The sequence below is a fragment of the Lepus europaeus genome, chromosome 9 (genome assembly GCF_033115175.1).
Source record: "Lepus europaeus isolate LE1 chromosome 9, mLepTim1.pri, whole genome shotgun sequence".
Classification (NCBI taxonomy): Eukaryota; Metazoa; Chordata; class Mammalia; order Lagomorpha; family Leporidae; genus Lepus; species Lepus europaeus.
The window spans coordinates 121519075-121588659 of record NC_084835.1 but is presented as its reverse complement, the minus strand read 5'-3'; the positions used below and the strand labels follow the sequence as shown (position 1 = coordinate 121588659).

The 69585-nt window shown below is 55.9% G+C and overlaps 2 protein-coding genes across 3 annotated transcripts in view; both read right to left on the bottom strand.

Annotated features, from left to right (window-relative positions):
* The window catches only part of CNDP1 (carnosine dipeptidase 1), a 26808-nt gene extending 5845 nt beyond the window's left edge, over nucleotides 1-20963 (bottom strand). Inside the window, exons 1-8 of the mRNA XM_062200316.1 lie at nucleotides 20865-20963; nucleotides 19033-19182; nucleotides 17544-17706; nucleotides 16529-16617; nucleotides 12173-12373; nucleotides 9825-9909; nucleotides 1575-1735; nucleotides 458-622 (exon numbers count right to left, since the gene is read on the bottom strand). Coding sequence (XP_062056300.1) covers nucleotides 458-622; nucleotides 1575-1735; nucleotides 9825-9909; nucleotides 12173-12373; nucleotides 16529-16617; nucleotides 17544-17706; nucleotides 19033-19182; nucleotides 20865-20948 — 1098 coding nt within the window. The 5' untranslated portion in view covers nucleotides 20949-20963. The remainder of the gene's footprint in view (nucleotides 1-457; nucleotides 623-1574; nucleotides 1736-9824; nucleotides 9910-12172; nucleotides 12374-16528; nucleotides 16618-17543; nucleotides 17707-19032; nucleotides 19183-20864) is intronic.
* Nucleotides 20964-39820: 18857 nt separating this feature from the next.
* Nucleotides 39821-57943, bottom strand: CNDP2 (carnosine dipeptidase 2). 2 transcript variants are annotated; one of them, XM_062201804.1, is made up of 12 exons: nucleotides 57879-57943; nucleotides 54948-55038; nucleotides 53743-53886; nucleotides 51014-51176; nucleotides 48218-48306; nucleotides 46572-46772; nucleotides 45348-45432; nucleotides 44491-44651; nucleotides 42880-43044; nucleotides 41548-41689; nucleotides 41216-41363; nucleotides 39821-40461 (listed from the first exon to the last, which is right to left on the bottom strand). In XM_062201804.1, exons 2-12 carry the CDS (start codon nucleotides 55005-55007, stop codon nucleotides 40392-40394), a joined length of 1428 nt encoding a protein of 475 aa, XP_062057788.1. In that variant the 5' UTR covers nucleotides 55008-55038; nucleotides 57879-57943; the 3' UTR covers nucleotides 39821-40391. The 2 variants fall into 2 exon arrangements, with proteins under 2 accessions (XP_062057788.1, XP_062057789.1); XM_062201805.1 differs by lacking the exon at nucleotides 57879-57943 and adding an exon at nucleotides 57832-57855.
* Nucleotides 57944-69585: the final 11642 nt, after the last annotated feature.

The following is a 69585-nucleotide window of genomic DNA, read 5'->3' as shown; positions in this document are numbered from 1 at the left end:
GACGAGACATTTCTGTACCTCAGTCACTCAGCAGTTTCCTTCCTATTAAACTAATTCAAGGTAGAGATGCCAGGGTGGTAATTTGGACACATGACATTTTCCGGAGAACATTTTCATTCAAAGCATTGACTGCAGACATCATGAAAACGGTCAGGCCCTGAGACCCCCTGCCTCCACACACGTGCGGGCACTCGCCCCCTCCCTCTGGCTTTCAGAGCCACCATCTAATTTTTAAAAATTTTCCATCATCCAACACCAAATGGTTATGGATCCAACTACGTAATCGCACATAACTGAGGGAAGACATCATTACTGCACAAAAATGATGCTGGTTTCCCAACATCTGTCCCGGTTCTTTTCTTACTGGAAAAGTGAGAGCTAATGACCAAATTGCTCATGAAACAGACAGAGACTCGGAATGGTGCCGCCAGGCAGAACACCCACAGACGTTTGTTACCTGTTTTTCCACCACGGACACGTTCATGTGAGGAACCAAGCGGATTGAAAATTTTCCTACAACTCGGCCAGGAATGACTGTTTTAGCTCCAGGCTCGTCAAATGCACCTTCGATCCCGTGAATAGAAAGACTTGGGTACCTCCACAGGTGCATCAGGATTTCCTCCTGGTTGGAAATTACCCAAAGAATGTTTAATTAAAACTCATTTAGATGGCGTTGGTCCTATCACCAGCTCCTGCACTTCAGGACAAATAGCGTGAAAAGCTAATGATCACCTTCCTTAGACATGGCTGCACTGGTGACACCAGACAAGATACGCCTGCACTGGTGACCCAGGGACGTCTGTTCCGATGACAGAGTGGGCTGTTCCCACAGGCTCCCTGGCTGCTCGCCCCCCTGCCTTTGTGTGCCAGAACCTCCCCGCTGGCCGGTTCCCCACTTTGCGGGAGTGCTGTGCCGTGTGGTTAAGGGTGGCAGAGGGGCCCTTTCAGAAATGCTCCCCAGTCATCAAGGCAGAAGATGTCAGAGAGCTCGGCAGACAGCTGTCCAGCTTGCGTTCTTATCGTGGCCGTCAGTGAGCCAGGCTGAGGGCAGGGACAGATGTCATCACACTCCACTCTGTCGCCTCCCCTCAGGGTGGCAGCTCCTCCAGAATCCACCACTGCCAAACACCAGACCAGGGAAGCGTTTACAAAGGAGGAGGTGAGAAAGAGAAAAGAGGAAGACTCTGAACTCGCCAGTAGCAAATCCTGTTGGCTCTTGGTTTCCTTAGACACCGAGCCCCACCGATTCTTGTATTTGCCTGGGAAAATGAACAGTTAGCGGTCATGGAGCCGGGACTAACCTCCAGTGCTTCTCAGACTGTAAACTCTGCACCTGACGGCAGGCATGGGTGTTCAGTTAAGGGACTATGGCGGGAAGGCTGGCCAGGGAGTGAGTGAGCGCTCTCGGTTTGGGCTGAAGCCAGTGCCCAGTGAACCGCACAGGAGAGTGGCCGTGAACATCAGAACCCGCCTAGGAACGTCTGCTTCAGGCTCCAGACAGTACACTGGACAGTGGGCAAATGCGGTTCTTTACCATCACTCTTTTCAGATTTTCCATCCGTTTGTGGCCATACCTTGGTCTCAAACAGGAACTTCTCCACCTGGCTGCTGTTGCGGTATTCTTCGAGATCCAGATCGACGGCCTTGTACATGTCCTTCTCATCGTCTGTAAGCGGAGCCACGGAGTCGTAGATTCCAGGGATGAGGATGTGACCGGAGGAGTCTGCCAGGCTCCCTGCGACACACACAAACAGGCCATGTGGACACGTCAGTGGCTGAAGCAGGACCCGGAGCTGGACCGAGGCTCCCCTGGGGTGTGGCAGGCCTCCTGACCATCCCTGTTCCCCACGGCAGCCATAGGGAGCACCTCAGTGTGACAGTCAGAGGAGGGTGCTGGTCACCAGGCAGGCTGAGCCACAAGCAGACCCACTGTGTGGCTCACCAGGCCAACGGTAGGACAGAAAACACGGGAGTCTGCAGCCCGCAGGAATTCCTCGTGGGACTCACCTACGCTCAACTTATCAGCTTTGTTCACTTTTTTTGTTTAATTTTATCCTGAGCTCCCAGGTAATACGTGTTCATTATTAAAACATTTAAAAATGTATGTACATACACATTATATATGAAGGCCTACACATATTACTGTAGTAGTCAGCTTACAACTACCACAACAGAAGACCTGGGGCAAGCCACTTACAAAGGAAGGTTTATCTTGGCTCAGCGTTCTGAAGGATCAAGTCCAGGTGCAGGTGGCCCCCCATCAGCTTGGCCTTTGTGAGGGTGACAGATGCCGCGGCTGACAGCAGGGACCGTGGCTGGGCCGGCAGAGGCTACTGCAATCAGCCTGCCTAGAAGCTCCCTCCGGAGGGCCCCCTCCAGCAAAGGGAAACCTCCCAGCAGGCCCACTCCTCAATGCTGGCATTGGCTTAAGTTTCCACCGACTTGGTACTGCTGACTTATGACTTTGGAGTGTAAGGTCCTGCTCGGGTCCGGGGGTCAAGTCATATTGAAACCATGGCACATACATACCCGAGACACTGGACATTTCCAGCATGCCTTCTTGATCTCTCTCGGGACACACACGTACACAAACCATAATCGTTAACGTACAGGCAAATACTCATTTTGCATCAGAGGCTCACGCCCTTGAGGCCTAGGCTGTGAGGGATATATCATGACCGCTAAATAGTTCATAAGCACACACACTGCCCTGCCTTATGAGAGACCACAGCGGCCAACGGGGATGGACAAGGTCATCGGTGGGCATCTGGAAAGGAGGCAGGTGTCCAGATTCAGTGAGCACTGCTCACGCCCTGGAGAAAATACTTCTCAAAAATGTATATATACATATGTATATATGTATATATATGTCTGTATGTATACAGCTGAGTAGTAATGGATACAAATGACACAAAAATGCCTGCAGGAAAGAGAACTTAATCCTCAACACAGCTGGGACTTTTTACTCAAGTAAAGATACTTCATAACTAGATGATCTATACTCTCAGTATGATTATACTTTGACAACATCAGTGGCAGAAAATTATTGTGTCACACTACACTTTCACCCCATGTCAACAAGTGCAAAGCATGGGTGAAGACTCCAAACCATTGATGCAGTCAACACGAGGTTACTGGACCCCACCACGTTCTAGACAGCAGGTCAGTGCTGGTGTGTGAAGACAGCCAAGACAAAAGGCAACAAGTGCACTGCCACGTGAGCAGATCAGCAGGTGGCCTGGCTCTGTGCTACGCAGTTACAGCCGGGAAACACCCTACCCAAATCCACGGGATGGAGCAGTGTGCTGTGTGACAGCTCCCCACGCGTGGAGAGTGAGCTCAGGAGGCACAGCATGAGGCTGGAGGGAGAAAAGGTGGCAGACCTGGGGGAGGCCATCACCCCCCCCAACCATCTGTTCCACTGCTACGGTCCTGGTCCCCACATACCCCACCAGACTTCCACCCCTTGTGTTGCTGCATTGCAGGCACCGGGTTGCAGGTCATTTTGCACAAATCCCAAGGGACAGCCCTCCCCTCATTTAGCCCAGTGAACTACATCGTGCTTCAAATAAATGGTACAAACCCATTAGATTCAAGTTGAAAAATGGGAGCAAGCATTAAGCCTGGGAGGTAAGAAGCCCACAAGAACCCCTGGGTTTGATGCTGGCCTCCAGTTCCTGACTCAGACTTCCAGCTGATGCACACCCTGGGAGGCAGTGGAGGAGGTTCAAGTACCAGGGCCCCTGCTACTTGCATGGCAAACCTGAACCGAGTTCCTGACTCCTGGCTCTGGCCTCACCCAGCCCCAGCCACGGCAGGCATCTGGGGAGTGAACCAGTGAGTAGAGGCTCTCTCTCTGCCTGTCTGTTGATCTGTCTCTACCACTGTTTTTCTCTTTGTTGTGTCTCAAGTAAACAACAAATAAAACCAACATCAAAACAGCTGGTGCTGAAGTACTAGGACTGGCTGTCGTTGAATTTGTCTGCCTCCCTCATCCTCACCAAAATCGAAAGCATAAAACACCATCAATAATACAAACACCAAGTCCACCCTGGAGCATAGAGCCGTAAACTTCTTCCAGCAACCTTCTGTGTAAGGACAGAGCTGCAACAATGCCCATGGAACAGACCCTGCTCACAGTCCAGCTGCAGACTCGGCATGAAGGTACGGGGCAGGTCAACAGGAGAAAAGCAGAGTTACAGAGAGAGAGGGAGAGGGAGAGGGAGACAAAGAGCGGGAGGGGGAGGGGGAGGGAGGAGGGGGAGGAAGGAGAGAGGGGGAAGGGGAAGGAGGAGGGGGAGAGGGGGAGAGAGGGAGAGGGGGGAGGGGAGAGAGAAGGGGGAGGGAGAAAGGGAGAGAGGGAGAGGGGGGAGGGGGGAGGGCAGAGAGAAGGGGAGAGAGGGAGAGAGGGGGGAGGGGGAGGGAGAAGGGGGAGAGGGGGAGAGAGGGAGAGGGGGAGGGGAGAGAGAAGGGGAGGGGAGAGAGAAGGGGGAGGGGGAGGGAGAAGGGGGAGAGGGGGAGAGGGGGAGGGGGAGAGGGGGAGAGAGAGAGAGAATCTTCCATCTGCTGGTTCACTTCCAAAATGGCCTCAATGGCAGGGGCAGGGCCAAGCCAAAGCCAGGGACTTGGAGCTTCTTCCAAGTCTCCCATGTGGGTTCAGGAACCCAAACACTTGGGTCATCTTCTGCTGCCTTTCCAGGCTCGTTAGCTGTGAGCTGGATTGGACACGAAGCAGCTGGGACTTAAGCCCAGCACTCAGACATGGGATGAGGGCCTCCAAGCTGCAGCTTCCTACTGTGCCCCATTCTGGCCCCCAGTGGCCAGTCTCGACGGTCAGAAACTTCAGAGAGCTTGGAAAGGCATTTGGTGTTTTGGACAAGGAGGTAGGAATACTACGGGCAGCACAGTCAGAGTGCCCCAGCGGCCACGAAGCTCACGTCTGTATCATAAGCCTGCACAGGTGGCACTTTTTCCCTGTCATTTTAGCCACCGCAGCCAGACCGGTGGGGGTCATCCACACATCCTGAGCAAATTCTCCCAGACCCGAGCAGAACTGGTCTTCCCAGGTCTCACTGCCGCACCAGTAACCCCTGGGGCTCAGTGCTCAGCAGCCATCATTTCCCATTTCTCGGGGTGCAGGCAGTCCTCCCAGCGCTGGTCTGGGGAAGTGCCAGCAGACCCGTGCCCTGCCAAAGAGAAAGAATCTCCTCATTTTCCTTTCCATTTGCATGCAGAGGCAGCCGATGGAGAGAGCTGTGCGGCGCTGTCAGTCACAGCCCTGCCCGAAACGCCGTGTCTGGGGGGGAACAGGGAGCAGATGCCTCAATGTCAGTGCAGAGCAGGGAGAATTCTGCTGTGTACAAGGAACCGGGATGCTTGAGGGTTCCCCCCCGCACACTGCGCCCCACTGCTACTCTCCAGGCCCAGTCACGATCCTCCGAACGCGCTATCATATCTGCAGCCTCCTCTGCTGGCCCAGGAGGCGGCAGAGGGTGCCGCCTTGGAAAACCGGCCACAGGGGACCGAATCCTCCCTCCCCAGCCCAGGGGTCGCTGTGGGATGTCAGCACTTTTCAATAACGTCGGACACTTGGTGCCTCTAAAACGTTTCATGAGATGCAGCGAGCAGGAGTGCATCGGCTAAAGGGGAAGCCACAGAACATCTTCGTGTAAACACGAGTACCTCCACTGCCCCCGTCCCCACCACGACACACATGCTCCCGCCTCCCGCCTTCCTGGCCCGCTATGTGTTAAGCCTCTCTGTGGACGGGAAACCTACTCGAGTTCCCGTTGTACTCGCCTCGTGGAGACTAGGGTAGGTCCTACACAGCTGACAGCCAATGAGCCTTTGCTGCTGTGACTGTCACCGGGGACTCATAGCTGTGAGGACCTTGAAAGATGGGGGTTAGGAGACCTGTGTAGGGCGGGATGTCTTCTGGATTTCTGGCTTCCTGACTCCTCCAGCTAGCAGGGGAGGACATGCGCAGCCCACTACCCCTGGACTCTGATCTGCAGTGCCGCTGAGGGAGGGCCTGGGAGTCAACGAGCTACCGCGGGGTCCCCCACCACAGCCTGGCATGACACCAAGCAAACCCCTGGCCATCAGCCCGTCAAAGCTAGCACTCTGGACAGGCACTGTGGCGTAGTGGGTAAAGCCACCACCTGCAGTGCTGGCATCCCATATGGGTGCTAGTTTGAGTCCTGGCTGCTCCACTTTGGATCCAGCTTTCTGCTATGGCCTGGGAAAGCAGTAGAAGATGACCCAAGTCCTTGAGCCCCTGCACCCACATGGGAGACCCGGAGGAAGCTCCTGGCTTTGGATTGGCCCAGCTCCAGCCATTGCAGCCATTTCAGGAGTGAACCAGAGGATGGAAGACCTCTCTCTCTCTCTGCCTTTGCCTTTCTGTAACTCTGTCTTGCAAATAAATAAATAAATAAACCCTTAAAAGAAAAAAAAAAAAAGCTAGCACTCAACCCTATGTCCTCAGTTTTTGTACAAGGTGTAAGAAAACAGCATAGAGGGCACAATCCAGAATTCACTCTGCCATGGACTGAATGTTTGACTTGAACCAAAAACTAACAAAAGTAAAGGTATGAGGTAGTCATGCCTTCACGATCCTGATCCGACTCTCCCTTAAGCAGGATGGTGCGCACCTGGGTGCGAAATCCGGGCGTGGTAAGCTGTGCCCTCTACGAGGATGCCAAGTGGCCACCACGTGGGGGCGTAAGAACGGATTATGAAGGTTGACAATGCGGCTCTCAAGAGAGAGAAGAAAATCAGTGCGGAAAACACAGAAAATTAACCTTTCCTCATCCCAAACTAATAGGCTGCCCACGCCAGGTTCCTGTGAAAACCGTTCCAACCTGTGAAAGGGAAAGAGCTCGTCCTCTGACAGTGTTAAGCATGGAAGTATTGTCCATGAATTATATTTTAGGGCAACGAGAAGGTGGAAGATGAACAAGTAGATCCTGGATGCACAGGTAGACAGACCCATGGATCGATGGTGGGGTTACAGTAGATTCCATTACTGAACTTGGGGCTGGGAAGAAAGGATGAAGCTCTACAGCTGAAGATGTTGATAACGACTTTGAAGAGACCAGCAGCTGGGTCCCACAGGCTGACAGGACCAGCCAGGACTTCCAAGGCCAGAGGGGTGCATCTTATAATTCACCCAGGAGGGCACACGAAGATTTGCATAAAGAAGCTCTATGTGTCAGAAGGGGCGGATCAAAGGATTGTGAGGTCTGGAGCCTACATACTATCTGAACGCCTTTTGTTAAAAGAGCATCAGTTGAGGCCAGCACTATGGCACAGTAGGTTAAGCCTGTGTCTGCACTGACATCCCATATGGGCGCCAGTTCAAGTCCCAGCTGCTCCACTTTCTTTCTTTCTTTTTTTTTTTTTTTTTTTTTTGACAGGCAGAGTGGACAGTGAGAGAGAGAGACAGAGAGAAAGGTCTTCCTTTTGCCGTTGGTTCACCCTCCAATGGCCGCTGTGGTTGGTGCGCTGCGGCCGGCGCACCGCGCTGATCGGATGGCAGGAGCCAGGTGCTTCTCCTGGTCTCCCATGGGGTGCAGGGCCCAAGCACTTGGGCCATCCTCCACTGCACTCCCTGACCACAACAGAGAGTTGGCCTGGAAGAGGGGCATCCGGGACAGGACCGGCACCCCGACCGGGACTAGAACCCGGTGTGCCGGCGCCGCTAGGTGGAGGATTAGCCTATTGAGCCACAGCGCCGGCCCCAGCTGCTCCACTTTCAATCCAGCTCCCAAGTGCTTGGTCCCCTGCACCTCTGTGGGAGACCTGGAAGAAGCTTCTGCCTTCAGATCAGTCCAGCTCCGACCGTTGTGGCCATTTGGGGAGTGAACCAGTGGATGGAAGACCTCTCTGTTTCTCAAATAAATAAATACGTCTTTTTTTAAAAAAAGAGTATCAATTATGAATATAAAAGCATGTGCACCTGCGAGAACCCTGGACACAGCTCCTGCCAGGAGACCCCTGAAGATCATGTTTTTGTTTTCTTCCCAGGGAATCCACCCTGGGCAGCCCTGAATAGGAGAAGAGCTACCAGGAAGAGCAAGCCTGGGCATCTTGGCTTTCCAGGAAAAATGTGGACCTTCCCATCGCACACTCCCAGCAGCCCACAGGAGGTGAGGGCAGTGCTTTGGTGCTGGGCAAACCTGGAGAACTCTTGGGTATCTCCGTGCCACACAGAACCACAGCGATCTCGACAAATGTAGCCAAGTGGCACTGACGTATCTGACAGCCGCGCTGGAGTCCTTGGCAAGGCAACAGCTCCTCTCTCAGGCTGTGAAGACCCTTTTCCACTGGCCATCAGTGAACACCCTGTGGTCCACTGGCCATGGATGAACACCCTGAGTGCACTGACCACTGATGGACATTCTGTGCTCCCCTGACCACTATAGACACCCTATGGTCCACTGACCATGGATGGACACCCTGTGCTCCACTAGACACAGATAGACACCCTGAGTCCACTGACCACTAGTGGACACCCTATACTCCCCTGACCACAATGGGCAACCTGTGCTCCCCCGACCACTATGGATACCCTATGGTCCACTGACCATGGATGGATACCCTGTGCTCTACTAGCCACAGATGGACACCCTATGGCCCATTGGCCATGGGTAGACACCCTGAGTCCACTGACCACAGATGGACACCCTGTGCTCCACTGACCACAGATGGACACCCTGAGTCCACTGACCACTGATGGACACCCTGTGCTCCACTGACCACAGATGGACACCCTGAGTCCACTGACCACTGATGGACGCCCTGTGCTGCAGCCACCATGGTGAGTCACCCACATGTTCTTCTCACTGGATCCAAAACCACACTCACCAAGTAGACATGCAGTTGTCCTCTGTTTACCAAGGAGGAAACCCCGGACCAGAGAGCATAATTAACTCAATGAGCACCGTGCAGGTGGCCTATGGCAGAGCCAAGACAGACCTACTGCCTCTCTCCCAGAGCCACAGACCCTGGCAGCTTCAGGCCCAGCTGCCATGGGGCTCCATCTACAAAGAGCTATGAGAGGCTCTTGGCCTGGACGTCACTTATGCCTTTCCCATTGGTCATCATTGTTAATTTATCTTCATTCAGAACTGTCATGCCGGGTCTCTGCATCTGAGCTTGTGGTTCAGTGGCTTGGAGTACCATGCCTGCCCGCCCACCCCATTCTAGAAGGTGCAGTGAGAGAGTCAGGGACGGCCTCTCAGACCTCGGCACACTTTGGCCTCTTTTCCTTGAGGAGGGCCGGGTGTGCCACAAGATGCAATACAGGGAAGGGAGCATGGTTCTAAGCAGAGTCTCTGTCCACAGAGAGAATTAACGTGGACTTAACTCTGAGCCTAGGGGACGGGACATTTAACCCGTTTTTCCTGTGCTTCCCTCTGCTTCTGAGCCATTTCAGATACCAAAGGAAGAGAGAGACACGGGAGTGAGATGGAACCGTACTATGGGGGTGGGCACCTGCTGGTGGTTAACATGCCCTTGTCCCGGCTCAGAGTGCCTGGGTTCAATCCCTGGCCCCGGCCCCTGACTCCAGCCTCCTGCTAATGCAGACCCTAGGAGGCCGTGGTGACGGCTCAAGGAATGAGGTTCCTGCCACCCCAGTGGGAGACCTGGACCGAGCTCTGGGCTGCGGGCTCAGAGCAGTGGGCATTTGGGGAGAGAACTGGTGGGTGGGAGTTCTCGCTCAGTCACTTTCTACCTCTCAGAAAAGAAAAACAAATAAAAGAACTGTGTTTCACTAGATGCCTTGATGCTTCAAAAAGTGAAATGAACTAAAGTATTACCAAGAAGAGCAACCAGGTCAGCCAAGGGCTCGTGGAGGATACCGCCAAAGGTTCCCGAGTGAAAATCCTGGGTTCTGCACTTCACCTGGAAAACGGGTGAAGAGAGGAGAGGAGAGGACTTACTGGGTTCCTCCAGCAACAGCTTCTCGTGCAGCGGGCGCCCTCAGGACCCAGGCGGTGACTGCAGACCTGGCCTTGGCTCCTGCTCCTTGTCACCCCACCTCTGCACGTCCCACTGTCTCCTGGATCTCCCTTTGCCCCTCCACAAACACAGTTCTAGCCCAGACTGCCAGCCCACCTTGGTCAAACTGTTGGTGCTGTACTGTTCCACCCCACACTGCGAAGAGCCCTCCTCCCTGGTCCTTCCTCTGTGTCTTCCTGCCATCCACACAGTCCCCTGATGTTGCTCCTCCGGTGACTCCTTTCCTTCTCTCCCCTCCACAGCTCAAGTCCCTCTCTACTCAGATCTTCAGGAACTCAAGTGGCATCGTTTCCTAGCTCCGTGCCCTTAAATGTTCATCTCTGTGGGGCTGACCTGTTACCTAAACACCGGCCCTAAGCTTTCTGGTGGCTTACGGGCCATTCTGGGGGTGGGGGGGGGTGGGGGGTGCTTCCGGTCTCTGGAATTCAGAAGCTCCTGCTACAATGACTGCCCACCCGCTTGACTTCAGTTCACACCATACCCGGTTAGCAATTCCACACGGGCTGTGTGTGTGGTTTTGATTTCTGTCTTCAGTGCTCGTCCGTCTGACATTTCTGCCCAGCCCGCCTTGGCTTGCTCCCATCTGACTTTATACCGCCAGCTGACAAGTCCATGTAATCACGTTAGCCCAGGCCGTTATCCTATTAGGCAATAATACTAGCTCAAGCACTCTGAGGGTTTACACGTCTCACCTCTGAAGTCTTAACTGAAATCCCCCTTCTGATTGTCTCTCTTCTCTCGTGCCCCTTCCGTACCACCTGTTCCTGGTCCTCATCAAAGCATCTAGTTTCTCAACCCTTCCACCATTCTCCAACCTACTGTCCTCCCCGACACGACCAAAAAGCCGCCACTCATCACTTTGCTCTCTCACGGCCGGCTCGTCCTTCCTTTCTCCATCACACCCTCCACAGTTAACCTCAACCCCGGGTCGGCCCCACTCACGTGGGCCACTTCTGTCCCTGACTGCTGAGCACAGCTGCAGAAAGTGACCCATCTGCTCGGCGGGGCCTCACCGCCGCTTGACGCCTCTTCTGGCACCAGCCGGTGCCCTGCGCGTTGCCACAGCGGCCACTTCAAGCCATTGCTTCCCTGCCGGGGAACCTCCTCCCTGCACAACAGTAACACACAGAGGCCAGGACAGCAAAACAGCAGCGCTGCACCTGACCCCATAGAAGAGGCCGACGCCTTCCCTTGGCTCAGGGTCACGTCCGCTCCCAGCCCCTAGGCGCCTTCGCTCTCCAGCATACCCTTGACTCTCAGGTCTGCCCCACCTCAGTCCACTGCAGCGCTGCAGACTCTCTCCAGCCGCTATTCTACCACGTGCCTGCTTCTCACGGCCAGGTGCCTTGACAGAGGGTTCTACAGGATGCCCTGTTTCCTCTCTCCCCTCTTACTTGCTCATCTTCTCCCTATGGCTCTCTGGCTCATAGCCATACAACTCCTGGAGCTCAGAGCCTGTCTAACTGGATCCAGTAGCCCCAGGCATAACAATGTGTGGTTTCTTCCTGGCCATAGCATTCTCACAATTCCCTGGGGATTGGATGGGGCCTGTAGACACTGTGATGTGAGAAAATAAACCAAAGTGGGTAAATAATTAGCTATTTACCCACAGGGAACTTTCTGATCTTAAACTCTGAGTACTATGCCAAGTCACCTGTGTGTGTGGGGGAGGGGGACAGAAAGCAAAGGAAAGTGACTGTGCACCCGTCACAGCCGCCTGCAGGGGGCTTCAGGGTGCCCACTCAAAGGCCAGCTCAGGGTCTGCACCAGGCTGTCCCTCGCAGGAGCCTGGGCGACGACAGTGGCCTTCTCTTTGCCCTTGATGTTGGCAGTTGTGTCTCCTGTCCTGAGAGCAGCAGGACAGGAACTTCCCAGCACCTGCAGCCCCTGGCCAGGTGGTGGCCCCACCTCCCATGGGCTGCTCCTGCGGCCTCCAAGTTCCACAGCCCTGGTTCCAAGTCAAAGCGCCTCTGGCGCGCTCCTGAGAGGGGTGCACACAGGCACACAGCCCCAAGTGCTGGAGGCCTCATGAACCTGGGCTGCCCCGAGAACTGAGACCCCCCGGGCTGCAGTCCCAGGTACAGGCTGGGGCTCAGAAGAGCTTCCTCTCATCCTGTTCCCAGCCCCCAGAGCCGTCTCCGGATACCTCCACCAGGAAGTAGCTGTTTCCTCGTGTGCCGTAGGTGAGTGCAGGCTTCCTCCGGCTGAGCCACAGGTTATCAGAAATCACGGTATAGTCCACGCCCGCGAAGAAGCGCTCCTTCTCTCTGCGAACGAGCTCCTCCAGGCCCACGGAGCCCGCCTCCTCCATGCCTTCAAGGACGAATTTGACATTCACGGGCAGGTCCTGCAGCAAGAGGAGACATGCGGCACCCCTGCCCACTGGGCTCTGGGGAGTCAGGGCCGTGTGTCCGGCCAAGCACCGAAATCCCCAGGTACATTCAGCACTTGCATTTTCTACCTTGCCAGCAGCTCTACTCTAAGATTATAAAGGGGGAATGCCCACTGTGTATTCGCCATCACAGCCCAGCAACTCAACGCCACGAGGAAGAATTCGAGGAAGGAATTCCTCAGGAAAAACCGACATCTGCACCAAGGTGCTGTCTTTGCTGCTGCAGAAGGAGCATTTTCTTCCTTCTCTCCAAAAGGCATTTTTTTAAGAAAGGTTACTCGGTTACAAATCCCCTTTCTGTTCTCGTAATCCTGAGCATGATAAATGAGGACTTTTTCCTTTGAAAGACTGCTAAGCCTCCGGATCATTTTTATTTCAAGTATCTGTTATTTTTCAGCGATGATTTCAATCTGCCTTTTAACTTATTCAAAGGCTTTGATCTTGCCGTAAAATGGAGCTCGAGTTTTTCTCTAGTTAATATTAGGGCATGGCACAGCTCCTTTAAAATTTTTACAATGTGTTTTGTCTGCCATTTGGTTTTGATCTTTTTGTGCCTTTATAATTCCTAACTTCATATCTTTGAGAGCCACATTCAGAAGAGAGGTCAGAGTGTTTTCCTGAGCATAGGAGTAGGAGAAATCACCGTGGAAGTAATTATATGCAGATAAACGACACAGTACAAACATGCTAATCAGCTCTAAGAGTGGGATTGACTCAGTGCGGATTAATAAATGCAAGCTGGGTAGAGGATTATGTGCTGGAAAACGAGTGACCTTCCATGCTGCAGCTGGAGGAGGGCATTCTGGGGAAATGATTTGTTCAAACAGACTGCTGGCGTTTCTGTGCATCTTAGAAAGCTGAGCTAAATTTCTGAGATCTTGATCATTGCAAGTTCTTCGTTAACATGTAACTTCCAACAACTGCTGAGAAGCCGTTGGGATTTTTTTTTTTTTTTTGCATTGCATTTCTAAGCGTTTTCTGCCAAATCATATTTAATAAAGCACAAAGTTGGGGTGGGCTTTTGGCCTAGTAGAGGGAATGCCTACATTACTAGCTGAAGTGCCCAAGCTCCAGTCCTCACTCCACTGCGGATCTTTCTTTCCACAGCCTCCCTCTAATGCAGACATTGGGAGACAGCAGGTGCTGGCTCAAGCTGCTGGGTCCCTGCCACCCACATGGGACACCTGGATTGAGTTCTTGTCTTTGACCTGGCCTAGCCCTACCTGTTGAGGCCCTTTAGAGAGTGAACCAGCAGATGGAAGCTCTCTCAACCTATCTTATTCTGTGTCCCCTGGCCTCTCAAATAAAAATGAGTAAATCAATAAAATTCACAAATCGAGCCACTGGCTGCCCCACATTGAAGGAGGACTGGGCCAGCACCCTGGCCTGTGTAGAGTCCACGCTGCTCCTCCACACCCAGGGTGTGCCCTTGTCACCATCGGCAGCTACCCCTCTGTGACATGCGGGCATTAACACTCATCCTGCCTCCTGGGAGAACAACACAGTGAAGTGACATGGTTCCAGTTCTCTGTGGACAAGGCCAGGAGAGAGGGAGCGAGCGAGCAGGAGTGAGGAAGACCCTGACCCTCAGGAGGGGCCTGGTGCCACCGAGGGCCTCGCGGATCTTTCTTCACTTGAACTACTCAACAAGTCTATGAGGCAGAAATGGTCACTGTCAGCTCAGGTCAGAAAATGAGACGCGGCGGGACTGAAATTTGAAAAGCAAGGCAGATTTTAGAATTTATTTAGGCTCTTTTTTATAAGTATTACTTACCCCAAAGGAATGGGGGGGAGAGAGAGGGAGAGAGGAGAGAGGAAGAGAGAGAGGAGAGAGAGAGGAGAAGCGTGGAAGGTGTGTGTGTGTGTGTGTGTTGGGGGGGAATCCCAGGCCATAGCAAATGCTCAGAGCTTGTTTAGCTAAGTGAGCATTGTGGATAAGAAGACAGCTCTGCAGTGGTCAGCAGGACCCAACCAGAGACGCACTCTGACTTATCCAGCTTGTCTTTCTCCGCGAGATAAGGGAGTTGACTCAGGAGTAGTTAACTCCCTCCTCATCTGCTTGTGTCTCGGTGGAAAATAAACCCCCGAGAGGCCGCCCCCTGGCATCGGATGAAACTGTCTCCAGGGAAGGACACTGCCAACGTCCAGGGCCGTACCCATGGAGGGACCTGGGAGGGGCACCCCCGAAGACGGACCCTGGAAGCCTTGGGCAGGCCTGGGGCTGCCCCACGGGGTGTTGTGTCTACCCATGGAGGTGGCACCCAGAGACTGACTCCTACTCTCGTCTCTCCCCAGCTGAAACTCGGTCCCAAAGCTGTTTTGTCTCAGAAAGGCTTTTCTGTTCCCCAAGCCTCTGCCCAGGTCAGCAGGAGGCAGGATGGGCAGGGGGCTTGCTGGGTGATGCGGCCCCACTTTCCTTTTCGCCCATGAGCCCAACAAATGGGACCTGTTTACTTCTAAAATACCCAGTGTTCAAAAGCACTTGACTGAATTAAAGTCTTGCTAATGAGAAGAGGTAGAAATGCTGGACAGGACTTTTTCTTTAAGGCCATATATCTTTAAGGTTAGTTTCACAAACTCCTCGGTGCACCCTAGGTGCTAGTACTTTGTAGGGTCAAATCAGGAAACAGCTCTAATTCCTGTGTGTTGCCACCACTCAGAGCTGATGCCATAGGGCCACACTGAACAGTGTTCATATCAGCTGCTTGTGCATATTTCAGCAAAATCTCAATCCTGGGATTTAAAAATTGCTGCCGGTAGACTTCCTGTTCTAAAAGGAGGAACCTCCCCCAGTGTGCACTCAGAGGAAGGGGAAGGTGCTAAGAAGCCCAGAGTGAGTGAGGGGGCAGGGTGAGCGTCGCTGAGGCCAGGGCTGCTGGTGCCTGCCCGTCAGTCCCGGGGCCTCTCGCGGGGTCTGGCACACCGTAAGTGCTCTGTGTTTCCTCCTCTGTCCAGGCCGCAGCTAGAGGGGAGCTTCCTGGGGAGCCCCTGGGAGTGGGGTGGTGGCGACTGCCCTCCCTCCCTCATGCCCTTCCCAGCCACTCACAGGTGTCCCTGACCTTGGAGCCAGTCCTCCTCAGCAGCAGGTTCCAGTGCCCAGAGAGGGGAATGAGAAGGGCTGGGCTCCAAGGCCAACTCCTCCCTCGAGCTCCCGTGGGAGCAAGAAGGGCCATGTCTGGGCAACACGGGTTGCCAGCCTCCCACATGGCACCCACATCCAGGCAGCCATTTTCACAGTGCAGAGTCTGAGCCCCGTGGCCACACAGCCAGATATGGCCATCAGGGGTTGAAGCACACTGGCTGGTAGAAGACTGGTTAGAGAACCTAGCCTCAGGCAGTTAAAGATGCAGACCTGGGCCCAGGAAGGTCCTCTGTTGCATAACAGAGGAGGCAACCCGCCCAGCACACCGGGTGAAAGCCCCCAGGCACCCAAGGGAAGAGCCCCCAGGGATTAGCATGTCCTGTAGGGGCCGGCTTTATGGCGAAGGGGGTTAAGCCTCTGACTGCGATGACAATATCCCATCTTGGAGCCCCTCCCACCCACTTGGGTGGGGCTCCTGCCCCTGAGTTTTGACCTGGCCCAGTTCTGGCCATCGCAGCCATCTGGGTAGTGAATCAGTGCATAGAAGATTTCTATCTCACCCCGCCCCCCAACTTCTCTAACTCTGCTTCTCAAATAAATACATTTTTTTAAAAATAAAAAAAAAGGGATGTGTTGCAGCAATGATCTGTACCTCAGTACCTTGCCAAGTAGCCAACTCAGGTTTAGGAGTTTGTGTGTCTCTGCTAGTGATAAGAAAAAAGGGAAGATAACAAGGACAAAGATTTTTTTTTTTTTTAAATGACAAGTCAGAGCAAACAGTAGCTCAGCCACAAGGTGGTCAAGTTTGGGTTGGGTTTTGTGTTTTAACATGGTTAGCAGCGCAGGCTGGAACCCATCCTCAGAGCATGATTGCTGTCACTAGCAGGCTGCCCTGGGCAAGCTCTCGTCTGCAGGTGGATGTCACAGGCGCACACTCCTCCAAGGACCACAGAAAGCTATCACAAGCCTGCTGTCATCCTCTCGTCACCATCACGTCACCCCGCCCTCCATCCCAAACAGCCACCTACTTGCTCCACTGCGTGGAAGGTGCTCACAGCATTGATCCAAGCTAAGACAGGGCCTTTGTTGTCTGTGGCTCCCCGGCCATAGAGTTTTCCTGTAAATGCAGAGGAAGAATTTTCAGGAAGTGTGGCTGCCTCTGCCGTGCTGAGTGAGCCAGGAACAAGCACTGTTTTATGGGTCGTGGTGTAACAGTGTGTTCTGATGTTCCAGACACAATGTGGCTCTGAAATCGCCAGGTGGGATTTCTTCGCACGACTGGGATGGTCACGAGTAGGTCAGATAAAATAAGCTAACTTGAAACGCACAGATCCCCCTTGGCCTCATGGTCAACAGCTATTTTATCCAAGTTCACCGAAGAGACCCGAGGATGTGCTGTGGAATATCAGCGGCTGTGAGAGTCTACAATCAGCAGACAAATGGGAAAAGATATGTGGGTACATCTATTAACCTTCCTTACTTCTCTTTATAAAATACGAATTCTATCTAAGACAAGAATACAGGGCAGGTGTCTGGCCTAGTGGTTAAGATACCAGTTGGGAGAGCCACAATCCACACCAGAGGGCCTGGATTCAAGCGCTACAGGTGATGGCTCAAGTATTAGGGGGTCCCTGCCTCCCACTTAGGAGGCCTGGATGGAGTTCCCAGCTCCCGGCTCCAGCCTGGTCCAGCCCTGACCATTGCAGATGGCTGAGGAGCGAGCCATCGGATGGAGGATCTGTGTCTGTCTCTCTGCCTTTCAAATAAATAACTATTTTAAAATATGCTTGTTCTCCAGTTTTTAAAAAAGAAGACAAACGTGTGACATAGAAGACCAATTTCCTGAGAACCTGAGACCCGCCCCCCCCCCCCCCCATCCAGGGGCACAAAGTTCATCATTTGCCCCGGAAATGAAAGAGCTGCATGGCAGCCCCGGGGAACAGCCTTTCTGCGGCTTGCTAACGACAGGGTGGAACAGGCTGAGGTCAGGGTCCCGGCCGAGTCTTCATCCAGCAGCAAGCCCTGGGCTCGAGGGTCACTGACCGTCCACCTCCGTCAGCGTGTACGGGTCTGCCAGCCACCCGTCGCCCTGCTTCGCAGGCTGCACGTCCAGGTGGCCGTAGAAGCACACAGTGGGTTTCCTCGGGTCGTTGCCCAGCTCAGCCAGTAGGATGGGCGGTAGAGGAAGGCTCTGTCCGCCAGGCAGCTGCAGAGGGAAACGGTCGTGCTGTTTGAACGTGTCTATCCCGCGTGCAGAAAACTCAGGCCTGGCACGGGGAGGCTGGTCCCTATCTCTGCAGAGCTCATCCCGTGTTTCTTCATCTCTAAAACACTGATTAAAACATAAAACAAGGGCCGGCACTGTGGCTCACTGGGTTAATCCTCCACCTGTGGCGCCAGCATCCCATATGGGCGCCATATGATCCTGGTTCTAGTCCCGGTTGTTCCTCTTCCCGTCCAGCTCTCTGCTGTGGCCTGGGAAGGCAGTGGAGGATGGCCCAAGTGCTTGGCCCTGTACCCGCATGGGAGACCAGGAGGAAGCACCTGGCTCCTGGCTTCAGATCAGCGCAGTGCGCTGGCCGTAGTGGCCATTTGGGGGGTGAACCAACGGAAGGAAGACCTTTCTGTCTTTCTCTCTCACTGTCTAACTCTGCCTGTCAAATAAATAAGTAAATAAATAAAAACATAAAACATAACTGGCAGTGCAGCCCTTCCGTGAGCTCGCCCTGACAAAGGGTACTTGGACATGCTGTTCGATAAGAACTCAGACCTCAGCTGGATTAAACTGGGGGACAGACACTTCTGGGGCTGGCCGATGCCACAGCAGGCAGCAGGTGGTGAGATGGCAGGGTTCTGACGAGAGCATGCAGTGCGCGGGCTGACACTGTAGCACAGCAGGTTAAGCCACTGCCTTCAATGCACCATCCCATAGGAGCACCAGTTTGAATCCTGGCTGCTGCACTTCCAATCCAGCTCCCTGCTAATGGCCTGGAAAAGCAGGCCCTGATGGCCCAAGGACCCATGTGGGAGACCCAGATGGAGTTCCAGGCTCCTGGGCCACCACCTGGTTGATGCAGCCATGGAGGAATGAACCCCATGGTACATGGACAATCTCTCTCTCTCTCTCTCTCTCTCTGCATTGCAAATAAAATAAATCGATTTTTTAAAATAAAATAATGCAGAGCTGTACATGGAGCCTTTGAGAAAGAAGCAGAGACATTCATGGGAAAGGAGAATTTGGGAGAAATCTGAGCATTGCCTGCAAAAAAGCAAATAGTACAAGGGGGTTGGGGGAGTGGGGAGGGGTGCTTTCCAAAATCGGCTGTTCTTCCTGGCCTCCTCCACTGGCTCCCAACCTTGGGAGTCCTGACAGGCCCACAAGGGTGCAGGTTCCATCGCTACTGGGAATCAGGACTGGGAGGGGGGTATTGGTTGCCGGTCAGGGAAAGCCCCCTCTTGTCACCACCCCGGGAAGATGTGGCTGATGCCCACAAAAGTGGCCGTTTTGGGGCAGGAGGGAGACCGACAACACCTGCTGAGAACCCAGGTCCATGGAGTCCACGCTGGCTCCCAGGCGTTGGAGCTTATCCGCAGCCATGGCCATCATCCGCAGCAGCTCTTGCCTGAGACGAGGCACGGGTTGGACAGAATCGCTCTCCACGGCCACCCACTCCCTGAGTGTCTGTGAAGAGAGGCAATGCAGGATTAGCCCGAGGGGGCCCAGGACCCTCGGCGGAGCTATGTGAGCGCAGATGGGGTCCTGCGGGAGTAACTGGCTGTGCACTGGGGTCTGGTCGCGAACCAGAGGCCAGGGCCATGGGATGGAGCAGGTGAGGGGAAATACCTGGACAGTGACCCAGGGGGTCCAGCAGGCTTGCAAACCCGGCAAGTTCCTCTCTGCAGTTTCTAGTTCCTAGGAGCCAAGAGCTGGTCAGCTCCCCACCCCATCAGGGCAGCGGCCTTCCCCGGGGACACCTGACTTCCCTCCAGTGCCCCTGGATGCCTCTGGGCCACCCTGGGTCACAGCAGTTATCCCCGCAGCGGCCTCTGCTGGCTCCTCCTGGCCGTGCTCTGCATTTACAATTCGCGGCCGCCCCCTCGCTGCACCTGTTGGTCTGCGAGGCGTCCCTTCTGTGCAGAGGACTGAGCTGCCCACCTGCAGGGGCATGGCGACTACCCGTGCACAGTCACAGCCCGGGGCTGGAACCGGCACAGTTGTCACTTTCCTGAAGAGACGCCCACATTTTGGACGGCTCCTCTCGAACTCCACTTCCTAGCTTCTTTTCTGGGGCTCTCTCTATCCTGGATACCGTACTTTCATTTGTATTATACTTTAGAGAATTTTGCATGTCACAATTCTTAAACTAGAATTTGTAGAGCCCATATGACTGGGTTCTCCCTGAATTGAACGGATTTGGGTACAGAGGAAGAGGCAGGAAGAGGCCCAAACCAGCACCCAACCCCACCCCCAGCCTTTCCTGGAAATCCCACCCCAGGGGGCCCCCGTGTCACGTGTCATGTCAGCTTTCCAGCAGGAGGGGGCACTGCACACAGCTTAAACTTTGGAGTCTGGCCTGGACGCTCATCTTTGCGCCTATCTAATTGTTTGCACAAGGATAGCCCTGCAAGTGGCGCGTTGATTCCATAAACATATACCTAGTGCTGACCACGCGCCAGATGGTGTTGGGGCCCAGGGCCCAAAGTCCGGTGAGGCCCCAGGGAGCTCAAAGGCTGCTGAGCAAAATCAACAGCGTGGAGTGGGGAGGGGTGTGGCCCTAGAAGGGTCGAAGGCAGAGCAGGGAGCTGCCCAGCGGGATTGGGGCTGCAGCCAGCCCTCGCTCTCCCCTCTCTCCTGCCGGCCTCCAGCTCCCCTTCCTCCCACACTCTGGGAGCAGAGGACCGTGAGGGTGGCGATAAAGGTCGTGTTCCACCCAGGCTGCCGTGCACACAACGCCGGCTTCTCAGAGTCTCCGGCCCCTCAGCTCTGCCTGGACCTCACTTGAGCAACTCCAGCCGGGCCGTGCACCATGGGCGTGGGGACCACTGGGAAGGAGTCAGAAGCAGAAGGAGCGGGGAGCGTCCAAAAGAACAGCCGGGGGCCAGGACTGGGGCGTTAAGCACAGCTTGATCAGAGCTGCCGTCCCAGGTGGACGCTGCGGGATCCCATGAGCTGGGGACGCTCTGTGAGGGCCCCGTGTAGAGGCAGGGCTGGGGCAGCGATCTCACACAGGCCTAATGAGTACTGATCTTTAATTCCCTACGGAATCAAATTTGTAAGGGGATTAAATTGTCAGGCAAAGAAGTCCACCTCCCCCAGCAAGCAGGCATCTCACCTAGCTTCCGGGGCAGCGCAGCAGCTCCTACCTGGACAAACTCATCCTGGTGGAGGTCGATGTACCGGCCGATCTTCTCCAGGGGGCCAGGGGGCGGCGCGGGCGAGGAGAGCATGCCCCCGGCCAGCAGCAGCAGCAGCGCCAGCAGGGCCGAGGCCTGGGAATGGTGAGACGGCTTCAGCCGGATTCCAGACTTTGAACCTGTGCTCTTCCAGACACCTCCAGAAAGGCCGTCCTCTGGCGCAGCCGCCCGGCATCGGCCGAAGCCAAGCACAGAGGGCTGTGGAGCTGCGAGCGTGGTCCCTGCTCCGAGGGCCCCAAAGCTGGTTGTTTTCATAAGACAGGGACCACGTGTGCCTTTCAATGCAGGCCACCTGCCCGGCATTGCAGATCGGAGAGGGAGCCCGGAGAGGTGAGAACAAACATGAGGACCCCCAGGTGGGATGACCCACTGCAGGAGGGAGCGTAATTTGTAAGGAGTGCCGGAAATGCACTGTGGGGTCCTCCCTGCAGCTCTTCCCATCAGAGCACCTCAGAGAGCCACAGAGGAGGGGCCCTGGAAACCGAGACCACGGAGAGCCCCGCGTCCTGCAGACAGGCAGGCAGAGAGCAGCACGGAGAAGGGGCCCCAGATGAAGAAGTGACGGTCACTGCAGAACCAGAGGGGGACACAGACCTACAGCGACAAGCCGGGAGGGCCACCGCCAAGTCCAGCCCCATCCGATCCCAGGGAAACCCTCTGAGAAGCCACTTCCCCGTCCTCATCCAGCACCAGGGCCTGGCCTCGCGTTTGCCAAGGACCCAACCGATCCGCAACAGACACAGGTGTGGCTCTCAGCAGCACAGGCTCACCACGGCCAACGGAGCAGCACCGGAGCCATGGGGCGCGCCTGTGCAGCCTCCTGGAGTGAGACAGGCACCGTCTGCAGGGAAACTGTGCTGGACGCTGATGGCGAAGGGGCAGCGCCGTGTGGGCAGGGGCTGGTACTCAGGCAGAAGTTTCGGGCTTTGGAAGTTTCCTTCTCTCTTCTCTCTCTCTCTGAATTCTGCGATCCAGAGCATCTATCCACTTTAGGAATGGCCATGGAGAGTCAGGACAATGTGGTACTGGCTAAGGATGCACCTAGGTGTCAGTCAGATGGAACTACAAGTCTAGCAATAAAGCCGCAAGTTTACAACCAGTTGGTTTTTCAACAAGGGTTCCGAGATAATCCAAACGGGGGAGTCTTGTCAACGGAAGGTGCAGGCACACCTGGATATCCACGTGCCAAGGATGCACTCCAGCCATTCCTCACACCCCACACGAAAGTGAACTCAAAACGCATCCAAGAGTTAACACATAAAACTCTTGGAAGAAAACATGAGTGTGAATCCACCCAGTGGGGCGCAATCAACGGTTTCTTAGATGAGACGAGACCACAGGTAACTAAAAGCAAATCGTACTTCTTCAAAAACTAAAATTGTGCTTCAAGGGGCATCATGGGGAAAGTAAAAAAAAAAAAAAAAAAACTCACAGAATGGGGGGAAATGCAAGTCACACATCTCTCTGATCAAGGAGCTGTGTCCCAGATACGAACTATGGCAATGCAGTGACAAAGGGACAGCTAGCCCAGCGCTTAAGTGGACAAAGGACTTGTGCGTTCTCCAGAGAAGATGCACGGATGGCAGGTGAGCACACAGAAAGATGCTCACAGCGTTACCACCAGGGAAATGCAATTGCAAGCTCCGTGAGACCCCTCTTGACACCTGCTAGGATGGCCAGAATCAGAAAGCCGGAAGACAAGCGTTGAGGAGGATTTGGGGCCTTCCTCCTCGGCTGGGGTCGTGACAGGTGCGGCCCCTCTGGGAGGCTGCACGGCAGCTCCTCACCCGATTCAAGAGTTGCCGGCTTGTCCAGCAGTTCTGCTGCCGGCCGGGTCCTCCAGAAAATAAAAACAGGGTACACACACACACACACACGTTTGCGCGCACTGAGTGTGGTGCTCAGGACAGCGTTATTCATGGTGCCCAAAAGGCCGAAACATCCATCAGCCGTTGAACAGGGTCCAAGCTGGTAATGAAATATTACTCGGCCATAAAAGGAAGGACGCCCTGACACAGGCCGCAGTGTGTGAGAACCTTGGACACAGGTGCTCGGGGAAGCCAGCCAGACGCAGGGGGTCTTGCTGCGTGCGACTCCCTTCGTGTCAAAGTCCAGAGTGGGGAATGCAAGAGGCAGGCAGCCGCACAGTGCTGGTCTCCAGGGGAACCAGAGAGTGGCTGCTCGGGAGTGCAGGGCTTCTTCTTGGGCGGGGACAATGTTCTAAAACGGTTGTGCAGCGCTGTGAACATACTGGGGAGCACTGAGCTGCACACGGAGGTGAGCGAGCTGCCAGGCGTGCGCACACGTCAACAAACGCTGTACACTTGTAATCCCAAGGACAACCACTCATCTGGCAATGGGCCTGCACGACCCAGGGCGAGGAATGTGTAGGAAGGAAGCTAAGCAGTAGGAGGCGAAGAACGTAGCCAGTAGATGGCGCTCAGGAGCAGCCTTTGCGGCCGTCCTGAGAAGGAGGTAGAAGGTGGTAGAATGGGCGAGCTCTGTGGCTCAGAGCCCAGAGGTAGGAGGCAAAGAAGGGAGGTGGGGAGGGGGCCTGTGGCCTTCCGGGGTCAGCAAGAAGAGCTCCAGGGTGAGCAGGAGGGGCAGTGCAGGCCCTTGGAGACCCTGCAGGCTGGTCCTCCCCTCCCCGAACTGACCCATCGAAATGGACATTTGGATTTCTTTTTCATTCAATTTGTTCAAAAAGTTATTTGGTGCTTCTTCCCCGACAAAAACTAGACAGGCAAACTTGAAGAAGGGGAACAGGAAGACACAGGGAGAGCCACAGAAACCACACAGGGCCACAGAAACCACACAGCGGAGCGCTGGCTTGGCCTGATGCACCCAGAAGGGCCGCAGCCCAGCAGCCAGGCCTTTGCAAAGCCACAGGCGCCCGCTGGCCTGCACCTCTGCTTCCTGCACACCCCAGCATCCCGCAAGATGGAAAAGGTTACAACCCAAGATCCTCAAAGAGTTCCCAGCAACACCGGAGCCTGAGATCCCGGAGGGTCCCTGTGGACGTCCATGCTGCGCCTCCCCAGCCCCCGCCATGCAGGGCCTGACTCCTGTCCTTAAGTGCCCTCCCGGCACCCGAGTGGGGCCCCAGGCACAGGAAAGATGACTCATTAGGGAGGTGCTGTGGGTAAGGCACTGCCCGGGACGCCCCATCCTCGGCCGGGGTGCCTGGGTTCCAGTGCCGGCTCCACCTCTGACTCCAGCTTCCCATGGATGCACAGCCTGGCAGGCAGCAGGTGACGGCTCAGTGTTTGGGTCCCTGCCACGCACATGGGAGTTCCTAGCTCCCAGCTTTGACCCAGCCCAGCCTCAGCTGTTGCTGGCATTTGGGGAGTGAACCAGTGGGAGGGAGATCTCTCTCTCTCTCTCTCTCCCTCTCTCTCTGCCTTTTAAATAAAAATAAATTAAGTAAATAAATAAAGGGTTTAAAAACAATAAATCCAACCTTCATGGCAGCGTTTCAGTGGGTCCTGTGGCAGGAGAGGACGGCGGGGCCTGGGTTCTGCCCAGAGGGCTGGGCGTCCCTGGGAGAGCCGGGAGGCACACACAGGTGGAGGGAGCTGGTTGTGCAATCATGAAGGGGAGGGAAGGGAGGTGTGGAGGCTGACCATCAGCCCGCAGCAACAGCCTGGGCAGAGGGGCGGGGGTCCTGCAGGCTAAAGCCGTGTGCCCACAGGAACGAGGCTGGCCCTGGACTGCCAGCCCTGGCGGTGAGCAGCTGCCCTTTTGGGGGAGTCACTGGCCATTTCTGTTAACATAAAAGGGTCCCCTGAGCCCCACCTCTCAGTGGTCCCACCCCTCCAATGGCCATGCTGGGGGCTGTGCTCCCGACATGGGTGGTCTTGGAGAACATGCTAAAGCCACGCCCCAACCGTGCCCAAACCACGGCAGCCCCGGACGGCGGGGAAAGGGACCAGTGCCCTTCTGGTGTGTTCAGCCCAGCAGGGGTCTCGGTCACACTGACGGGAGGCAGAGGGGGAGGCTGCTCCCTGGGATCCATGGAGGGGAGCTGGAGAGGCCGCACCCTCTGTGGAAGCAGGCCCTAGAGCAGCGGCCTCACCCCAAGCCGCTGGTGGTGAGGGAGCCCGGGACTAGGCGCAGGCCAGACTGGCTGCATCTCGCAGCCCCTTGCCCGCATGGACACACTAAACCAAGCAGGATGGAAGCCCATCTTAACAAATATTTGCCAACAGACAGCAAGGTTTGGGTTCAGCAGAGACAAGTCGGAAAAGGCTGCCCTCACGGCAGCTAATATGTAACCACTGCATTTGCCCTGTGGAGGTACCGCGCTAATGACAAGCAAATGCCCCCAGGCTGCGAGACCTGGTGGCTTGGTCTCTCTTTCTACCATCCCCTCTGATCATCTTGTTCAGAGCTTTTCTTCTTACTTAAACAAAACTTCACTTCTTTTACTCTCACAGTTGTGTCCGATCTTATAAGTCAACATCGGCACCAGAACACAAACTCCGACTGTCTCACCGGGTTTCCCGCAACAGCGTGGTCTCCGAGCATTGTGTCAGGTGCAGCCGAGAACTACCTTGAACCCTGGGCTCCCTGCCGGTGGCCACCCACAGCACTGTTCCCACACCTGTGTGTTCCAGCCTGGGTCCCACATGGAGCTCTGCCCAGTGCAGCTCATGGTGCCACAGCCCGCTCCCCCGTGCCTGTCCTCATATGGTGTGTCTGTCCTGTGCATGTTGTGGCCTCCCAGGACGCGCCCTGGCGCACAGACCTCGGGCTGGTCTCTTCTGCTGTGGCGTTTAGACCCTGCCAGCCAGCGGAGGCTCCGCCCCGTCTTGCAGGTGTACCACTGCCCGTCCCTGGCCCTGGCGTTCACGGAACGCATGGTAGCCCAGAGGCTCCGTGTGTGTGTGCACTGCCCTGGCGAGCGTGCTGGACTTGCGGTGTTTTGACTTTTCCTTCTCCTCCCCAGCACTGCTGCCCACCCCACCCAGCTCTGGCCTGCAGCTGGAGAGGGAGCTGCACACGCGTTCCTGTGCTGGCCTTGAGCTCCCAGGGCACTGCCACGTCCTGCCCGGAGATCAGCGGGCGTCCTCCAAGGAGGCTGGGGCCAACCCCCTCCCCTGCCTCCCACTGCACCGTTGCCTTTGACATCAGGTAGGATAAAGACCAGAAAATGAAAGCACCCCTGTCCCTCGCCCCCCAGTCTGCCAGGAGTGGGAACTGGGTACCCAGAAGCAGCTTCCGAGCTGGGGTCAGCGCGGATGCCAAGAATTCCACTCACCAAGTCATGCAGAGTCCTCCGTGCTGGTCACAGAGGCCGCTCTGTGCCCGTCCATCTTACCACGGCAGGATTAAGAAACAACAGGCTTTTCTGGTTTCTGCTGATCCTCTGCGGGTGGGAGCAGGGCCAAAGCCTCCTGTAGACAGGAGCTGGGCCCTGCCCCTGGCGGCAGACGGGGCGGGGCTTCCTCCAGCCAGCAGCCTGGCAGGACCCTAGCAAAGCTCCCCAGAAAGTCCTGAGAGTGATGGGTTTCTCCAGCACCTTCCAGTGGTGTCTGGCCAGCAAGTTTGACCCCACAGAGCTTCAGCAGAGGCCAGGGTTGGCTTAGACCCCTTCCCAGGGCCGAAGGTGAAGCAAGTGTGCCACGTGCAAGTGCCGGAGATGCCAGCCAGGGACCCGCGGTGTGCTAGGCCCTACAGCTGGTACTGGACGCCGGGCAGAGCTAAGGGAGTCAGCGGAGAGGAGGAAAGTGGCACTGCGGGCTCTTGGAGACTGCGGAGGCCGCTTTTTTGCAACTGACCCATCAAATTGACATTTGGACTTTTTATTTTGCATTCAATTTGTTTATGAAACTATGGGATTGGAATGGGACAGTGACTACCACTCACAGGTGCTGTCAGCGTTACCAGTGAGCTGACAAGAACCCAGGCTCTAGCCCTCACCAGCTGGCTCTGCACAGGGGACATCAGTGTGGCACCCGGCACTTGCTTCGGCTGCAACTCTATGCATGGAATTCCATCCTGGGCAGAAGACAGCCAGTCCAATAGCCTGGTGGCCCCTGCTGCTCCCATTGAGGAAGGGGCCTTGCTGCTGGCCGGGGCGGAGAAGCTTGGCATTGTTGGCATGTGATGCCGGGCTCCTGCAAGAACAATGTCACCATCAGATCCTTGTGCCCTCTGGTCTGGCCAGGGACCAAGGTCTCGCCAAACATCAGCCAGAGAGACAGCCCGGCTTTACACCACTTCCGGAACCTTCCACCGTCTGGAAACAAAACAGCAGCTTGTAGCACAAAGACAGATATCCACCCTGAGCCTCCATAAAAGAGAGCGAATCAAAGAACAAGAGGCTCCTGGCTCCCCCGCCCTCCCCCACTGGAGGACTCTAACCTCAACTAACTGATACTGAGATATACCACACAGGTGACAGTAGTGTCACCAGGTAAAGCTGGGTGTGGCTGGTGCTGAGGACAGGTGTGGCCTCTGGTTTTGGGGGTGACAGCTGTGATTTCAAGCCGGCAGTGCTAGGTGCCTGACACTGAACTTGACATCTCAGTCGCGGCTAGACCACATCCACTGCTGTCCCCCCAGCCCGGAATCTCATGTGAGTCATTTTTGTGGGGAATACCAGAAATACATCCAGAGGAGGCTGGACGGCTCGGGGGACAGCAGATGAGATCAAGAAGCAGGAAGACAGAGGAGGACAGAGGGCAGGGCGCCGCCGGTGGGCACTGGAACCAGGAGAGACCCAGGCTGAGGGCAGAGAAGGGGGCTGGGGAGGAGGCCGGAGGGGGCGGGGGAGCCACGAGTCAGGGTGAGGCTCTGGAATGCACACAGCGCCAAAGGCCAGGCTGCTTTTTCTAGAAACCTACCATTACTTAGACCATAAGCCCTCAGGCTCCTTGCAGAATTGCTGTGACTTCAAGACCTGGGGCTTGAGCTGCCCCTGATGGTTGGGAAGCCAGGCCCAAGGGACAGAAGGAGGAATGGACCCCAGGGCGTGGCCACCTCCTGGAAGGGAAGCTGAGGCTGCCTTCGGGCTGCGAAACCTCAGCAAGTGGAAATCCGGGACCCTCCTGGGTCCTCCTGTTGGCTCCCTGTGACAGTCTCAACAGAGGACCAGACAGCAAAAGTCGTGCCCACAGGCGGGGCCCCGAGTCTTTGGGCGCGGGCAGGACCCTGTTCCCCTGCAAGCTCTGCGGTGGGATGCTTCCGGTGGTGCCTGGCTGCTCTGGCTGTGCCCTGGCCTGTGGCTGCTCCACTCTCCTCCCTCCTCCATCTGCACTTGGCTGTCCTCCTGGAGTTTCTCTTCTTAGAAGGACGCCAGCATTTGCACGGGGCCTCTTCCAACTCAGTACGACCACATCACCGCTAAAGAGTCTGCAAAGGCTCCATGGGCAGCCACGGTCCTGTCTGATCTTTAGGATCTCTGGAGTATGCACCTGCTTTGTATTGTTAACCACCATGTGATATTCTCTCACTCGCTCAATGGACAGCCATCTGCCTGATCATGTGAGGACCACGACAGTGTCACCCTTGTCCCCACCGCCCAAGCACTGCCTGTCGTGGGGGAAGCCCCCAGCCCCCAGTTACTGGATAATTCAATGCCTACCCTTGAAGGACACAATAGTTGATTTTCAGTAATGTAACTACTACTTAAAAAAAAAGATTTTTTGAAATGCTGTTTGCATTTCAGTGGCATTCAATAATCCACCTGCTAAGGAACTTTGTGGGCTACTTTTCTTATTGTCTTACATATTTCAGAACTTTATCTCACAGGCTCCTGTTGAATGACAGTTCTTCTGCCTCTCCCTTCCCCAACTTCTCTGTAATTAGGCATGCACAGAAAGGCTGGGTTGCCTCCACCTGCTGTTCACAACTGCCCAGTCTGGGTCCAGGTCTTCATCAGAGGCAGCATCCCCTGGAGAACTGGGTGTGTCACCTGGAGGCTGCAGGCAGTGGTGCTGGCTGCCTCCGGCTGTCGCCCTGTGCTCTGCAGAGTCCTCATTCCTTGATGCTATGGCTTAGTTTGGAGTCACCACACAGCAACGCTGCAGCCTGGCCCCAGCTCACCACTCCTGGTCAGCAGGGAAGGCTACGATGTTTTAAAGCCAATGTCTTTTTCACTAAAACATAAAAGTGCATGCAGTGGCTTCGTCTGGGGTGGTTGGGGGCTTCATCGTGGCATTAGAGCACCCAATCAAGTCCCAGCTGCTCTGCTTCTGATCCAGTTCCCTGCTAGTGCACCTGGGAAGGCAGCGGACAATGGCCCAAGGGCTTGGACCCCTGCCTCCCACTGGGAGACCCGGATGGAGTTCCAAGCTCCTGGCTTTGGCTTGGCCCAGCCCTGGCCATCGCAGCTATTTGGGGTGTAAATCAGATGGAAAATCCCTGACTTTGCCTCACTGTCACTCTGGCTTTCAAATAAATAAAATAAATCTTAAAAAAAAAAGAGTGAACCCCGACTGGATCTTCATGGGACACCCCCTAAAACAATGTCACATCCAGAGTCCATGACCCTGCAGCCTGGCCCCGCACCAGGCTCCACGGAGCAGGGTCAGGTGAAGGCCACAGACTCCAGGGTCAGGGCTGAGAACGACCAAGGGCTGTGGCCCTGACTCCAGGGGCTGAGACCCAATGCCTGCACTGTCAGCAGGGACAGGCAGGGGCACAGCAGCTCCCTCCTCAGCCAGTGGTGGAGGGCTCCTCCCCTGGGAACCTCTCCTAAAGCCCTCTCCCTTCCCCCAGGCACCCGTGTCCTCCAGGTGTTCTGAATTCCTTCGGGGATTGACAGAGGACAGTGTCCCCAACCTGCTGCATTGCTGGCTGCCCCTGTGGAGGCCCCTGTGTGCCGTGAAAGCCATCTCTGTCCCCGCAAGGCGCTTCTGGAGGGGAGCATTGCACCGTGAAAGGGCCATTGAGACGCCGGACACTGGGCCATTGTGTGCTCTGGGACCGAAGGCCATGGCCCCCGCGGATGGGTCACCTACCTACTGCGTGGTGCAGGGCTGGCATGGGCTAGGAGGAGCTGAGGTTTCAAGTGCTGGCTCCAGCATTTCCCCATCTGCCCCGACATGGTGAGAACAGACGCACAACAGCTGGTCCAGGCTCTGCCGTGGTTCAGGTGGAAGCAGGCACCCTGAAGGTGGGGGCTGGACGCCTCCTCCATTCCTGCAACCTGTCTGGGAGCCGACTCCCTGCCCCAGCCCAACCTCGGTGGCCCCTGACAGCACTCTGGCTGCCTGGGGTCCATGTGTGTCCCACAAGAGCCTCCAGCCAGCTGAGTGGCAAACAGGCAGCTTCTGTCTGGTGGGCGGCACAGGGCCCCTGCGTGTGCGTCCTCAGTGCCCCCCGGGGTCTGTCTTAGTGGCCTGGGAAACCTGTCGTGGCTGAACCCTGCTTCTGCACGTCCTCCTCTTTCTTCCCCGCCATGCCAGGGAAGGCCAGCGGTGCAGGCTGAGCCTCCAGGAAGTGAGGGGACCCCCCAGCCCTGCTGTCCCTCCTGCCTGTGGAACCGCAAGTTTCCGGTGTGACCCAGTGCAGGAGGTGCAGAGATCAAGGACTCCCAGGGCCTCCTGGGGCCAGAGGGCCCTCAGATGCAGGAAATCCCATCGATTCACCAGAAGCCACACCCTCAGACTGCAGACAACCCGGAGAACCAGGGATTCTGCACATCCCGGGATGTGCCCGCAGGTGCAGGTCCTGTCAGCCACAGCAAGCCCCCTCTGCAGTTGTGTTAGCAGCGACACCACCAGTGACGGGTGGGATTTTCCCACGGGACCTCACGGGCCTGTGAGACACGTGATGCTGTTGCCCTGTTTCTCAAAGGAGTAAACTGAGGCATCAGAGGGGTTAAGAAGCGGCTCAGGGTCACAGGGTGAGGCTGAGCGGGTCCCCCACCCGCAGTCACCACCCCTACCTCCCAATGCCTTCTCCAGTCTCACCCGAGTTCCCAGGACAGAGGCCTCACTCCCTCCTGCACACATCATCACGTAGGGGCCAGGCTGAGGCCAGGCATCCGGGCCAGGCACTCAGGGGCCCATCACACAGCAGGGCTGAGCGCAGGCATTTCCACTGGGCAGGTGTCGGACAGCTGAAGCACCTGCTGCTATTCTTTGCTAAAATATGATGCACTGTTCAAAAAAAGACTGCATTTATGATATTAAAAGTAACATCTTCTGAGTGTTACAAAGTGCGGGTGATGATAGGACTAGAGGAAGGCAGGATGAATAATGCACACTTATTAAAATTTGCTTATTTGAAATGTGAGAATAATTTGCACTCAAAGTTACATACTATCAAAGCAAAGACTTTAACACATTAACAGTTACTATCAAACACTTGCGGATTGTTCTACAGGAAAAAGACGCGTCTCCTTTAATAAATGAAGAGCAAGAGAGGGAGGAGCTAGGGTGAACAGGTCCAGGAGACAGACCAAACAGATGCCAGCTATAGACTTTATCTGGGTCCTGAGTCCAAAAACTAACTGTAAAAAGCATCTCTAAGGGCCGATGTGACTGCTGGTGGCAGCTTGTGCGTTGTGGATGCACAGGAGTGACTGCTGATGTACAGTGTGCCTGTGGTACTGTTGGCAAGCACACACATGCACCCTTCTTCCAGACAAGCACTGAGCCATCTGCAGATGGCAGCCGTGACGTCTGGGGTCTGCCGGGGAGAGCGCACAGCTTCCTGCCAAAGCAAGATGGGCCAAAGCCCGCTCATCACCGGACCTGGTTGTCGGCACACGGGGCTCGTTGTGCTCATCTGCCTACTTCTGTGCCTGTCTAAAACTTCCCATCAAGATGAGGGAGCAGCATCAGGGCAGGCTGAGCCTTTGAGGGCAGGCACTGCCCTGAGCCAACCTGAACCCGGCCATTGCACCTGCAGGCGCCACTCACAGGGCAGGAGCCGGTGGAGGCACTCAGGGCTCCACATCTGGACTGATGTGGGATTGGCTAGAGAACTCCGCAGGTGGAGCTGCTCCCTCGCCACAGGTGAGCAGGGCTGACAAGGAAGGAGCAGACACCTCCCACGCAGGAGAGGAGAAAGCACCTGTGAGCCGGGCTTGCGGCAACTTGGGGAGCCTGCCTCCCATACCGCTGTACGCTGGTGGTGCAGGGAGGGGCTCGCCAGCAAGTCAGCTGGGAAGAGCCTGCAGCCCTCGGGGGAAAGCTGGAGTCTAGGAGCACAAAGACTGCAGTACAGGTGCAGACGAACGGGGTGGGTATCTTGGTCAGACGTCCCTGCTGGGTGAGGGAGGCCCCTCTGTGACAGCACCAACTGCCCGCCTCCTCCTGGAAGACAGGGTTTGCCACCAATGTCCATGCACTTTCTGGGCATTAGCTCTGCCTTGCTCAGCATTTAAGACGATGCTTGGGGGTGCGGGGGCAGAGAGATCCTATCTTGTGCAAATCAATAATAGAGTGATTGATTAGAAACAAGCTGAGCCCTAGATAACAGCATAAGAATTGGGCTTAGGTTCAGAATCCTGGAGCAAGAGGCTCACTCTGAGGAGCCGAGAAAAGTCCAGAGGAACTCTCCTACTCAAAGTGTTCTAAAATGCAATGTCAGAATCCTTTGGTGGGAGGTGGGGTGGAGGGTTATTGTTCAAAATGTAGAGTCCTTAGCCAAAAAGTGCACGAGAAGACGCTCAGCGTCATCGGCCATCAGGGAGATGAAAACCAAACAGTGAAGTGAAACGTCACGCTGCTGGATGACTCTGACACAGCAGGTGCACGGTGACGAGTGTGGTGAGGAGGTGGAGCAACAAGCAACAGCAAGCTCGGAGACAGCGGGCAGGAACGTGACATGTGCAGTTGCCAGGGAAGACAGCCCCGAGGTTTCTCACAAACAGGCACGGAGTCACCATGTGACCTAGCAACTCAAGCAGTCGAAACCTCCATCGGCACAAAACCCTAGTCTGCAACAACGGTCAAAGTAGCTTCTACCTGGGGCTGGCGCTGGGGCGCAGCAGCAGGTGAGGGCGCAGGCGCCGGCATCCCATATGGGTGCTGGTTCGAGTCCCAGTTGCTCCACTTTTGACCCAGCCCCTTACTAATCCTCCTGGGAAAGCAGTGGAAGATGGCCCAAGTATTTGGGCCCTGCCCACTACGTGGGAGACCCAGAAGGAGCAGCATCCACTCGTAAGAGTTAAAAGGTGGTGACCACCAGAGTGTTGGTCTACTGACAAGCAGATGAACACTATGGGATGGGAGCGGGGTGGGGGTGGTGGGACTCATGTAATGCGGCATGGAAAAAGAAAACTGGGTTCAGAGTGTAGTGAGAAAGGTGGCAAACCATGCCTGGATGCTGACAATTCTCCACACCTTCCTCTATGTTGTACCTTCCCTTTGTAGTCAGCAGCTAGAAGTTCTGCTCTGTATTTTCTTAATTAATTTTTTATAAGAATTTTGTCTGTGTGAGCAGAAAAACTAAGCCATGGGGAGAATGCCAATTATGCTGTAGCTCACTCCTAGCTGCCTCAGCTCGTACCCCAGAGGCCATCCTGTACACAGCAGCTGCCTTCTGCACGCCACAGCACGCAGGAAGCGTGTAGATGCGTGCGCGCAGGCGGTGTGTGCAGACCCCATCCCAGCGGCGAGGCCAACAGCACGCTCCCTCTCTGCTGGGCCAGGCAGCCAGGGAGCCACTCTGGGAGCTGGTGTCACCTGAGAGGGAAGTGTGGCCACTCCTGGCTGCAAGGCCCCATGAGCAGAGCTTGATCCCTCGCCTCTCCATGCACTGGGAAAAGGCAACAATGGTGAGTTAGCCGCAGAAGGCGGTGTGGCCGGCAGCAGCCCCATCTTTCTGGAAGCCTCGTCCCCGCAGAGGGGCCGTTCTGCACAGCAGCCTAAACCCCAGGCCTGGCTCCCGCCAGCCGGGTGCCCGTGGCTTCTCGTGGCTTCCACCTTTGCCTCTGGCATAAATGTGTTTCGATGCCTCTCTGTGGAGTCTTCTCTGTATCAGTCGTACACTAGAATCTGACAATTTTGTGTGTGTGTTTGCGACAGAAATCCATGAATTGTTCTTTCCCAGTTGTCTGGGGACCAACAAAACCCAAAACATCACAGCCGAATGTGCCCCCTTCCCTAACTAACTTCCCTGCATGGAAGCCTTGGGACCGGGCAGAGCCTCAGAAACCTCACAGAGAGTGGGGCTCAGAGGGATTTGCTCTGAGTTCAGATGAGAAAGCCGCAAAGCAGTGCCCAGGCTGAACTCAGGCCCCGCTCTCCACACAGCTCCTTCTGGGATTCTCACTGTCCTGTTAGAGATGCAGGATGGAGGCTGAGCTGACAAAAACACTCAGTAGAAGCCATTAGAAAATCACTGATTGTCTTTAAGAGCAGAGGACCGGCCCAAAGCATGAGTGATGACGTACCTCTCAACACTGTGTCCTTGGGCTGGGACATCTGTAAGCGGCAGTGGCCTGTGGGCCTCTCTGAGCACCTGGCTGCCCAGGGTGGCACCTGCCCTTGCCAGCAGAAGCACGTGTGGCTCACAGATCTGCTGGGCTCTGAGCGTGGGGGCTACTACTCACCATTCTCCCGAGTTTGGGGTCCATTGGGCTGCAGTGATGAGGTGTCTGGCACTCGCTGGAGCTCCAAGGAACGTGGCAGAGGAGTCCCATGGGAGCGCTGGGCAGTCACATTAAATATCTCTGTGCCCTGAGCCACCCCGTGCCCCGGAAGGAAGACCAGGCTGGCACAGTGCACCCATTCACACTAGAAAACAATGATGCTTCAAAGACACCCATTGAGTCCCATGTACATTCCGGAAGGAACAATGCGTGTCGTGTGTGCAGACAGAGGTCGAGGCAGTGGCCCCAAAGTCATCTGATGTCACCAGAGGCCAGCGCCGGGCTCAGGCCGCGGCTCCCCAGGTGTTTTCTGAGGCACTGGCAGGACACGGACGGCTGCTCCGTGCTCTGGCTTGCACGAGGGCGTTACAGGCCGTGTGCTGCTCTCCCAGTGCTGACCAGTCCCTCAAACCACGAGGCTTACGCGGCGGGTGCCTCTTCCCTAACGGCTCTGGTGGCCATGGAGGTGTCGGCAGCGCTGGCTCCCTCTGAGGCTTCTCTTCCCGGCTTCCGGTGGCTGCCAACTCTGTCCCTGTCCCCGCCTGCGGAGGCACCGCCTCATCTCTGCCCGCTACTCTGCCTGTGTGTGTGTTTGTCGGGGTCCTGTTCCCCCCTTCTTACAGGGACAGGGGTCACCAGGGCCACCCTCCTCCAGGACGTCCTTGTGCCCACACAAGGTCACGCTGAAGTCTTGGCGTTCAGACCTCAACGTCTGAGCTGGGATGGGATTCAGTTCTCCCCACGGCGGCCTTGAAGGCCCCAGGTGAGAACTGGAGACAGCAGGCCCTTGGCCAGGCCTTTAGCTGAGGAGTCTGGAATGAGGCCGGCGGCAGCGGCCACAGGGCTTGGCCCCCCTCGTCCCGGGCCTTGGAGGAACAGGAGTCCCCCACGGTGTTGAGTTGCTGCTAGGGCTGTGAGCGTGGGGCTGGGGCCCCCATTGTGCCACACTCCCCATGCCCACCAGCCTGGGGGCCCTGTGCGGAGGGAGGAAGGAGGGCAGAAGCCTGGTGGGGATGGATGCCCACACCCCAGCTGTGAGGCCACCAGCAGATGTCCTGGGATCTGGCCAGCCACTGTACCCTCAGGTGAGCGCAGCGGGGTGGGGTGGCTCCGCTTGGGGTCAGGGTGTTGAGTAGGAAGTTAGAAATTAGCCTATGTGTGTGAGAGGCCCTTAAAGAAAACAGAGCATCAGCAGGAGCTCTGAAGCAGCCCTAAGTCCTGCCCAGACAGGTGTCCCAGCCTTCCCCCAAGGAGAGCTCTCAGGGACAATCCTCTCTTCTCAGCACCAAATGGGTTATCTGGCCTAAAAACACTGCGTGGTAAAACCTCCCCGCCTTCCCCCAAGGCAGGAGCCCTGGGGGAAGCCCCTCTGCCCAGGTGGGCTCCCAGTCTGACAGCACTGAGCAGTGAACCCCGGGGAGGAGTTCCACCTGCTTGGCACTCAGCAAACCGTCTGTCCTGGAGAAGAGGGGATGGGAGGAGAAGAGAGAAGAACCGGCCCCCGCCTGGCCTGTCCATCAAACCACATACCCTTGCTTTCCCCAGTCTGAGTGACCGGGCTGTGTCTTGGATTCTGTCCCATCCATTCTGACAGATGCCCCTCCCGGTTATCCCTTGCTGCCTTGCTGACCACTGCTCTCCCGATCCTGGGCGGAGGAGACAGAGCCATGGGAAAGAAGCCCTTGGCTGCGTGGCGCTCTCAGAGGAAGGGGAGAGGAAGCTGTCAGATCTTTTTATTTGTGATTATCGTCCTAACAGGCATGAGGTGATGCCTTACCGTGGTTTTAATTTTCATTTTCCTGATATTAAAGATGTTGATCTACTTCTACCTACTTATCGGCCATTCATGTGTCTTCTTAGGGAAAACACCTATTCAGGCTCTTTGCCCATTTCTTAATTGGTACTGGTGTATTTTTGCTGTGGAGTTCCGTGAGTTACTTAGATATTTACACTATTAATCCCTCATCAGTTATATAATTTGCAAATATTCTCTACGATTTCATAGGTTGCCTTTTCGTTTTGTTGTTCCCTTTGCTGAGCAGATTTTTAACTTGTGTAGTCTCCATTGTTTATTGTAGCTTTTATGGCCTGGGTTTGGGCGTCATATCCCAGAGACTGTCACCCAGATGATGCCAAGCAACTCGTCCCTGTGTCTTCTGCTGGGAGACTTGCAGTTTTAGATTGTTCATTTAAGTCGTTAACCCATTTTGAGTTGACTTCGTATGTGGCGTGAGATCAGAGTCCAGCTTTCCCAATGTCATTTATTGAAGAGCCTCTCCTCTGTTCACTGTACAGAGCTTTCACAATCTGGACTAAATTTATTCCTTTTAAAAACATTTACTTTTATTTATTTGAAAGACAGTTAGAGAGAGAGGTAGAGACAGAGGTCTTTCATCCGCTTGTTCGCTCCCTAAATGGCTGCAGTGGCTGGGACTGGGCCGATTCGAAGCCAGGAGCTCCTTCTAGGTCTCCCACATGGGTGCAGGGGCCCAAGCATTTGGGCCATCTTCTACTGCTTTCCCAGGTGCATTAGTAGGGAGCTGGATCAGGAGTGGAGCAGCCTGGACTACAACTGGTGCCCATATGGGATGTCTGTGCTACAGGCTGGGATTTTAACCCACTGAGCCCCAGGGCCAGCCCCTAAATTTATTTGTAAGGACTTTATTCTCTTTGATGCTGTTGTAAATGGGATCATTTTAATTTTATTCTTGAATGGTTCATTTTTAGTGTATAGGAATGTAACTTTTTTGGGGTGATTTTGCATCTTTTTAAATGAATTTATTAATTCTAAGATGATTTGGTGGAATCTTCCACATTTTCTTTATAAAGATTTATTTATTTGAAAGGAAGAGTTAAAGAGAAATCTTCCATCACATGGCCGAAATGGCCAGAGCTGAGCCAATCAGAAGCCAGGAGCCAGGAGCTTCTTCTGGGTCTCCCACGTGGGTGCAGAGGACCAAGCACTTCGGCCATCTTCTGCTGCTTTCCCAGGTGCACTAGCAGAGAGCTGGATGGGAAGTGGGGCAGCCAGTTCTCGATCCGGTGCCCATATGGGATGCCGGCACCAGCACCAGCAGCTTAACCTGTGTCACAGCACCAACCCCTGCATTTTCTGTACATACAATCATATCTGCATGAAGAGACGATTTTACTTCCAATTTGGATGCCTTTCTTGTCTTCAAGCTTTTTTCTGTTTTCCTTGCTAGAGACATCATAGTATGAGGGGGCTTCAAAAAGTTCATGAAAAAAATGGGAGTTAAGAGATATTTCTTCAAGAAGAAAAGATTTGGCAGGTGGAGAGACACACAGAGAGAATCCTTCATCCAGTGACTCACTCTCCAAACAGCTGTGATGGCTTTGGCTGGTCAAAGCCAGTAGCCAGGAATCCCATCTAGGTCTCCCACAGAGGTGGCAGAGACCCCAGTCCTGGGATCTTCCCCTGCTTTCTCAGGAGCGTAAGCAGGGGGCCAGGACTTGAACCGGGGCTCCAATATGGGATGTCAGCAACGCAAGCGGTGGCTTAGCCTGCTGTGCTACAACGCGAGCCCCCCGAAATGTTCATTTTGGTGTAAAAAATCTAAAGTCCATGTGCCCTTTCCATGACCTCGGGGACCTCTTGAGTGGCATTAAGAGGGGAACCTAAAGCTGCCTTCCAGTTCGGGGAGGACCCCTACTGCCCCATTAAGTGTGCTCTCTCCTGGGCCCCAGGGCTTTTCCCTAGGCCTTTTCCCTGCCTGTCAAGCAGTCTGCGGTGGCCCCATCCACTGCTTTCCAAACAATGAGATGCAAATGGAGAAATGGAGGAAGTGAATTCTGGCTTGGGCCCTGCACTTCGCCAGGGAAGGTCATGTGCTGTCCCCTCCCCCTTTCCCACCGGCTGCTCCGGCCAGAGCTGGTGCAGAGACCACGCACGTGAGACGCTATGAGGGTGGAAGAGCCACATGGCAGGAGGGGCACAGGCTCCCCAGACAGCGACGCCACACAGCGCAGGGTACCCACGTGGACGGTGACATAAAGGACAAGAGCATAAACCTGCCTTGCGGGGACGCCTTGGCCTACAAACTCACCAACACCGTTGCTTAGGGATCCTCGACATTTGCAGTGGAACCGTCTCTGACCTAGACTCCAGTAAGTAACGAGACCGGAATGAACTCGACTTCCCGTCTCAGGGAGAAGTTACACGTTCCTTCCGCTCAGCTCATCCCCTGAGGTCAAGAACGAGGCACAATCAGCAGAGGTGGCTGTGTACCGGGGCAGTGAGGGGCCCGGTGAGGGCGGAGAGAGCTAGCGCTGCGAGGTTTCTCCTGGAGGTGATGGAAACGTTCTGCCGTGGCCTGTGATGGTCGTGCGACCCGAGCACACAAGTAGCCCCTGTGCTGTACACGCTAACGAGCGGGGGCAACAAAACGACACTGGGAACTCAGCAGGGAAGACGCCAACTCAGATAACCCTGGCTGCTGGCACACCTGTGCCTGGCGCCGGAGTGTTCAGGGTTTCCTTTGAAATAACCCTAGGCACACAGAAAGGTGCCAAACCGGTGGAGCCCCCGTACATACTTCACCCAGCGGACACCTACACGGGCACAGCACCGTGATCAAATGTGATACAGATACCAACGAGGGTTTATTCCCGTTTCATCAGTCTGGTTTATCCAAGGATGCCGGAAGGTGTGTTCTCGGGGCATCAGGGCACACGATGCTGGTGCGCTCTGGCTCATGTCCAGGTGGGCCTGCCAGCCACCCACTGTGGAATGACCACTTCCCCTCATGGATCAGTAACTAGGGGAGTTCTCCCAGGCGACAGTCACCCTGTTTCTCAAACTCTGGCCTACCCACCTGGGCGGGTAGCAACCGTGGGTTCCACCTCCGCTGTTCCCTCCCTGCGGGTCAGTGGGAATCCCTCACGGGAGCGCTGCTCCTCCTCACCCAGCCCCGTCAACAAGACTGCGGATGGCCATCCACCCTGCAGGTCCCAACTGCTCCACCTTGGCGGCCACAGGCGCCTGGAGTGGCCGGGCTGATTCTGAGCCCTGCCACCACCCACAACTCCCTGCTCATCGTGTTTCCCCCCGCCGGCCCCACACAGAGCTTCTCCAAGGGCTCTGCTTCCTCTCCCTGACAGAAGCTGGCCTGTTGGGTGCGGTGTTCTTTACATCAGCTGGACCTCTGGCCTCGCAGCGAGGAGACCCCTCTGTGCCCTCAGGGGGTGATGAGCGTGTCACCGTCACGCGTGCAGATGAGGGAAGGAGGAGAGGCGGCCTGGGAGGATGGGGTCTTGCTCTCTGCGCCCTGACCGCCACCCTCACCCCGGGCTGCCTCCATCTGCAGCCGCACGCACAGGCAAGGGCGCTGGGAGCAAGCGGGACGGCGATTCTTGGAGAGGCTTTGTTCCTGCTTTTTATTTAGCAGCAGACTGAGACGACAGAGCCCTTCCAGGTAGGCACGGGTGTGAGGAACCAGGACAGAGAAGAGAGGCTCAGCGGGTCTTGGGAGAGGACAGGCCTGCCCAGCGAGGGACTGGACAGGGGCCCCGTGCCGTAAGATGCCCCCAGCTTTTCTCCTCGTTCCCGCTCTGAACATTCCAAGTGGAAACTGAGGCAGGAGGTGGGGTCCTCTCCCAATTTCCCCACAGCAGTGCCTCCCACTGGGGAGCCTTGCCTTTGGACCCTGGTGATCTCATAAGGTCAAGTCACCCTGACCACCTGTGGGCACCAGGCGGGGATCAGGGCCACGGCCGAGCCCCAGGAACACACATTTCCTACTGCCGGTACCGCGACCTCCACCCGGACACTGGCACTGGGCAGTCTGCGTGTGACCTGGGAAGACCGAAGTAGGGGCGGGGGAGCTTCCACTGCCCCAGGAGGTCAGGGCGGGCGAGGGCAGAGGGCTGCCTACTCCTGGCTGGACACGCAACTCCGCGGCCTCTCAGTTCTTCAGCTGAGACACCTCGTACAGGTACGCAGCCAGCATCTTGGTCCCTTCTATGTAGTTGTGCCTAATGGAAAAGAACACATCATGGCGCTGGCTGGCGTTGGGCAGCGTCGACCTAGGCCTACTGTGGCTCCTCCCCAGCACGCTCTGCACTCTCTTTGGGGTGGTCCCGAGCCCTGTCTGCCTTTAGAACTTGGCCACCAGGTCAGCCTGAGTGTCCCTGTCCCCCAGGCCAATCCAGGTCTGGATCTAAGAGAACCTGAGTAAATGCCTGACCCCGACCTTGGGCCGCTCCTGTTGTCGGTTCCGAAGGCCAGGCCTTGGAGCCTGGCAATCAGGCCCGTGTCTCTCCAAACCCCTCCACAGTCCCAGTCCTGCCTGGTGTTCCCGGTCACTCCAGATGGGTTCTCGCTTCCTGCTGCCAGCAATTCCAGGGGCCAGATGTCCCCTCTGGCTCTGTCCGTGGGCCCCTGCCTGCCTGCGTCTCTCCTTGCTGCCACTACCTTGGGGCTGCCTCCACCCCTGAGTCACAGGAACCCCACTGGGTGAGCCCAAGTCAGGAAGGGACACAGGCAGCTTGCGTAGTTGTCAGCAACACTGCAATATTTTGAAAGAGAAGGGGACAGGGTTCTGCGAGACGTAAATGAAGCCCAGCAATGAACGCAGAACTCACGTCACCAGTGCCACCCCCGCCAGCTCCGCGGCCGCCACGTGCCAATGGCAACAGGGATGGAACCGCTGCTCCCCACCGGCTTCTCTCAGCAGCCACGCCCAGGGAGGCGTGGAGGAGGAAGTGGTGCCCGAGGAACCGGCCTCACCTGTTCAGCTTCTCATTCTGGGAGTGGGCGCCGTCATCTGCTGACCCCACGGGCAATAGCATGACGTTCTTGCCAGTGGCCTCCTGAAAGGTCAAGGTCACAGGAATACTGCCGCCTTCCCTGGTCAAGTCTGGTTCAACACCAAAAACTGGGGAAAATGGAGTAAAAGAAATGGTCAACGCTGGGGCCTCAGGGTGGGAATCCTTCACGGAGCCCCCGCTCAGCAACACCGAGTCAGACTCTGCCCCGTCCCACATCCCTGCCCGCCCTGAGCACTGCTGATGCCCACACCACAGGACAGGGTGCGCATTCGTCCCCAGGGAGCATCCAACCTGTTTTCAGAGCTCTCCGTCCAGCCATATAATGAGGGTGGTTGAAGTCGGATACCCAGGGCTTCCCACCGTGGCCCATATACACCTTGAACTTGTTGGGGCTGTGCAGTTCAGCAAACTTCGTAGTCAAGTAGCTTGTGACCTGCCCCGCAGACAGAAGACACACACGTTTCATTAGCTTCACATCTGCTCCAGTGCTGGCAATGCACCAATCTGCCACAGCAGGTGTTCGATGCGTCTACAAAGGAACAGGTCTGCGGCGAGGCTACAGCAGGTCTGCCACAACGGGCCCACAAGTCTACAGCCAGCCTACAGTGTGTACAATCTGCTTCAGTGGCCCCACAAGGAGTCTACAGCAGGTCTACTCTGTCTACCATGCACTTCAATTTTTAGTGCCAAACTTGGGTCTGCACAACCATGACAAGGGGACTTTTCGTGAGGAAACAATATCCAGTCACTTTCAGGTAAAAGGCAACGTTTCAGCATTGAGCAATTCACCCTGCATGTAGATACTCCAATCAATGGTATGATTTAAACTGTTCCCTAACTTGCTTTACGTCATGGCTGGAAATGTGTGTACCTCCAAATCATACAAAAGCTCTAAGCCCGACTGTACTTGGAGACAGGGCCTCCACAGACGCAGTCACAGACGTAATCACGGTTAACGGGGTCTTAAGGGTGGGACCCTGGTGGCAGATGACTGGCGTCCTTATAGGAAGTCAGCAGGCCCCAGACCCCACGCACAGGCCGGGGAGAGCACGCCCGGCACGCAGCACCTGCGGCTCCCAGAGCCCGGACCTTCCTGCCTCCACAAGCTCTGAGCAACACCGTCTGCCGTTTCAGCCGCCCGGGCTGTGCAGCCGGAGCCGCCAAACCAGCACAGCCACGCTCACGCAGGTACAACGCGGAGCCGGGAGCCAGCCAGGCACCTCACGACAGAGCTGTCACAGTACAAACAGGAAGCCCAAGGCCCACCCTCCATGACACCCTCCCGGGTGGGGGCGGCCACGCGGTGGGTTTGGCTGACCAGCAGCTCCTAGAACCGCCGCCCACCTGCTACCACAGACAGGCTGCTCCCCTGAACTCTCCCAGACAATGGGTCCGGAGTCCTTAGGTGGGGTCAGAGGTCAGATCTGGGCGTGCTGCAGCAGGAACAAAGAGCACTCAGGTGTGAGGCCTGTGCATCCGGCCTCTCTGGGGCGTCGTGTTGCTGAGCTGGCAAGGGCCAAGCAACAGGGACACGTGGGGTCTGGGTTTCTGCCCTGGGAAGAGCCTTCTGTTGCCCCAGTCCAGTGGCCAGCCCCCCGGGCCCCGCCCTGCGCCCCCACGTGCCTGCTCGCTGACAGCTTCGGGAGTCATGTCCGGCACGAGTCGGATGGAGAACTTGCCGATGACCTTCCTGGGGATCACAGTCTTGGCCCCGGAGCCGGAGAAGGCGCCCTCGATGCCGTGGAGGGAGAGGGACGGGTACCGCCACCGGTGCATGAGGATGTCCTTCTGTGGAGACACGCGAGGGTCAGCGCCCCCAGAGCCCAGCCCAGAGGCGACTCTGAGGGTTTCCACAGCCCAGTGTGGCCCTTCAGCGCCCCTCGCTACAGCCTGGACAGCTCAGATTGGAGAGACAGAACTGGGAAAGCCCCGGGGCTAGTCATGAATGCCTACAACATCTGGGGTGACGTGGGCAGGAGGAAGAGGGGACGCACACAAACCATCTGTGGATGCTCCCCGGGCCCTCGGCCCAGAATGTGGGGTTCATCTTTCCTGGGAGAGGAGAGCTGGTGACCACTGCATCCTGGTGTGGCCCCGTGACTGCAGACAGACACCACCCTCCCTCCCTGACCAAGGCCAGACAGGAAGCAGCTTGAGCGTCCCACGGCCTTTCTACACGCCCTGGCCTCCTGGCCACCATACTCTACAGCAACTTCACGTGTGGACACATCTTGTCTGTCAAGCTAAGAGCTCCGTGACCTCTGCAGGACCAGTCAAGGCCCTACAATACCCTGCACGGCAGCAAACACGACCCTGGCACCCCTTCCTCCTGTGTGCCTGGTCCCCCGGTCCCCGGCATCAGCTGACCGGCTGTGTCTTCCCACCCCTGAGCTCTGGCCCCTTGGTCCTGTCGTCTGCCCTGACTCGGTCCCTCCCCCTCTAGTCAGGGTCACACCTGCCGTAGCCTCGCTGGCTGCCCAGACGTGAGAGTCGTGAGAGCCATGCGGTGGGGAATCCTGCAGTGGCTGGGCCCACTGTTGGCTCGGATGACACACGAGCTCCCAGTAGGCCACTCAGCATGTCAGTCTCGGTGCCAGCCTCCTCCCCTCCCCCGGCCCTGCCTTCAGTCCCCAAACAGCCAGATGCACCTGTGAGTGTCCAACAGCTCACACTGGCCTCAGCTCCCCGACAACTCTCTCCAGGCCCTGCCACTAGCCCCGCAGCAGGCCCACGGCCCTCAGCACCAGCCCCGTGTGCCCTCCTGAAGTCTGTCTCTGGGAGACAGAACCCCAGAGTCCAGTTGGTCTTATTCCTTGTGTATCCCCAGGGCCTGCACAGTGCAAGGCCTGGCGCTAGACTCAAAAATGCTGGCTACAGCGGTGCTGCTGGACCTGTGCCCACAGCCTCACAAGCCCAGCGCTGAACCGCACCACACAAGGTCCCCTGATGGTGAAGCAGCCATCCTGTGCAGTTCCCACCCTGCAGGTGGCTCTGTCACGTATGAGTTAAACAACCCCTGGGCCCAGGAGGACGGCACCCGCCAGCAGGAGACGCTGGGTCTCCTGGAGTCAGCCGTGGACTCGGACGCTTCACAGAGCCTGACCCCTCCCGTCCTGCTCTCTGGAAGTCGGAGCCGCCTGATACGGTGTACCGGATAGCCCAGCTGTCTCCCGAGGGGCCTCTGGACACAGGACACGCGACGAGCCTGACGGAGGGGCAGGCCCCGGCCAGCACCTTGCAGCCGTGCAGGAGCGTCTCTGCGCCCACGTCCCTGGCGAACTCGTCCAGGTCGAAGTCAATGTGGTCATAGAGCTGCTGCTCCTCGCTGGTCACCGGGGCCACGGCCTCGTTGATGCCAGGGATGAGGATTTTCCCCTTCTTGTCCACGAGGGAGCCTGCGAAGAGCGACAGTGGGCGGAACACTCGGTGTGCAGCAGCACCGACGCCGGCTGTCTCAGAGAGCCCTGCGGCCTGCGCCTCCTGGTCCGCGCCTGGTCCCCGCGTTTCTCTCCGAGTGCACATTCCAGGGGAGATGAGCTGCTCTGCAGGCTGAGAGGGGAACGGAGAAGACAGAGCCCGGAGACACCAGCCCTCGCCCGTGCAGCCGTCGCTGGGAGGGCACCCGGCAGCCTACAGAATCGTGCCGGGAATCGGCAGCTCCGACCGCCTTACACCAGGAGGGTGCCAGGAAGACAGAGACGTGGCTCTTGCTCTAAAAGAGCTGTCCAAGCAGGGGCCTCCACGTGGCCAGTGTAACACGGTCAGACCAGGCAGCGCCTGCCAAGAGCTAAAGGCGGCGTCCAGGGGAGGACAGGACCTGGGCGTGTCCGAGTGGGTGCTGGAGGCAAGGCAGGGTTCGGCGGGTGGTGACAAGGCACAGCAGTGCTCTGCACAGAGCAGAGGCCGGCAGAGCAGAAGTGAGGCACGGGGTCTCTTTAAGGGAACAGGGGTGGGAGGAGCGGGGTGGGCCGGTTAAGAAACACATGGAAGTTGGTTCCTGAAGGTTCCACACAGTGATAACACAGCCTGGAAATATGCCCAGTGCACTCTGCCCCGAGTGACCCAGGCCTGACCGCCAGCCCCGCGCTCACCCATCAGTGCGATGAGATCCGTCATGGCCTCGTGCACCGAGCCGCCGTACACCCCCGAATGCAGGTCTCTGTCACTGCACTCCACCTGCACGGGGACAAAGGCCACGTAGGTCGGGGCCTTAGTGGGAGCTCCTCTCCACCACATGACGGCTCGAGGCACACGCACAAGCTGACAGTGTCCAAGTCAAAATCTGCTCCCTGAAGGCGCGAGTTCAGGCACTTTCCCAATCACAACTCAGGCAGCCAAAATGCTCCTGGCTACGCTGCCCACGGGCGGACAGGGACTGCTGCCCACAGGTGGACAGGGACTGCTGCCACGGGCGGATAGGGAGTGCTGCCCACGGGTGGACAGGGAGTGCTGCCACGGTGGACAGGGACCGCTGCCACGGGCGGACAGGGACCGCTGCCACGGCGGACAGGGACTGCTGCCCACAGGCGGACAGGGACTGCTGCCCACAGGCGGACAGGGACCGCTGCCACGGGCGGACAGGGACTGCTGCCCACAGGCGGACAGGGACCGCTGCCCACGGGCAGACGGGGACCGCAGCCCACGGGCGGACGGGGACCGCAGCCACGGGTGGACAGGGAGTGCTGCCACGGGTGGACAGGGAGTGCTGCCCACGGGTGGACAGGGACCGCTGCCACGGGCGGACAGGGACCGCTGCCCACGGGCAGACGGGGACCGCAGCCCACGGGCGGACGGGGACCGCTGCCACGGGTGGACGGGGAGTGCTGCCACGGGTGGACGGGGAGTGCTGCCCACGGGTGGACAGGGACCGCTGCCCACAGGTGGACAGGGACTGCTGCCCACAGGTGGCCCTTCCCACGCTGGTCCTGCCCGCTTCTCTTCATCGAGTGGCGCGTCTCGTTCCCTTTAGCTGACGTGCTAAAGCAGGCACATTTGCATTTTTACAAGTATTTCTAGAACATTTTGTACACATCTCAGTCTTCTAAAAGGGACAAGCATGTAACCTCCACTGTGCTGCCCCAAGGCGACAGAACAAGTAACAGTGCCAGTGACACTGCCATGAAATGGACTCCCGATGGCAGGAGGTGGCACTGCCCTATGCCACCTACGCCGGGCCTAGAGCCAGGGCCCTGAGCCCGCGCCAAGCTCCCCCTCCACGGGGCGGGCGTCCTGGCACCTGCCCGTGGCAGGGTACAGAACAGGGGGATGCAGGAGTCAGCGGCGGGGAAACGGGGCCGGGCAGCCCAGCGCTGTACCTCGATGAAGAAGTAGCAGATGCCCCGGAGCCCGTAGGTGATGCACGGCTTCTTCTTGCCCAGCCAGTAGTTGTCAGAGATGCAGACGTAGTCCACGTCTTTAAAAAACTTGTCCTTCTGGGCAAAAATCAGCTCGTCCAGGCCTTCGGAGCCAGACTCCTCCATGCCTTCGAGGCAGAAGCGGATGTTGACAGGGATATCCTAGGGGACGGGGACACGAAGAGCAGGTACTCAGTCTTCTGTGCGATCCGTTCAGAAGCAACAGGCAGGACACCCCAGCGCCTTGAAAGGGAAGGTTCCACACACCCAGCCTCCTCCGGCCCAGGCTGCTGCAAGTACCCACGGGGGTCCCGCTCACGAGCACTGGACTGCGGATGCCCGGGCCACGCTGGGCCAGGCTGGGAGGCAAGGCTCTCAGCAGCACGCCTGCGATGCCCCAATCAGGGGTCTCTACCAGCTCCCAGACAAACAGCGTCCGAGCGTCCAGCTGCTCCCTCTAAAATCAAGGCCACAAGGAAGAGCCCCAGCCTCTGCTGATTGGAGGAAGAACGAGTGAGCTCCCTTCTCCTCCAAGCAGGCCCCATGGCACCAGCAGCACTGCCTGCGACAGCCACCACAGCCCTGGCCAGAGGCCCAAGGGTAACACACCCCTGAGGATAAGGTCACGTTTTGTGGTCTTCCATGGGCTCCCCAACTCTCTGGGGTGAGGCAGGTCGCCCCATGCACAGATGAGAAAGTTGCACGACAAGCTGGGGGACCCCTAGAGACTACTCGAGAGGACTGGCAGAGCCAAGTGGGACTCAAGTTCCAGGAGTCCTGGCTTGCAGCTGCCCACACAGCACTGCTCATCACTACGTGCACTCCCTTTCCTCTCCTGCCCCCAGACCTGCCATGCGGAACAGGCGTCAGGCCGTGGAGCGCTCTGAGCTCTGCCCTGTCCCCCAGCACCCCTGCCCTGGGCTGAGGGCTCCACAGGGCCCTGAAGGGGCGGGGCTTCCTAGCTCCAGCACCCAGCACGCAGGGCTGTCAGCAGTCAGCCGTGACCATGGGTTCTGGGAGTCACTTCCTTCTTGTGAAAGTGACCATGTGGACAGGCTCTGAGGCTCTTTTCAGATCTCACATTCCATGCTTTGTCCAACGTTTATTTTTATCACAATACAATATAAAAGCAAGATATGAAAACCTTCTACACAGCATGATCACAATTAGGTTAAAAAACATCAAAATCTCAGTCAACAACAATGCATTACGGGTATTTTTTCCTCCCTACTTTTCTGTATTTTTACTAACTTTGAACACTAAACAGGTATTTCCTAGTTAAGAAAACACATTTTTAAAAATAAAACCTATGTGTAGGAGGAGGGAAGACAGAGACAGTCACACGGCCGTGCTGCACGGTGGCTGGCGGCCATGCCTGCGGGCACAGTCAGCGGCTGAAGTTCTTGTCTCACCTGTTGGCAAGAATCTTGCTGATCATCAATATTACAACCCTTGAGTATCTGTAAAGCAATTACACTTTTACGGTTTCTCTTCAACCTGAGTCAGCTGTGCTGATAAGCGGGCGCTGCTTTTCCCGAGTGAACGGACAGCCTGTCTCAGTACTGCAGACAGGAGCCGTGGACGGGCAGAGCGCCCGCGGAGCGTACCTGACCTGTCTTCTGATAGGCCTCCAGGGCGTTCATCCAGCCGGCCACAGGTCCCTTGTCGTCCGTGGAGCCTCGCCCATACAGCTTGCCTGCAAGAGCAACCGACGCATTCATCAAGTGGGGACTATTCCACAGCCGGGAGGCGCTTATCTCAGACGGCCATCTGACGCCATCTGAGCAGGACCACGGGGCTCCTGGGTGAGGTCTCCTCTCACAGCAGCCCGACTCCATGCAGCACTGCCGTGAGAACCTCGGGAGCAGTCACCGCGCTCACTGGAACGCTGGGTCCTGTGAATGCCACCGGCCTCGCCAGGGCGGCGCCTGCGGAGCCCGGGGAGCTCAGAACTCAATCCCAGGAAGTCAGGCCAGGTGGCTGGTTCGTTAGTCTGCCACAGCAGCTGGAAGCAGGAAGGCCGGAGCCCGCCACACTCAGGGACACAAATCGCACCCCACCCCAGTGCTCATGCCTAACTTGATAAGGAACAGAACTTGCACTGTCACTCTTGAGTTCTTGGTTTCTCTTTCTTGAGTTGTGGTACCATTTCTAATCCCTGTCATCTGTCCCAGTACTCGTCCCCCAACACCTGCTCCAGATGGACCACCATCAACAGCTGAGGCCTGTGCTCTGCCTGCCACACCACCAGGGCGCAGTCTCGCAGACCAGGGAGAGGGCAGAGCGGCTCAGTGCAGCCTGTGAGGAGCCCAGGCCGTGGGGGCTCAGAGCCGGCCATGCTGTAGCTGCCCTGGGTCTGTCCCGGCCAGCCCGGGGCTCAGAGCCGGCCATGCTCCAGCCGCCCTGGGTCTGTCCCGGCCAGCCCGGGGCTCAGAGCCGGCCATGCTGTAGCTGCCCTGGGTCTGTCCCGGCCAGCCCGGGGCTCAGGGCTCGGCCATGCTCCAGCTGCCCTGGGTCTGTCCCGGCTAGCCCAGGGCTCAGAGCCGGCCATGCTGTAGCTGCCCTGGGTCTGTCCCAGCTAGCCCAGGGCTCAGAGCCGGCCATGCTGTAGCTGCCCTGGGTCTGTCCCGGCCAGCCCGGGGTTCAGAGCCAGCCATGCTGTAGCTGCCCTGGGTCTGTCCCAGCCAGCCCGGGGCTCAGAGCCGGCCATGCTCCAGCCGCCCTGGGTCTGTCCCGGCCAGCCCGGGGCTCAGAGCCGGCCATGCTCCAGCCGCCCTGGGTCTGTCCCGGCCAGCCCGGGGCTCAGAGCCGGCCATGCTGTAGCTGCCCTGGGTCTGTCCCAGCTAGCCCGGGGCTCAGAGCCGGCCATGCTGTAGCTGCCCTGGGTCTGTCCCGGCCAGCCCGGGGCTCAGAGCCGGCCATGCTCCAGCCGCCCTGGGTCTGTCCCGGCCAGCCCTCTGACTTCTCACCATGAAGGCCTGGCAGTTTTGGCTTGCATTTCCCTGCCCCAAGGTAGTGTGAGGCTGACAGTCATCACTACTGTGGGAACGTCCTTGTGCAAGCTAAACCCAGTTTTCCACAGAAGCTCTCCCAAGACACAGTCCTTGCTCCGGTGACAACCGCTGGGCTCAGGGGAGCATGAGAGACAGGGAGAACCACGCCGAGCTCCCGCTCCAGGGCAGCGTGGGTGGGATGTCCGCAGGGAGGCTGACCTCGGCTGGAGGCCCCATTCTAGCTTCACTGACCAGAGTCTGCAGAGGGAGGAGGGAGGACTGGCCAGAGCGGGTCTCAGAGGGAGGCCATGGAAGACGTGGCTGTGGTGACCACTGCTCACATAACCACGGTGGCTCAGGTCCCCTGCTGTGGCATGGAGTAGTGTGGGCTCCTGGGGCTGCCTGTGGTCTAAGTGGTTTGGCTCGGGTGGAAAAGCACGGAGGGGAAGGCGGAGCAAGTGGGCAAGGGCCTCGGGCTGTCCTGAGTCTGCCCGGAGGCTTTGTGCAAAGCTGGTGCAGGATCAGCGTGAGGTGCTAACACGTGAGGACCGGGGCAGGAGGCGGAGTGGCAGGGCACAGCCACTCAAAAGGACGGGAAGGGCTTCAGTGGGGGAGAGCCGTGGGAGAGAGGGCCCGGGCAGGGGCAGGGAGACCAGGCTGGGGGCGGGTGGTGCTGTTGCCTGAGGTGTGTGAAGAGCAGGCCCCCAGTTCCAGACAGATGGAGCGGATGTGGCTGGGGAGAGCCCGAGGAGAGCCCGGGTGTACCCGGAAGCGACTGTACGTTAACTATAACTATAACTATATATATATATAACTATATATATATATAACTATAACTGGCGCGTTCACTGGGAGGAGGGCCAGGGCGGGGAGTGCGTCTCGTACACGCCACTGTAGGAGAGGAAACGGCGTTCAGTTTTGCCCAGGAAGGATCACAACTCCCGGGAAGCCAGGAAGGCCCTGAAGACCCCGGCAGGGATTCACGCGAAGGAGGTCCACAGAAGCAGTCTGAGACCCGCCCATTGGGCCAGGCGCAGGGGAGGGCTCCTGCACCCGGGCAAGCTGTTCACAGACATGAAAGCAGAAGGCCTCTGTGCCACGCCGGGATGTGCAGCGGAGGACAGCCCAAGCTGCCGGGGAAGTGACCAAGGCGCCCCCACGGCCAGGGTGGGGCAGCACTCGGGCTGAGGGGCTGGACAGTCTCCATTCAGGCCAGCGGCCCCGCAGAGTCAAGGCCACCACGGACTCACTGGCACGAGGAAGGGAAGGCTTCCCCTAGTGTCAGCATAAGGCCCATGGAACGCCCAGAAACCAGCTTCTACATTGTGTTACAAGTCATCTGTCCTGCACAGGGAAACCCAAGAGGCTGCCAGCGATGCCCAAAGCAGAAGGTGCACGCGGAGGCCTCACCGTCCCGCTCCACCAAGGTGAAGGGCTCGCTGTCCCAGCCGTCCTCCAGCGCCGCGGGCTGCACGTCCAGGTGCCCGTAGATACACACCGTCTTCTTCTGGGGGTCCGAGCCCAGCTTGCCAAGGAGGATGGGTGGCAGCGGTATCTCGGAGCCGTCAGGGAGCTGAGTGCGGGCAGAAGCAATCAGAGCAGCTTGTCAGGCTCGGGGCTGCCGGCACCCGTTCCTGCAGCCCCGAGCCTCCTCGTCCGTCCTCATCATGAACCACGCCCACCAACTTCCGGCAGCTGGTACGTTTGCAGGGCTGATTTTTTTCTTTCACAAAACAAAACATCACCCATGCAACTCGACTTGTGATTTTTTAAAACGAGGGTTGGCAGCTAGCCAATCTTAAGCCAGGAGATGCATTTTTTTACATTTTGTATGCAGACTACAGACAGGGCTGTACAGCAGGACAGAAGGAAGCGTCTTTCACTTAAGCACATGACTCAAGTAGTGCTGGCTGGCACTCCCCCGAGCCCTGCGCCCAAGGCCTGTCCGTCTTCCTGCCCCTGCAGGAAACAGAAACGACCCATCACAGCGCTTCCCTGAGTCTCGGGATGTGAAGGCAAATGCCTCCTGGGCCTTCTCCAAGTTCCACATCAGCTCTGCAGCCTCCACCTCTGACGAAACCCTGGCCACTTAGGCTGCGCACAAACCCCATGGCCCGAGCACCTCCTGCCCCAGTCCTCTTCCAAGAGGCAAACGTTTGCTGACCATTAGGAAGTGTCACAGCAGGCGGCAGAGGCCGGCAAAGGCTTCGGACTTCTGTCTTAGCCAAGGAGGAAGGGCTTGTTCCCACGACACACCACACACACACACACTCACTCACACACACACACATACCACATACACACACACCACACACACTCTCACACACACACACTCACACACACACACTCACACACATACACACGTCTAGCTACTAGAAAACACTGCCTATGGAAGTAACATAACTCAAACCAAAGTGGCAGGACAGCCACACTGGCCAGTTACACATAGGAGGTAAAATGAGCAACAGGTGACCTGGACAGCAGCTGGGGCCTCCCACGTACAAGCACGCCGAGCAGCTGGGCAGTGGCTGGAAGCTGGAAGAACGCAGGATCTGTTTTCTGAGTTACCCCAGGTAACTCTTCCAACCCGACAGCTCCCAGCAGGCAGCACTTGCATGCCACATGGCTCACCCATGCCAACTGCACACGGGCTGGGCCGGCACACTGGTCCTCAGAAAGGCAGCCTGTGGCCACCAGGGGCAAAGACTCACTCCTCAGAACTCCCTGGTCACACAGGACACATGTCCCAAGCTGAGCAGGGAGTTGACTCTAAATGACGGGGGATTTCTCTAATGAAATGTGCACCCTACAGAGCTCCTCCGAGGTACTCCCGCACTTCCTAGAAGCTGCTGGGGCCACAGGGAAATCTGCCCTAAAGTGCACTGCGTTAGGAGTCCCCCAGGCCTGGGCGTCCTGCAGCCTCTGCACGCACAGTGGGCAGCTCCCACCCCGCCTCCACTCCCGCCTCACGTCAGCCTAATCCCGAGCAATGGAGCCGTCCTTAGACACACGGACGGGAAGACAGACCACGCTGCACCTCACCGCCACAGCCTCCACAGCGCTTTCCGAGCTGGGGTGAGGTCTTCCGTCCCCGATACACACAGCTGTCGTGTGATTCAAAGCAGCACAACGTCACTCTGGCCCTTCCTTAGGAATTGACCTTAGCATCAGCCGTGAGTGGGAACAAGTTATTCTTTCTTGTAATGGAACTTACTCACCCCACTTATTTTAATATTAGCAAAAAAGGGAGGGGTAGCAAGTTCATAAGCTTCTCAAAGAAAAGAGTAAGAAAAATTTTGGTTCATCCTCCCAAGAGTAAGAGAAAATTCTTGGGAAAAGGTACACACCTTAAGTCGGTTATTAAAGTTGTTGTCAAAGAAACTCTCAACCAAAAATACCGGATGAGGAGTCAGGAGGACTGGACTGGAATGCTGGCCTTCCCATGAGCCACAGAGGCTCCCACAGGACACCAGCCCACCAGGCTGGGGATCAGACTGACCGGAACATTCACAACCACCTTCCAGGCTGGCAATCAGACTGACCGGAACATTCACAACCACCTTCCAGGCCTGAGACTGCAGTCTGACCCCTCATCACCAAGCAGAAGAACCAAGACCAACCTAGACTTGCCACACTCTGCACTTAAGAGGACTGTAAACTCTGAAAATAAATAGCATGAAATATACGATTCACACGGGGCTGAAATCATCCGAAACTAAAATCCTGGAGTAGTGACCAGGAACTGAGAATGCTCGCTGAGAAGACAAAGAAGACAAGCATTCTCATCTGTCAGAGGCCCGCATTACAATGCAGCCGCGCCCAGATCCCTCACATACAGCTCTCCCAGCCCACCGTGAAGCCTGGGGCACAGTGCTGGCTGGCTGGGTGGCGGCTGATGGGATGGTTAAATCCGTGTGGGTAAAGTGCAACTTCCTCATTTGCAAGCTCCCTGATTTCTGCAAGAGGATCTCCACTCCTCGCTGAGAATGGCTTTTCCATTAACTCAGTTCCCCTGACTGCAGGAAAACGCTGAGTATCACAGAACCTTTGCCCCGGTCCACGTGCAGCACCCCACACAAGCCATGGCTGAATCAGGCCCTTCCCTGTTTCTGAGACCAGCTGAGACGCTGAAGCCTCACCTTTTGCTTCCCGATGTTCACCAGCTCCACAGAGCCGCCCAGCTGCTGGATGTCGGCCGCGGCGACTTCCATCATCCTGCCGATCTCCCCTCGCTTCTCCGGCCACGCCGACACGCTCTGGATGGCCACCCAGTGTGCGAGTTTCTGTTGTGGACAGCAAGCACAGGGGATTTTTGAAGCGGTGCTCCTTAGGGGAGAAAGGTACGCACAGTAATTCTGCCATGTTCCAGGCACGCCAAGCTGACCTGCCCGTGCTGAACACGTTAGAGAAACAGACCCTTCTTGGCTTTTTGCTTAAGATTTTAAAACCGCGCTGATTCTGTATTCTGAACTAGAGCCTAACAGAAAAACGCCAGACTGTTATCTTTTTTTTTTTTTTCTTTTGAGTTACAGTGAGAGAGAGACAGACAGAGAGAAAGGTCTTCTTTTTTTCCGTTGGTTCACCCCCCAAGTGGCCACTACGGCCGGCACGTTGTGCCGATCCGAAGCCAGGAGCCAGGTGCTTCCCCCCAGTCTCCCATGCAGGTGCAGGAGCCAAGGACCTGGGCCATCCTCCAATGCACTCCCGGGCCACAGCAGAGAGCTGGACTGGAAGAGGAGCAACTGGGACAGAATCTGGCACCCCAACCGGGACTAGAACCCGGGGTGCCGGCACCGCAGGCGGAGGATTAGCCTAGTGAGCTGTGGCACCAGCGCCAGACTGTATTTTTTTAACCATTAAGAATGAAGTGAAGTAAACTGTACAAAGACAAGCTAGAATCTGAATCTAACAAAGTTATGACTGAAGACACAGAAAATTCTCAACGTTGTTACACAGCCCAAGTTGGCCTATTTATCATCTTGACAATGTTCAAGTTTCCCGAACTATAATTTTTAGAGTAAGAATTCTAAAAATCTCATCTGAAATGTGTGCACCAAGAATAACTCCATAACATGATTATTTAAGTTAATGTCAAGAAGCAGAGTAATATATAACGAGACGGCCTCACGACATGCTAAACACAGAGCGGAGATTAAACAAGACTCTCACATTAGTCTTGCTGCACTGGAAGCATATGCTCACACTTCCTGGCAAAAATCAAATGTGAAAGTCAGTGTAAGGAGAAGGGATTCCTAGGTGGCGTTCTCAAACGTGGACTTGAACAGTGTGATTCCTCTTAGCCTCTCAGAAGTTCCTCTGAGCCCAGTCTTCAGCTCCCTTTTACCTGGATGTAGCGCTCCTGATTGTCATCAATGTACTGGAACAGGGTCGTGAGGGCCGCCATCCTTCAGCCACACGGCACACCTTGGAGATTCCTGGAAGGAAGAGCAACGGTCAGTCCTGCCTCCAGGTAGAGACTGGCGGCAACCGGCCTGGCAGGCGCTCGCTGGGGCTGGGAGCCTGGGAGTGGTGCAGCGCTGCTCCGCCCCTCCAGCCCGCATTGCAACACCCTCTTCACAGGGAAGCGACTGGGGCTTCAGTGACAAAGCTAGAGGCTGGATGGAACCTCCCTGCTTCCCTCAGAAGGAAACTACACAAAACTGCAGGCCAGAGGCAGGCAGTGGCAGCGGGGTGGGGGAAGCAGGCGGCACCCCGAGACAGCAGAGCTGGCTGCAAAGTAGAGGAGGAAGTGCCCAGTAGTGCTGATTTATTCACAGGGAACCTTCCACTTCCTACTGCCCCAGAGAAGACAGTCACCTCGTCACATCTCGTGTCTTCAGCCACAAACCCACAACACAGCCAACACAGCCCATGGAAGGCTGCACGGACTCTGCAGTGGGTGCTCTTGGTCCTCAGCCCAGGCTGAGGGCAGTGTGCCAAACCTCCAGTGCACGTGGTGTTGGGGGGCATAGGGGGGTAGGGGACTCTTCTTTTTGCCAAGGGGCCATTTGGATATTCACAACATTGTTCACGGGCTACACACAATCATCGACTCAGAAACCGGCTGCTATGGGTCTGCTGCATTTCCAGCCCGCCCGGGGCTGCCTAGGCAGGGCCAGGCCAGGTGGCTTCATGGCCTGTGTGCCCGAGGGCTGGATGCTGCCTAGTGCTGTCCTGGAGGAACACAAGACAAAGAAGCGGCCGCTGACACGCAGCCTGCTGGGCACACCTCCTACACTGGTTTGTCCATGCCAGACACCCGGTAACTTCTGCAGCACCTGACAGTACAGGGGAAAAGAAACCCTGTTCTCAAGAATCGAAAGGAATTCGAAGTGAAAAAATAATTCTGGTGCTGAGACGTTCAAAACTGGTTCAGTCCCTTCTTCGGCTGCCGGTCTGGAGTCCTGTTAGGGGTGAGACTCCCGGTGGTGGCAGGTCTGGGCTAGAGACGCATCAGCGCGGCTGGGGCCCCAGGTGCATCACAAACACAGCGCAGGGCCTCCTGCGTGGGTGCTGGTGAATGCCACGCACGGACACATCGCCGCTGAAGAGCTTTTTGTTCTTTGCGTAGGCCCCCAGAGAGAGCTCAAATGGAGAGGTGACTTCCCCCAAGCCTGGCAGCCGCTTGGCAGACCCAGGAAGCTTCCCCAGCTGTGCACACAGTGGCATGAAGTCATGTGAATTCTGTGTGGGCAGGAGCTCCGACGACTAAGCTCCTAGTGCCCTCTTGCCCCTCTTCGAACACCAGCAGCAGGGCAGGACGTACCTGCACACCTCCCCGCCCACTCACGTGACTCAGTGGAGGCGCTGGAAAAAGTAGAGTCCACTGCTGATGTCGCAGACACCTTACTGCTGTGAACACGTCACACTGTCATCCATCGTCAGCAAAAATGTAGACACACACACACACACGCACACACGCTACCTGTTTGTGTGAAACAGCCCACATGCAAGCTACCTGTTTGCAGGATGAAATGCTACTGTCGGGGTTTCTCACTTGGGTTTCTAGAGTACCACAAATCCCACATCCATGAGACACATTCTTACTACCAGCAAGTTCTTTGTAGTCAAATTAACCCATGGCCTTGCAGCTGAAGTCACTTAAAGATACAGTGATCTAAAGTGCACTTTCTACCTTAGGAGACAGAACAAAGGCCGGGATGTTCAGCTACCCAGGCAGTCGCCAGGCCCGGGGAAGCAGCAACTGCTCCTCCTAACTCCGAATCCAGCCACTGCGCCCTGGGCCAGGCAGCCTGCTCTCCCTGTTTCACACCCCACCCCACCCCAGCACCAAAGTCAGATGGACCCACTTTCATCTGCCCTGGTGGGGCTAACAGCAAAATGCTGGACTGCACAGAAGCAAGTCTTAGCCCACACTTCCCTCTTCAAACTTAAACTCGCAGGTTCTTTCAGTGGTGGGTATCCCAATGCTGCTCCTCATTAGCTCAAGGTATACAGCAGATAACGAATCATGGCTTCAGTCTATGCAAAAACCACCAGAACAGGGGTGGGGCTTCCCATCTGTTCTTCCTAGAAGTCCACCCCAAACGTACTATGAGCTGATCTGTCCCCACCCCTCCTCCCACACAGGCCCCAGGCAGGTCCCGGGACAGGTTCCCCTGCACCAGGACGGCTCTCCAGAAACCAACCTGGGCAGCGAGCGCCAGGCTGGGGGCCTCGGCTGCGAGGCCCAGGGCCTCCAGGACGATAGCGCAGGCGGACCGAGTGCCGTCGCCCATTTTACAGATAGAGAGACTGAGGCCGACGCAATGCGAGACCTGCCCACATCAGCAACCCGGCCAGGGATCCGGGTCTCCCCTCAGGGGCTCCAGCCTCAGGGGCCACACGCTGGAGTGGGGGGCACTCCCGGTGCAGGGGCTGGAGTTCTCGGCAGGCCGGCCCTGCACGCTCCCCGCAACCCCACCTTGCTGGGGGCGCCCCGTCCTGACCCCGCCCGCAAGCGCCACGCAGGCCTGAACCCGGGGCTGTCCAGGTCATCGCGACGGAGCACGTCGGCCCGGGGGACCCAGACGGGGGTAGGGGTCCCCGCCGAGAGGCCGCCTCGCCCCACGGACTTCCGGGGCGGCCCCCTGCCCCAGGAACAGCGCGGCCTCCACGGTTCCGGCCTGCCGAGGCCGACAGCAGGCCGGCCGCACCGGAACGAGGCGCGAGCCCGTCGCCGGCCGGGGCCCTCGCAGCCCGGCCCGCTCCCCGATCGGGCCGCCCACCGGGACAAAGAGGCAGCGGGAAGGCTCCGCGAAGAAGGCCCGCTTACCGGCGGCAGGCGCGGCGCGGCTTTCCGTACCACGTGTCCCCGGCCACGCCCCCGGGCCCGCCCACCGACGCCCCGCCTCTCCTGGAGGGCCGACGTCACCCTCCCGTCCACCAATCCCCGGTCTCGCCGTGAGGACCGGCGTCGCCCCGCCCCCCCACGTCGGGAGGGACGGAGAGGGCGTGCGTGCGTGCGTGCGTGCGTAGGCGTGTGGCTGCGGCTGCACCGGTCCAGCGGGGCCCGGCTCGTGGCGCGGGGGTGCGATCCGGGGCCCGCCCTTGGGCAGTCGCTGTCGCTCCGCGGCCCGCTGGCGTCGCGCGCTGCCCCGCGTGGTGACTTTTTTCTAAGAACAAGTTTGCTAGTTCCAGGGGGGTGCGATCCCGGCACGAGATGACCGGAGCGGCCAGTCGCTTATCCTGAGGGTCAAGGCGGCCCCGGGGAGCTGCCCCGACCCCCCAGGCCTGGGTTCGAGGCGCCCGGTTTCCCTGGGGGCTCAGGGTTTCTCGGGGGTGCTGTGAGCCCAGCCCGGAGGAGGGGGCGTGGCGGAGTGACCACGCCCTGCTGGTCTCTGCCTCTCCAAGCGATCGTTCTTGGCGTTTGGGTAAATTACACATTCCGGTAAAGAACTCTTAGATGTTAGCAGTGAAGGTTTATAGGAGGCACAACCTTCCGTCCTATCAACTGGGCTTTGAAAAAGTCGGTCAGGTATCCATCCGTGAAAGGCTGGCCGGAATGGGACAGGGCTCGGTGAAAACCACAGCAAAAGGAAGTGAGGTGGCGTAGCATGCACAGCCCGCTGCAGTGAGGTTTGTCAGAATGCGATGGGTACGGGGTGGGGATGAAACGAGCAAGGGTTGTGGTGACAAGAGCCGGGAGGAGGCTTCGGTCCAAGTAAGACGAAGGCGTCAGCAATATTTCATTGTAGTTTGCAAGGATTAGTGAAAAGTTTTCTCCTGTGATCTGAATAAATATTAAGAAAATAATAAATTTACCCTTAGCGTAGAACCCTTTTACTTGAAAAATGTTGGCGGAAAGTAGAACATTCTAGATCCAGCTTCTTGAAATGCAGATGTGCACCTGCCCAGTGTCCTTGACTGGAGGGAGTCATCCAAGAATACAGTGTGGCACTTGGGATTGTCCCTTGCAACAGGTGAGGCTTCGAAAAAGTTGCTAACCATACACTACTGTCGCGAGCGCCTACTGTCACGCAGCTCGACAGTAGCAAGTGCGACGTACGACTTGTCAGTCATGGGGAAGAAAGGAACACCAGGACACAAGACTGTCTTTTCCAATTTTATTATTCACACACGGGGGACACACCAGGGGTTTTATATCACACTACTCATCAGCATGCTCATTGGGGTCAATACACTTATCAGTACCAATATACTTATCAATCTATCCTCTTTAATACACTTATCACTAAACTTAACACTACTATTTAAGGTGACTTAAATGGTTAACTACTTAACTACATAACTTAACCACTTAACTACCTGACTTAACCACTTATCTACTTAACTACATCTACCCAATCTTAACAATATCACTTGTCTGCCAGGCAATCAATATTATACCACAAGTCATAACAAACACTATTACAAGAATCTTAAGTACTATCGCAGTGAACACTACAAGCGCAGCAAGAGATTCATAACATTGGTTTGCTACGTATCTAGGCTCACATCACTGTCACGAATGTGTTTCTCCTGTGGGGAGTGTCCAGTGTCCAGAGTTCAGTGTCCCAGCAGGGACAGAACTCGGACCAGTCACTTACAGGAGGGACGATGTGGCAAGGTTATCACTCTGGGCAGTAGGCTCAAGGTTCCAGGCGGACGACAGGTGAGAAGTTGGAGAGGTCCCCTGCTGAGAGGCCTGGTCCAGCTCTGCGGGCTCTGCTGTCAACTCTGGCAGCAGGCTGATGAGGACTCCAGGCGAGGTGGTGAGGCAGCAGCTCCGCTGGTCAGACAGCAGCTGGGCAGCAACACAGCAGCTCCAGATGGCCTCTTGACCCCGTTGTCACCTTGTGCCGTGTAGCAAAAGCTAGCAGGCTGGCTCTTTGACTTCACGTGCGAGGAGACCCAGAGGTTCGCTCGCACTGGGCCGCACACACACACACACACACTCAGTGGGGTTACAGCTCAGGGACAGCTCTGCAGGTCGGCTTGTGCTGCTACCTGCTCCATGCAGAGTAGCAGGCTGCCACTTCAGCTCCGGATGTGTGGAGATCCAGAGGTTCACACACACGGGGCCGTGATCCCCGAGAGGATGGAGAGTGGAGCCAGGGCTCCCTTTTTATCCGCATTTTCGGCAGTTCTCCAGCTTGCCATCCTCCAACTTGTCCCATCAATGCTGGTTCCTCCTTGCTTATGTTTGAACAGTCCAGTCAGCGTGGGTAGGAGGGTATTGTCCACAGCACACTGTTATCTGACTGACCAGAGATGTCGCTTGGTATGATTACGAGTGTCTCCCTAACAGCCGTTAGGCATTGCCTCAGCTCCTGACTTATAACTCCACTTTACGTTTATTTTGTGGCTAATGGTACTTCTTAACTCAATGTTTTACTGTGTTTCCACAGTTCATCTCCTTTCCAGGTAAGCAGTGATCCGTGACTCTTTTTGAGATTCCTCTGGGATTCCCCACAACTACTTAGAACAGCGCTGGCCCAGAGCAGGTGCCTTTTAGCAGTTACCTGCTCGTCAGTGGGCAGGATTCATAAACAGAGAGGCCTGGCGGGAACGCAGGCCGGCTCGCCTCTCTACCTGTGCCCAGGCCTGTCCGCTCCAGGGCAGGGCTCCTGTGGATTTGGCTGTTGGGAATCCATGTCCATGTCGTTTTCCATGCTGAAGACCCCTGCCTCACGCAGTCCCTAGGCTAATAAGTGAGCCAGCATTTGAGCCCCGAACCTCCAGCAGGTGGCCCTGCACACCCACCTCTCCTCTACAGACACGCCTTCAGCCTCGGGAGCTGGGTAAGTCTCTGCTCTATGGGATCTGCGGAGAACGGGGGCGTTGAGAAGAAACAGGTAAATGAATAGGTGAGCAGAGGCTGGGAACCCGGGAAACACCATGGCTTGGCCCCCGAACTCCTTCAGATGTTAACGTTGCTGAGGGTGAAGACTTGAGCCAGTGAGATGAGAGTGATTGGATTGGATCAGTTGGTTCGTGATGAAATCCTGATGGCTTTGTGAGGAGACACAGACACGGACAGACAGACACAGACACAGCACAGTTACAGACACGGACATGGACAGACACGGACACAGACACAGACACAAACACAGGCAGACACAGACACGGACACGGACACAGACACAGGCAGACACGCTCCCACGATACTTGGCACCAGTAAGAACACCATTACCGGAGGCCACGCCAATTGAGTCTGGCCCAGTCTTGCACTATGAACCTCCAGAACCATAAGCCAAAATAAACCTGTTCTCCTCGTAAAGTCCATCGGCTCAGGTATTTCATTGTGGTAACAAAAAGCTGACTACAATGAGAAAAGAATGCTGTGACCTTATTCCGAGAGCTTAAGGACTGTAGACGTTCCTATTGATTGTACATCCGCCACAGGACGTTAGATCATGTTTCCAATTCTGCAGCTTGAGACACTGCAGAATCAGTGAATTCCATTAAACCACGCTTCACACACACAGTGGGAACACCCAGCACTCTTAAGAGTAGAGCGCCCTGGGCACAGAGGCCGCTCGGGAGAGCACAGTTTCTCAGAAGCCCAGGTACAGGGGAGAATGTGGTAACTACTGTAGCCAATCAGCGCCCGGCAGGATGGCATGAGGAAGGAGGCCGAGCAGGAGGGGCCACGGAGGAGCTGGAGCTGCTGGTCCATTCTGTGCCAGTCCACAGTAGTCGGTTGGGTATCCCCGGCCCTGGGTTCATCCCCGGTGCGTTGGCTGGTGTAAGTCTGCAGCCCCACATGCCTGTGTTTTGTGACCTGCAGGACCTCACTGGCACCAGTATGTCCAAAGCCACGCTCATGGCTTTGCTCACTCCTGTTGCTCCCATGGTGGACAGAATCCTCAGATTCCCGCACCCGCCCTTGAGCGTGGGAGTGGTGAGGGGCCGACCTACTCAGGGGAGCTCTTTGGAAGGGTCTAGAGGTCAGACGTGGGGGACATGAGAGAGGCATGCGGCCGCAGTGGCTCTTCTGGCCGCACAGACCAGATGCCGTCTTGTGGAGAGGCCACGTGGCAGGCGCAGGCTCGTGGCATCTGCAGGCCAAGGGCCTCCATCATGTGAGTTATGCCAAGCACGTGGATAAGCTTGGAAGCAGGTCCTCCCTGAGCCAAGCCTACAGATGAGAACACAGCCCTGCTGCACGTCCCTCGGATACCTGTGAGGCCCTGAGCAGAAGCGTGGCCAACGCTGCAGAAAGTAGGAGGTAGAGCGACTGTTGCTTTTAGCTGCCGGGCGGTTTGTTCTGTAACAACAGAATGCTGGAATGACCCTGACAGGGGTCACTTCTGGGGTGGTCTCCCCTCAGCCCTTGGCTCTGACAGCCATGCTGAGGCTTGGGCCTCTGTCTTTGCCCATGGACTGTGGCTCCTCCACGATGGTGGTGCTCCTGGGGTGAAGTGAGTGCTCCTGACCCATCAGCTGGGGTCCTTGCTCCAGACCCACCTCCACCCTCACCCTCACTGTGCACACGGAGCTGGGGAGACTTCCAGGAGCAGGAAAATAACTGCTTTCCTAGCAGAGTTCGCTTATCCTGTATCTTGGCTGCGTTTTGTGTCCAAATGGTAGTTTGAATATCAGGAATTACTGAGTGCCAAGAGAATCGTCGGTCAACATTAGTTTACTTCGCATTTCAAATAGCCTTTCTGCTGAAGATACACCCATGGGGCCACACTTACTAAAATTCTAGGGATAAACATGTCTCGCCTTGAATACACTGGATCAAGAATTTTTGAAATGTAGAATTCCGAAGCTTGAATTCTCTGCCCTGTAATCTTCAGCATGGCTCTCAGGCCGAGAGTCATGGCATTGAGATGATCAGGAAAGTAGGTAGTCACCCGGAAGTCTTACGTGAGTGCACACACACTCTGAGCCCATGTGTGCTTTTTGTTTGCTTTGGTGTCTCTGGTTGTCTGACAGATCTGGTTTCTGAGCTACGATTCATGAACTGATTCACTGGGCTGCTGCATCTCTCGTGTCCTGTGTGGCAGTTATGTCCTTGAAGTGTTGTGGGTGCACAGATTAAAAACACAGGAGTCCTAGCAGCTGGTGACTGCCCTCTCATGGAACAAGTTCAGAGAAGACAGTCCGAGGTGCAGAGACGGTTTTTTTTTTTTTTTTTGACAGGCAGAGTTAGACAGGGAGAGACAGAGAGACAGAGAGACAGAGAGAAAGGTTTCCTTCCATTGGTTCACTCCCCAAATGGCTTCCACGGCCGGTGCACTGTGCTGATCTGAAGCCAGGAGCCAGGTGCTTCCTCCTGGTCTCCCACGCGGGTGCAGGGACCCAAGCACCTGGGACATCCTCCATTGCCTTCCCGGGCCACGGCAGAGAGCTGGGCTGGAAGAGGAGCAACCGGGACTAGAACCCGGCACCCATATGGGATGCCGACGCCGAAGGCAGAGGACCAACCAAGTGAGCCATGACGCCAGCGCCAGTGATTAGGGGTATTTTTAAAGGCAAAACCTCTTCTGATCAGTCATTTAATCACGGGTGTGGGCTTGTGCAAGCCGAAAGCAGGCAAACAGAAGCGAGAAGTGGTTAGCCAATCAGTCATTGTTTTTTTTTTTTTTTTTTTTTTTAACTTTTTTTCTTTGAAAAATGTAGCCACTCAATTGTTCCCTGTTGGGGTCAGGCATGGCGCCGCTGACCTTGGTGCACCTGTGTTAGCCTGTGGCTGCAGTCGGGAGAAGGCAGGAGGAGCCATAGTCTGGTGGCCTTGGCCGTTATCAAGCAAACAAAGGTACAGAAGCCAGAAATAGACCAGTTACAAACCAACATTTATTTTTATAAAGAACATGCCCTGCTTTTAAAACAACCAAACAAAGTACCCTATAGTCTATAACCCCTCAGGCGTGCTATACTTTGTGGACAATTTAAACTTCTGAGTCACCTGTCACAAAAGGTATGGTAACTGCTCACACTTACAACCTGAGACCCCGTCCTCAGGAGTGCCAGGGACTGTCACTGCACACAGGACAAATGCACTGCTGTAACAGAGAATGAGGGACAGAGGGAGAGAGGGAGAGAGGGAGAAGGAGAGAGGGAGGGGAGGGAGGGGGAGAGGGGGAGAGGGGGAGAGGAAGAGAGGGAGAGGGAGAGAGGGAGAGAGGCAGGGGGAGAGGGGGAGAGGGGGAGGGGGAGAGGAAGAGAGGGAGAGGGGGAGAGAGGCAGGGGGAAAGGGGGAGAGGGGGAGAGGGAGAGAGGGAGAGAGGGAGAGAGGGAGAGGGGGAGAGGGAGAGAGGGAGAGAGGGAGAGGGAGAGAGGGAGAGATTTGATTTCATTAATAATATGAAACAGCACTTCTTTCAAAATGTATTCTGTTGGGTAAGTGTTTGACTCGATGGTTGAGTGATGACCAGGGACACCGGCATCCCAAAAGAGAAATCTTGGTTGGCGTCCTGGTGACTCCACTTCTGATCTTGGGAAGCGGCCAGTGATGGCTCAACTACTTGAGTCCCTGCCACACATGTAGAAGACCCAGATGGGGTTCCAGGCTGTTGACTTTGGCCTGGCCCAGCCCCTGCCATTGGGAGCATATAGGAAGTGAACAGTGGATGGAGATCTTGTTTTGGTCTCTCTGCCTTTCAAATAAAATGAAAAAAAAAAAAAAACAACCCACACCAAAACTCCCCAAGAAGACTAATGTGAAGAAGACTCCAATTATTCTACCATCTACTCCCCTCTCCATCTGAATATCAACAGTAGCAGTAGCAGCAACAAACCCAGTTTAACTTTTTTATAGGCATGTCTTACTTTTTGGTTTGGAGCAATTAACATCATGGCTTAACTCTAAGTACATGGAAGAAGGTCAATTTAGGGGTCAGTGCTGTGGTGTAGCGGGAAAAGTTGCCACCTGCATTGCTGACATCCCCTGTGGGCGCCAGTTCTAGTCCTGGCTGCCCCATTTCCAATCCCTGCTAATGCCTCTGGGAAAGCAGTAGAAGTTGGCCCAAGTGCTTGGGTCCCTGCACCCATGTGGGAGACCTGGAAGAAGCTCTTGGCTCCTGGCTTTGGACTGGCCCAGCCCTGGCTATTAGGCCATTTGAGGAGTGAACCAGCAGATGGAAGATATTCTCTCTGTCTCTCTCCCTGCCTCTGCCTCTCTGTAACTCTGCCTTTGTAATAAATAAATACATCTTTTAAAAAGTCAATTTAATGAACTCATAAAATCTTCTGTAAGTTCCTCTAGTTCTGTGATATCCACCTTGAGTATTTTGAAGTCCAAAGAACTTGATTTTCAAGTTCAAAGAGCTTGAAAGGGCATCAAGATGTGAGCAATCGCTGTCTTCACTCTTCACAGACTTCTTACAAAGGTCAATAAAAAGCACTGTGGAGTTACAGCAAATATCATTGTGCTACGGTTAACATAGCCCTGGCCTTTTGTCTCGTGTTGTCATGTCTGAGTTCCCGGGACAGTATGTTCTCTGTTTTACCACAGTTATTTTTAGCTGTGTATTTTTTTTTTTTTTTTTACTGGAGCTAGTTTGGCTGCCATATGTCTGATTGGCGCCTTATTATCAGTTTGACACTATATTTTCTCTTTTCCCATTTGGCTTTTTAGACACAATATTGCTAATGTCCTAGAGGAGCACACAGACCTTCACAGCATGACACTTGGAAAGAATGTTCTGAAAATTGAGGCTGTGTCAAGATAACGCAGCTCTAACAACACTGAGCTTCTATCCAAGTACTGAACAAGCTTGGTAAGAACGTGGAGGTGGGGCCAGCATTGGGCTGCAGGGGGTGCAGCTGCCGCTTGGGGCACCCTCCTCTCATAGTGGAGTTCCTGGATCCTGTCCTGCCTCTGCTTCCAATCCACTTCCTGCTAATGCACACCCTGAAAGGCAGCAGGTGACGGCTCAAGCACTTGGGTTCCTGCCGCCACATGGCAGACCTGGATGGAGCTCTTGACTCCTGGCTTTGGCCTGGCCCAGGCTCAGCTATTGCAGGTATCTGGGGGAGTGAACCAGGAGACAGATTTCTCTCAGGATGGTGCCATGGCTCACTAGGCTAATCCTCCGCCTGCGGCTCTGGTACTCTGGGTTCTAGTCCCGGTTGGGGCGCCGGTTCTGTCCCGGTTGCTCCTCTTCCAGTCCAGCTCTCTGCTGTGGCCCGGGAAGGTAGTGGAGGATGGCCCAAGTGGTTGGGCCCTGCACCCGCATGGGAGACCAGGAGGAAGCACCTGGCTCCTGACTTCGGATCGGTGCAGTGTGCCAGCTGTAGCAGCCATTTGAGGGGTGAACCAATGGAAGGAAGACCTTTCTCCCTGTCTCGCTTTCTCTCACTGTCTAACTCGGCCTGTCAAATTAAAAAAAAAGATTTCTCTCTGTCTTTCTGTTGCTCTGCCTTTCTAACAAACAAGCAAACAACAATGGAATGTGGACAGTGAATGAACAAACGAATGGGTGCACAGTGGCTCCCTCCTGCCTTGCTTCAGATCCCCTCTAGCAGGTGGACGGCTGCAGTGACTGGGAGAGGAGTTACAATGCTTCCTTCCCTGACCCTTCTTGTACTTGCAAGTAAAATTGTACATATAAACCAGGTATATAAATGCATACAACAAGTGCATATAAAAAGCTCTCTGTATCTGCACATGCATATATAGGCAGTAAAGGCTTGAGACCCAAAGCCATGTTACCCATACGCTGCAGAGTCCTCGGGTCAAAGACCAGATTTCTCACGGGTTTGGCAGTGTGGTGCCCAGCCAGCTGGGTGTGAGACAGCTCTGTCAGTCGTCTCCAAAATGTTTCATGTTTTCAGGGATCCTTGAATTAAAACTTTAGATTTTTGTCCAAGTTGTAGTTGTAACTCCCCTTCAGGTTTCTTGTATTTTTAAAAAGTTGTGGTTTTTTTTACATTTTTTTTTCATTTGAAAGGCAGAGTGACCGAGAGAGAGAGAGAGAGAGCTCTTCTATGTGCTTGCTCCCTCTCTAAATGCTCACAACAGACAGGGCTAAGCCAGGCCAAGCCCAGGAGCCTGGAACTCCAGCTGGGTCTCCCCTGTGGGTGGCAGGAACCCAAGTGCTGGAGTCATCATCTGTCATGTTCCCAGGATGCCCATTGGCAGGGAGCTGGGCCAGAAGCAAGGAGTAGCCAGGACTCAAGCCAGGCGCTCTGATGACATGCGGGAGGCCCAAGCAGCCACTTACCCTGCTGCACCACAACACCACCCGCAGGTTTCTTGCATTAACTGACACCAGGGAAACTGCCGAGACTCCACAAGTACCGTTTCCAAGCCGGTCGTGTTTAACGGTTCTCAGACGGGTTTGCTTCTTCATCGATCCTCCTGGAACTGTCGATGCTGTATTTATTGTCCCGTCTCCATCTTGCTACCTTTCTATTTATGTCTGTTCAGCCCAGACACAGCACTGGGCTGAGGCTGGGGTGGGGGTGGGCGAGAGAGGGATAGTGTCTATAACTGCGAGAGTATCGCCTATCGCCTTGAAGTTTACCAAAACCCAGACAGACAACTGGACTCGCGGATTTTTTATCCTTTTTTTTTTTTTTTTTTAAGTATGGCTCTTAACACGCAAAAAGGTTAGTTTTGGCAGAATTTCCAAAATGCACTTTAATTCCGTCTGCATTTCTAGGCACAGCTCTTCAGTCTGTCATTCTCTGTATTTAAAAGGGGAAAATCGTTCACTTATATTTTTTCACTCATCGCTCCGGGAGGGGTGTGAACGTGTGAGGAGAGAACTCCAGCCGCCAGGGGCTGTCACCTGGAAGGAAATTCTAGAGCTCCCCGGAGACCCCACAGGCACAGCCAGGGGTGGGGTTGGCCAGGGATCGGGGAGGAGGGCCTGGGCGTTGGCTTTCCTCTCTGGGCTCCCTTGGCTTCCTATTTAGTTAGGCCTTTTATAGCAACAGCTTGAGTAATGGGGACGGGCTCCACACGGCTGTCAGTCATGTTTATTGTGGTTTTCCGTGCTACTGTGAGATTTGAGAACGGAGCTTGGAAGTTCACTACCAGCAATGCTAGATAGGAAGACTCATCTGTGAGCTTGGGGGTGGCCTTCTGGGTTCATATCATCTCTTGGTGCTGCAAGAATGCCATCCTGGAGGGGCCAGCATTGTGGTGGATCGGGTAAAACTGCTGACAGTGACGCCGGCATCCCATCTGGGATGTGGGAGTCCCGGCTGCTCCACTTCCAACCCAGCTCCCCACTAGTGGCCTGGGAAAAGCAGCAGCAGATGGTCCCTGCCACCCCTGTGGGAGACCTGGATGAAGCTTCTGGCTCCTGGATTTGGCCTGGCCTGGTGCTGGCAGTTGTAGCCATCTGGGGAGTGAGCCAGCAAATGGAAGAATTCTGCTTCTCCCTCTCTAACCCTGACTTTCAAAGTAAACAAAAGAATCTTTAAAAAATTTTTGCATCTCATATGAGTGCCATTTCAAGTCCTGGCTGCTTCACTTCTGATCCAGTGCCCTGCTAATGCACGTGGGAAGATGGCTCAAGTACTTGGGCCCTGCAACCCATGTGGGAGACTTGGATGAAGTTCCCAGCCTGCTTTAGCCTGGCCCAGCCCTGGGTGTTAAGGCCATCTGGGGATGTGACCCAGCTGATGGAAAATCTCTGTCTCCCTCTCTCTCTGTAACTCTGCCTTTCAAATAAATAAATAAATCTTGGAAGAAAAACCAGAGTGCCATCATTTATTTCTCATTTATATTTAAAACTATCCAGGGGCTGGCACTGTGGCGTAGCAGGTAAAGCAGCCACCTGCAGTACCGGCATCCCATATGGGCTCCGGTTCGAGTCCCAGGTGCTCCACTTCCAATCCAGCTCCCTGCTAATGTGCCTGGGAAAGCATCGGAGGATGGCCCGAGTCCTTGGGCCCCTGTGACCACTCGAGAGACCCAGAAGAAGCTCCTGGCTCCTGGCTGCTGATTGGCCCAGTTCCAACTGGTATGGCCATCTGGGGGAGTGAACCAGCAGATGGAAGATCTCTCTCTGCCTCTCTGTAACTCTGCCTTTCAAATAAAATAAATCTTTAAAAATAAATTAATAAAATTATCCAAATACTTGAGAATTATGTTCATTGATTAATCAAGAAAAAAACCTTTTTATGTTGAAGCTTGCTTCCCTGCTCTCATACTGCATCGATTATGTCAAAAGGAAACATATGGTGTTTAATTGCAAACACACTGTGTTTGTTGCGGCTTCCAGAAGATTTGGAATCAGGGAATAAAAACACAATAGAATTATGTGTGCTCACCAAAAATTACACCCCTTAGCCGGCAATGTTCAGTGGGTTTCCGCCGAAGCAACCCTGCCAAGTTGTACTTCGTGTTCTGCCGTCTCCACGTCTCCACTGGTTCTGAGCCAGAGCGGTTCGCTCCCCTGTGAGCAGAGACAGTTAGGAGACGAGGGCTTCGATTTCCTTTTTTCGTTGACTGACTTCCCAGTACCTTTCATTTTCTTATTTGAGAAGAGAGAAGAGAAGAAGGTTTTAAAAATGCATCATTTGTGAGCTTTTTCTGGGTGGTTTGAAGCTGTTTCCCCAGCTTGTTTTTCATG

Coding starts and splice junctions, on each gene's coding strand:
- CNDP2 (XM_062201804.1), bottom strand. CDS start 55,007: ATGGCGGCCCTCACGACCCTGTTCCAGTACATTGATGACAATCAGGAG. Junction 51,177..53,742: donor TGAACATCGGGAAGCAAAAG/GTGAGGCTTCAG, acceptor GCCCGCACTCAG/CTCCCTGACGGCTCCGAGAT. Junction 48,307..51,013: donor CACCTTGGTGGAGCGGGACG/GTGAGGCCTCCG, acceptor TTGCTCTTGCAG/GCAAGCTGTATGGGCGAGGC.